Source organism: Molothrus ater, chromosome 3, assembly GCF_012460135.2.
Source record: "Molothrus ater isolate BHLD 08-10-18 breed brown headed cowbird chromosome 3, BPBGC_Mater_1.1, whole genome shotgun sequence".
NCBI lineage: Eukaryota > Metazoa > Chordata > Aves > Passeriformes > Icteridae > Molothrus > Molothrus ater.
In genome coordinates this window covers 15,684,483-15,738,354 of record NC_050480.2, presented here as the reverse complement: position 1 = coordinate 15,738,354, position 53,872 = coordinate 15,684,483, and the positions used below count along the sequence as shown (strand labels likewise).

General features: G+C 40.2%; 1 protein-coding gene across 2 annotated transcripts; it reads left to right on the top strand.

Moving 5' to 3' along the window:
* Positions 1 to 2,962: 2,962 nt before the first annotated feature.
* Positions 2,963 to 45,442, top strand: AFTPH (aftiphilin). 2 transcript variants are annotated; one of them, XM_036379731.2, is made up of 10 exons: positions 2,964 to 3,117; positions 11,963 to 13,742; positions 23,423 to 23,574; positions 24,081 to 24,207; positions 24,523 to 24,579; positions 26,163 to 26,285; positions 32,708 to 32,768; positions 34,412 to 34,495; positions 38,411 to 38,534; positions 44,229 to 45,442. In XM_036379731.2, exons 2-10 carry the CDS (start codon positions 11,994 to 11,996, stop codon positions 44,371 to 44,373), a joined length of 2,622 nt encoding a protein of 873 aa, XP_036235624.1. In that variant the 5' UTR covers positions 2,964 to 3,117; positions 11,963 to 11,993; the 3' UTR covers positions 44,374 to 45,442. The 2 variants fall into 2 exon arrangements, with proteins under 2 accessions (XP_036235625.1, XP_036235624.1); XM_036379732.2 differs by lacking the exon at positions 34,412 to 34,495 and having other exon boundaries at positions 2,963 to 3,117.
* The last annotated feature ends 8,430 nt before the right edge of the window (positions 45,443 to 53,872 follow it).

The window sequence follows — 53,872 nt, the reverse complement described above, 5'->3', positions numbered from 1 at the left end:
TCTAAAAAAGATACAGTGTTTACAATCCATGCAATTCTGTAAAGGAAACTTTCATATGTTAAAAATATAACCTTGAAATTACTGTTGTAACCCATGAATTCCAGTTCACAGAGCTAATACATGATATGGCTAATGCGATTATAAAGAGTCAGTCTGTCTTCACAAGCAAATGTAATCTCCTTCAGCCAGCAAAGCTTATGCAGAAATGACTGAAGAAATCCCACACATCTTGTCAATCATTCACACTATGCCTAAGTGAATATTAACTTCATTTTTTTGTGTGACATGCTTACCTCCCATCTGATCTTGCATTCAAGTTAAGTGAATTTTATGGACTCACAACTGCAGATTGATTAACGCTTCTGGTCCTGGAAACTTCTGAATGCCACCAAGAAAGAGAAGGAAATTTTCACCACACCAGACTGGCAGGGACTATTTGGAGGAATTTTTTGCCTTTCTTTATAGCTTAGGATATGAGTCACTTCTTCAAAGCATCTGAAATTTTACTTAACAAATTTTCTTCTAATCTAGAACCTGATTCCTGATACCATTTATCTTCCTGGATTTTCTTCTGAGATGCATGATTGTTCTGCAACTGTGGGCTTTTGCACAAGAAGGGCTTAACTATTTTGTTTTTCTTTAGGGTGCCAGTGTTGCAAAATGTGTAATATGTAAAATTTTCTAAAGAAAGGATGTTCTTTAATGTTTAGTCTTTATATACTTTCAAGCCAAATCAACAAGAAGGGAGATTTAAACAGAGAGCAGCTAACAAGCTCTGATATACAGGTGTTAGAAAAACAAATTACTTGTGGGTAGAATTGCCTTCTTAAGGTTTAGGGCTGGACTTGCTTCAATGATCTCAGACCCAGGGGGAGGTTAACCAGGCTTGGGAAGAAGGAGGTACCACTGATAGTGGACACAAAGAATGCAGAATTTATGGGCTCCAAGGACATTTAGCAGAACTCCCAAGATAAGGCAGAAACCAATAAAGACAACTCGGTGACCATGCTGAATCAGCTCTGCCTGGGTAAAAGGTAATTCCAGCAGGGACAGATCACAACCACCAGCTGAGAGCCCACCTCAGAGCAAGAGAAAGCCTGGGCATGCAGACTAATCAGCATGAGAAGTGAGAGAGTCATTAAACAATAGAGGGGAGAATACCAATTAGAAAGAGAACTCTGTAACTTGTAGCTAATGAACACTAATTCCTTTGTTTGCTAAAATGTATAAATAGTAAAAAGTTTTTATAGTCGGTGTGCTTGATTTGTGGAATACCACAGAGGATCCAAGCTTGTGCAACTCCAAGATAAATAACCAAAGTCTCTCTTGAGTGTGTAATTAATGGCTTGTTGCACTGGGTAAAAAATCTGATTCTTTTGGACAACACTGGGACTTATGTTGCTGTCTGCAGAGTTTACAGGCAGCACGTTTATTTCATGTATCATTGAAATAAATTGGTAAGGCAGATGTAAAAGAGAAGGTAATTATTCTTTTACCTTGTCCAATTGTATTATTCACAACAGGAACATTAACAGTCATAGCCAATGACCACCAATTAAACACAGCTGGAATGGAAAATGAATCTTCACGAAGTAGCACCATACAGTAAGGGATGCTTCGGGCCCCTGGAACTTCATGGCTACTGCCAGGTATTGGGGGGGGGCGGCGGGGAAGATCTCGTTTCTCTGTTGCTTTACAGCAAAGTATTTCACTGGTTTTTACACGATCTTCTCTATACCCTTACGATTTGGAAATCACATTGTTGTACACAGGGTGAAGGTCGCTGAACGCTAAATTATCCTATTTCCTGTTCCCTCAGGCTTCTCCTTCTGTCCTGCCGGGTCAGCACTAGCTTCGCTCTGCGCTTCTGACACTAAGCTGTAAAAAGAGAGCAGCCACCAGGAGGCGAAGTAATAGAGCCTCATTAATAGTCACACAGACTCATTAATAGTCATCCATTATTATCTTCAGCTATTTTAACAGGATTCAGAACGTCACAGAAACGTTGCATTAACGATATAATTCCCCCCTGCTTCACTGAAACCTTCTATTGCTGATTAAATTACCAGATTAATTATAATTACCCTTAAATGCATTTGAGGTATTTTTATTCCACTAACCTATCTGAAACATGAAATGTTCTATGTTTTAAGCCTTTCTCATCCAAACTACTGCGTGTTTAAACATGGTGTGTATGTATCTAGAGCCTCTGGGGGAGCACAGGCTCTGGGGTGACCTTATTGCTCCTACAGATGGGGTCGGCCTCTCCTCCAGGCCACCAGTGACAGGACAAGAGGCCATAGTTGTAAGCAAGAGAAGGTTTAGGTTGGACACTGGGAGGAATTTCTTCACAGAAAAGGTGATTAAGCCTCGGAATGGGCTGCCCGGGAGGCGGTGGAGTCACGGTCCCTGGAGGTGGCTCTCGGTGCCGTGTCCGGCTGACACCGCGGTGCCGGGTCACAGGCTGGGCCCGGTGACCTTAGAGGTCTTTCCCAACTGAATTCATTCCGTGATTCCGTAACAAAGCTCTAATATTACGCTTCGCTCGCTATTTTATTAACGCAATTCGGGCCGCGATGTGACCGCTGTACGGAGCTCAGTTAACCACAGCCCCAGGATAAACGGCAGGCTTTGCACGCTACTTAAATGCTACTCTTTTAAACGTTATTCTTTACAATGCTAACACACGCTCGCTGAGGCTTGGAACCAGCTGACGTTTAGGGTCCCTTCCAGCCCCAAGCGGCTCTAGGGCCCTGAGTGCCGCCGGCACAGCACAGCAGGACGCCCAAGAACGCTGCACCCGCTCCCTCAGCGCTTTCTCCGCAGCGCTGCTTGCGGCGGGGCGCGGGCCGGGCCGGACGTGACGCGGGCGGGGGCGGCGGCGCGGTGCGTGCCGGGAGCGCGGTGGGCGGTGGCGGGCGGGAGGCGGCGGCCGGAGGGGGCCGGGCCGCAGCGACGCGGTTCCTGTCGCCCACAGGGGCTCCCCTCCATGGCGGTTGCCGCGGGAGGCCGCAGATAACCGGCCGCGGCCCCTCTCCCCTTCCTCCCTCCTTCCCTCCCCCTCCCCGCCCGCCGCCATGCCCGCCCGGGCCCCGCCGCCCCCCGCGCAGCCCGCAGGTAAGAGACGGCGGGGGGCGGCTCGTTCCCGCAGGGCCCGGCCGCGGAAGGGCGCCGGGGACCCCTGGGCGCTGCCCCCGGAGCGCGGCGGTGGCGGCCGGGGCCTGTCGGGGCAGTGCCGTCCTTGCCGTGGGCCCGCGGGGGAGGGCGGCGGGGCCCGGGCGGGGCAGGGCAGGGCAGGGGGAGCCCCGCGGCTCCCCGGGCTCGTCCCGCCGCAGCCGGAGCGGGGGGCTCGGCTTTGTCCTGCGGCGGGGCCCGCGGTTTCCTGGGGTTCAGCGGCGCCGCAGCTGGGAGAGGGCGCAAGGATGTGGTGCAAGAAGTTCAGCTGTCCTGTGTGTTTGGCTTTTCCTGACAAGCTTTCTCTTTCGAGGGGCGTAGAGCGTGTCTGTTGCTAAATGCATCTGGACATGACAGACTGAACAAAGTTACGATAATTTAAGTGTGGTATTTTTCTTTTTGTAGAAGAGGTAATTTCATTCTGAAATGAGGCGAAATTGCTCAAATGCTGTTAGGTCCTGACACTTCAGTTTGTTATGAGAAGTATCTACTTGATGAACCAAAATAGAATTTTTTCTTTAGAGAAGACAGTGCCTTAAAAACAATGGTTAAACCTTGGGATTCTTTCAAAGTGTCAGTAAATTGGCCTCTTAATAGTGACAGCCCTTCCTTCCATTTTCAGCACAGAAATGGAAACCGGCAGTTTAATGCTCCTTAAGCAAACATCTGTTCATAAATGACTGGAGTGAGTAGAGAAACATTGCTGACAGGAGCTGTGCTGGGTTAGTTTTACAAGTTTTGTTTCCATGCATGGTTTAGAGCCCAACATGCTTCATTAGAACTCATTTTTCAGCTGTTGAGCCCATGGTAAAGTGAGTTTGATGGATGCTGCTTTTTAGCTGGATTGGTCCTTGGAGGTTGAACAAAATTAAAAGTATTTCCTCCTTGTTTTATTCTCTGGACATATGAACTAGACTTGGAAAGGCAATTAGCCTACTTTAAAAATAAAAATGGTCTGTTGTATTGTCAGCACAGGCAGAGAGGGTTGCTCATGCAATGCACAGGTAGCAGTTTCTCCTCCTGAAGTTGGAGCTGTACCTGGAGGAATGTGACATTAATTGTGGGAGCCTGGTGAAGAGTTGGAGTACCTGTGGCTACTGAGGGATTGTTTTGTTTATTTTAAACAGTCATGTCAGTAAGATTAAATAGCATGAATGTGAGAATGAGACTTAAAAATATGTAGAAAAACTAATGGAGCTCTGGTGTTTTCATTCTGCACTGATAGTTGCATAAAGTACACATTGTATGACCTTTTAAGGTCATGTGAAAGTATGACCTCTTGGTTTTATTTCCTTAATTTGTTTATAAGTAAGCAGTTGAAGGATCTCAGCCTCGTTTGTTTTTTTTTTAATGTACTTTGGTTTTGCTCAGATTGTGTTTTTGTTTAGCAAAGGATTTAATAGACTATGAAATCTGGAGTTCACACAGTGAATCATACTTGTGTTACATATTGCTGGTGATGAGGGCTCTATGTGATCTCTACATTTCTGCTTAAAAACTCCACCAGTAGCTTACTAAGCTAACACAAGCCTTTTAACACCTTAATTGCCCAAAGTAATATTCTGAAACTTTCAGTACTTTGAAAAGACTTGTCTTTCACAGTGGAAATAATAGAGCACCTTAGATGGACCTCAGTCAACTCTGCCTTTTCCTCTTGAAATATTCATTGAGCTGTCCTTGCAGAGCTGTGCTGGTATCAGTTGGAAATCCAGTGGTAAAGAAACTGATGCTCGATGGAGTTGTTTTCACTACACTCAGCAGCATAATTTTCTTGCAGATACCATTATCTATCTCGACAGAATGTTCATTCCTCTCTGTGCTATTGTGCTGTTTGACAACTTAAACTGCTTCTTTGTGAACATTTCAGTGCAATGACATGCTCACCCTTTCATGGGGATTCAAAATACTTACAATTTTTCTGGATAGTCAGAGAAGTGCCTTAGATCCTACTCATTCCTAGGTGTTAGAAATTTTGTCTGTTAGATTTTCTCCTTTGTGCAAAAAACCACACTGAGTAAACTGCTGCTATTGCACACACACAGAGAAAAAAGCCTTGAAATGCCTTGTTTGAAAACTGACATTTTCATTTTCTGTAGACTTTCTTTCATGCTAATGTTTTTGGCAATTAAAATTTTCAATTGCAAGGAATATTTCTGTATTGGTGCCACTTGCAAGCTGATCTAAGAAATCTGCTGTAAAGCAAGTAATTTGAGTTTTTCAAATCAGAGTCCCGTGTTGGGAGAACCACAGGGAAGAGCAAATCCTCTCTTCACATCAGTATGTTTGGAAGTAGGGTGAAGGAAACGTGACACCTCAAGTTCATATGTCTGTTGATAAGCAATGGAAAATAGATTTTATTCTTTGGAGTATTAGGTGTCCCTCCTGTATTGTGTTTTTAATATGAGGTAATGTCTGTAGGTGGGATAAATGGTGAATAAGTAAGCCTGCTCACTGGAAAACAAGCAATGAGTACATTTGCAGTAATGGGAAGCAGACCCATGGCTGTTTTCCTTGTGCAGCTGTATTTCCTCTGCCAGGCTGTGGGAGAAGCTGTCACAGCAGAGTGCAGCCCTGGGCAGTTCTGATCCACTCTGTGCTGCAGCCTGTGTGAAGTTTGAAGGGTTTATATGTGATGGAGATCATACTGCTCTGTGAGGGAGTCTCTGAGAACACTTGACCCTAGGTAATCTAGTTCTAATACTTTCTAATCTAGCATCTTTTTATCCTAATTTAGAACACATTCCCAGCTAGTATGTTTGAGGGTAACAGCCAGAAATAGATTTCTCGCTGAGTTGAGCACCGTTTTTAAAGGAATTTAAGAAATCATAAGAATGAAAACATCTGAGTTATGTGTTACTTGTAACATCCATCTTTACACATTGTGTGGCTGTGTGCTGTATGTTGGACACAAATGCTGCATTCCACAGAGCCAGACTGTAACCTGATTGACTGTCCCAGCCACTTGTGTTTGCCCATATGAATTTAAGATGTGCTTGTTCTTACAACATTTTCCCCACTTTCTGCTTACAGATTTATGTACAGGCAGTATCTTCATCTGCAGCTGTTAAAGCATATCAGTAGACTTTGAGTTGAAACATTTTTTTGCTTTTAGTAACTTTGAGGACAACCTGGTCTTTTAGGTTTGGGGAGTAATGCTGTTCTTGGTTTAAGAAGGAGTTTAATGAAACAACAGAACATTTAGATTCATATTTTCCAACAGCTCCTCTGATTCTACAGCTAAGCCAAAATGAAACAGGGAGAAGTGAAGCAGCACAACTACTGAAAATACATGTTTGCTTCTTTATATAGTTTAACAGCATTTAAAATGAAAGTGCTTATATCCAAGATCTGTTTAAATTTCTCATGTGTGCCACCTAACTTGGTCTTCCTGCATTGTCAATGATGAGAGGAAGAGCAGCACTGTCAAAGAGGTTTGAATATGGAATAGGCTGGATTGTCTAGGGGTGCCTGGTGTTTAATGCCAGCCTGGGGAGCACAGGAGAACAGGAAGAATGAGCTGCCTGAGATTAGTGCCAGATTCTTGGTGAAGCTGTCCTGAGTTCTATTACTTTAATGTTCATTATACATACAACACTTCGTAATAGAAAGTGTCCAGCAAATTTAGTGTTTGAAACCACAGTAATGCACGGTGGAATTGATTAATTCCAAATGTTTGGTAGCGAGAAATAAGGCTTAGATATGTTTGCCTTACTGGAACTGGAGAATATTGTTTTCCTCAACTCATACATGTCCAAGAAAAGGTGCTTTGAAACTCCTGCTTTGGGTAATGGGCCTTCTGGCTGTAACAGCATTAAGTTCAAAATTGAAAACATTGATTTCTTGGAGGCTTTATGAAGTAAACATTTTCTTGCTGTATTTTGTTTGCTGGTAACTATTTCCAAAAATAAAAGTAAGCTTATTAAACCAATTTAAGAACATATTGACTTCAGCCTGGACAGACTCTCTCTAGAGTGGATTTGGGTTGCAGAAATGCTGTTCTAACAGACAGGCTCTCCTCATCTACAACTACCATTCTAGAAATAGGTTCTCAGGTGCAGAAAGACTGGGAATCTCATTTCCATTGTGCATAAGCCAAAGAAAAGGCAAAGAGATAATGGAAGAGGATAGCTTTTCCTACTGGAAGCCAACACTGTGCTGTAATAAGAAGTCTAAATCTGGTCCTTACTATGATATTTTTGGCATTTGCTAGAGGAATTCCCTTGCAGTAAGAGTTAAATGTTCTTGGAAGGATCAGATGCTAGCAGCTAATGACTTGAATCCATCTCCTTGCCATTGCAAGGCTTTTACTGTAAGGTGTTTCAGTGACATTGTAATTTCTGTCATGGAGATCTTGATTGTGCCATTTCTGATTATTGTGTTTCCTGTATGCTTTAAGGAGGTGGTTTGCTTAACTCAGCTTTTCTTCAGAATAGTCCACAGCTGAGAGGTTATTCATTGCTTTGCTTCCTCTCAAGTTAAAGGAAACATTCTGCTTTACTAGGGGTTTCTTTTGAATTTCCATGCCTCAAGTGTTTCTTTAGAGATACTCTTTGAGACCTCCTGATTTTTTAGGTGTTATGTAAGAGCCAAACATGCTGTTTCAAGTCTTGCCATAGAAGATACACAGAGAAGGAACTATTTATACCTGCTTTTGTGTAGTGTAATTGCATTGTTCTCTATGCTGCCTAGTCTTTGTTAAGCTGTTGCTATTACTCTACAAAACGGTAGTGAACAAGGGTGTGATCTGTGTGTGAGGAAAGCACATATTGTTCCCTATTTACTGCAAACAAATAAGCAGATAGCCTGGTTTTGTTGTAAATGTTTTGAAAAGCTAGTTAGTGATCAGAAAAGGAGGATTTGCATTTTCTCTTTCTAGTTCCTTGCCTATCAAAATTTTTCTAGCATTACTGATTTGTTTTCTCTTCTTTTAATGTTTCAAATTAACTTGAATTGCATTCTTAAATGCATGTGACTTGAGAAAAAAGGTTTGAACCTTGAATCTTAATTAATCAGCTTTTTTTTTCTTTAGAGTACAATGTCAATATGTTTTGTGAGTGTATTGGTGAATTGCATATATAGTATGACTTACCCAGTGGTCTCCTGTTTGTGGTACTGAAATTTTTTGAGAAATCCCTTGATGTTGAATTTTAGAATTTGAATATAAAGAAGCACGTGGAACCAAGAACTAGCATTTCCAGTTAATAAGAACCCAACAAGCCAACAGGTAAAAGAAAGAAATACAGAAAATGGCATCTGAGACAGAATACAATTCTTTATTTTTCCTAGAAAACCTTGCTACAACCACATGCCATGAGCAATTGATAGAAATCTGTCTTCAGTCTAATCTTAAACTGTTGAGATCTGCAGAAGTTACTGGCATTTGTCAGCATAAATCTGTGTTTGTGACTAAAGCAATCCACTAAACATGAACACTTTAACTGTGTCAGATTCCTCACCTCGGGGTGTAAGGTCTGATGCCAGAAACCTGGGTTGTTACTTATTACAAATCACAGAAGTTAGGCAAGTTATGCTCTGTTACACAAGTAAAGGCTGTTATAATTTCCTTCAAATCGCAATCCTTATTATATAATGTACTGAAAAATTGGTGGTTACTTTTCAGTAGTATATGTTTAAAGAATCTATAAGTGAACAGAGTTAACTTTATACTAGACTTTTAAATTTGGTCACCAATTGGCTCAAAAACAAGATGATGAATAATCCATATTATTGGTCATAGAACTTGTTCAAATTCTACTTTGGGTTAAATCACATTGTAAACATCACTCAAATACCAGGTTTACAAAATAATCTAGCAGAATGTCTTGATGAAGAATATGTCTGAGCTGGGTAAAAAGACTTCAAAAGATGAAGCCATAGTTCCAGCTGTATTTGAAATGCCAGACAAAGCAGGGATTAACTAAGTGAAATAAGGAACAAAGTAGTTGTTCTGTCAGACCTGTGGGTTTTCACCAAAGGTTTCAATGGACAATAACTAATTTGATTTCTAGTTGGCAGATAGAACACTTTTGGAAGTCACGAAAGAGGACCATAATGAAGTTCTTTCTGAAGAAAACTACATTAAGACTATAAAATACCCATGCTGTTTTATATTGTGAGGAGAATTGGGATTATGCCCAGTTTAAAAATTTATCACTGATTAGTCAGGAGGAGGGGGAATACTATTATGACTTTTTTCCTTTTCTTACAGTTTGAGTTCTGTCAACAACAATTAAATTGTTTGAGTTGTAACCTTACACTCATAAGCAGATTCATACGTTTTGGAGCTCTCAGTGTTTGGCTTTTAAAATGCAGCAGTAGCATAACTGGAAATACCTGACATTTAAAAAATAATTATACAGAAACCCATACAGTTGGTTATGCAGTGGGTTCTTGTGGATTAAACACATAGTAGACTATCAAACCTGTGATCAAATTTTTAAATGTACAGTTAATGTTCCTTGCAGATCCTGTTTTGGCAACTGTTATTGAAATGTAGCTGGAGCATTGTGCTGCTGGACTGCTGCTTTGTAAATGGTCCCTGTGATGTTTTAAAAGTTCTTTGAAATGTAAAATTGAAGGAAGTTTCTTCTGCTCTGTCAGAAGTTGCAGGAGAGAAAATTTTTAAATGGTCAGATGTCATCCTACATGTTCAATTGGGTTTTGGCTGTTTGCTTCAGCTCCCATGCAGTTATCTTTGTCCTGTGCTTATCCTGATTATTCTTGTTCTTTGTCTCCCCTTTTTAATGTCAACTGGAAAGAAAAGGAGTCTTGTGGGTAAATTCCCTGTGATTGTGATGCTTGCTCCTCTCACATTATTCAGTTTGTTTTCTGAAACTGCATATTTGGGTTATTTTAGATCATCCTTGCCTCCAAGGATGTTCTCAACTCTATTGGGATTTATTTTTGGCTGAGGTTAAAATAGTCATACAGTAAATGGTCAACCAAAAAATGGGTAGAGTTGTTATGATGGATAGTATATGAATTTTTCTTGGCATGTCTTGCCAAAATGAGATCCGCTAATGTAAAATGGTGTAGTTAGTAACACAGACCTGAATGTGATATTTCAAATTACTCTGGTGAAAACCAACCTCTAAATCTGAAAAGACTTAAAACACATGGTTTTTGATGAACCATATGGACAAATTTTTCTTTTAATGGGAAAGTTCAGAAGTTTAGAGTGAGTGAAGCTCTCCTCTCAAATACCTTGTTAAGCAGCTGGTGCTGAGTAAGCCTATGTGGGAGCTTGTTGACAACTTAGGCTTTATTCTAAACAAAATCCCTTTGCAGTTCTCTTCAGTTTGCATGTTATGTTACAAATTACTTCATGCTTTCATCTGATAAGCATGATGTATTTTTGTAACTGCAAACTACCCTTTCAAAAAGAAATTTTATGTTAGTCACCTTAAGGATCCCAGTTTTCTGGCAAATATCAAGTGCTTCGTATGTTGTGCTTGAGAAGAACTGCAGAGCTCCATTTGTTGCTTTTTTACCCTTTGTATGCTGCTCTTAAGGTGCTTTTACAAAGTTGTTTGCTAGAGGCACTAGATATAAGGGTCGTGTTTTATCTGTGTTGCATAACTAGTGTTGTAAAGTTTGCACTTATTCTGGTGGTTAGAAGTTCAAATATTTGCCAACATGTATAGGTTGTTTCCACTCTTTTTCTATAGGCGAGGCTGAGTGTTATTACGGTTCATTCATGTCAAGTGTCATTTGAAATGGAGAGAGATTGGTGTGAGCTCTTCTTTGAAGGGTTTTAAGGTATGGACTAATTCAGTGATGTGTACAACTGTGAATTTATACATACTAGTAGTTATTATTTCATTAATTGCACACAGCATTGAAAAAGTCAAGATCATTCTTTAGGAAAGAAAATTTTCCATCTATACCTGGCTTGTTCCTGCAATGGTTTGCAATGTTAAGACAGAGAAAGTCCTTCATCTGTTTCTATCTAGGCCATGGGAATACTTTCTTCTTTTTTCTTTTCCCCCTGTGGTTTAGTGATTTGTGGTTAAATATTTTATGAATAATCATGCTCAGCTCTCTTTTTGAGAATAAGTTTTGATGAAGTGTGTTTGGCTCTAGGCTTTACTGGTGGCATGATGATGGCATTTCTCAGCTGGTTCCTAAGACAGAAGCAGGCTGGTGGCAGCAGCAGTGGAGGCAGTGTGTTGGCTTGTGGGTAGGAAATCCAGAGAACAGGGCAACCAAACTGAAACCCATGGACTGGTAGAGAGCAGGGCAGCAGATCATAGCTAGTGGTTCTAACAGCAGCTCCTTCCTCCACTCCTTCACAATTTCAGAGCTTCTGGAAGCACTTTTTGAAGTCTTTGACAGTGATGGAGGTCCCTTACGTGTATGGCTCTTGTGGCATTGCCCATGGAGTGGCTTAATGCCTGTCACACACCTGAGCACACAAGGAGTGGCAGAACATGGACCAGGGTCACTGACACTTCTGTGAACTGCTGGTGATGGGAGGTAGAGAATTGATGGCTTAAAACTGAATTTAGTTGTGCCACTGTGTGTTGCACAACAGCGCAAGGTGATAATTTCAGCACTGTCTGCTGACAATTCGATCATGTAATAGTTTAGAAGAGACTTGAACTGTCCCAATAGATTCTTTGTGATCTGTAAAACACATGGGTTTGGGGAGTGTTTCTTTCTGATATCTAATACAGACATTGACCTATATACACACTTTAAAAATGAGGCATGAAACTGTAAAAATGAAATATGTAAGAAGATGAAAGCTAGCCAAGTTCTAACGTAGCTCTGTTTTTCCCTCATACAGAAATATATTAATGTTGAAGCAGAACTGAACAATGGAACCAGACATTATTCGAATGTACTCCTCATCCCCTCCACCACTTGACAATGGAGCTGATGATGATGATGAAGATGAGTTTGGAGGATTTTCTGGTGTGAGCACTGCTGATGTAGCTTTTGCTGATTTTGATACAGCGGACTACAGTCATCCAAAGGAAGAGTTTATACCCACAAATCATTTCATCCCACTCCATGATTATTCTGACAATGTAGCTAGCATTGCAACTTTCACATCTGTTAAAAATGGTAAAGATAAAGACTGCATTGCAGAGCTTCCTACTCATACTAAGGAGCTTTCTGATATGTCAGCTACTAGTACTATCAAAGAAAAATCTAAGTTTAGAACTTCAGGTACCGCTTTAGAAGATGTAAACAGAAGGGGGGAACAAAGAGACAACACTGGAAAATCAGAGGGTTTTTCTTCTCGTGTGGTTAGAACTGGTGTAACAGTTGAGAGGCAGGATAAGCAAATAGATGCTTGTAATGGTGAGAAACTTCCGTGTCTAGAGATTCTAACAAATGGATTTGCAGCATCAGACCCTGTAAATCCTCAGGGAACAGAAGATCTAGACAGTATTGGTGACTCAAAGGGACTGAAAACTGTTAGCACCCATAGTACTGAGCAAAATTTGAACTCAATGCCTAGCTCAGGTGCAGATGTTGCAGATTTTGCTACCTTCTCAAACAAAACCCCAATCCATTTAGAGGGAACAGAGCCTACAATATGCAGTGTTCTTAATGAAAGAGACTCAGTGAGCATTCAGGAGAACAACAGAATAAACAGAGTAACTCATAGTGAAGAAGAGCTTTGCATTTCAGAAATTAGTTGTGAACAGGATCCCTCAGCACTGGAATTTGCAATTTCTAGTACGTCTCAAACAACTGGAAGTTCAATATGCACTACAGAGAATGGAGAGCACAGTGGGAGGAGAAGACAACATCACATAGAGAATGGCAAAGATTTTAGTAGGTCTGAGGATTCTTCAAAAGCAGCAGACATCAAGGCTGATAAGATCCAAAGCCTCAGCTGTGATCCTGCAGGAGACAAACTGGGTGGTGATGAAGATCTCAAGAATGGTGGAAGTAGCACTGAAGTTTTAGTTTGCAGTGACAAACATGATGATGTGTTTGGTGACTTTGGTTCAGTCAGCAGTGTGTCTCCCACCTTCAGGAATGCTGAAGACTCAATAAACGCTCTTGATTCAGAAAGAACTTCTGAGCAGCCCGCACACATTAGCGAACCTAACGAGGAATTTGGTGAATTCAGGGACACGAGTACTGTTTGTCAGCAGCCAGCAAGTTTGGACCAAGCTGAACTAAATCAGGCTGCTGACACTTTAGAATGTGATACTACCAGTAAAACTTCTGGGGTAGACTTCCAGCATACTACTGAGGTAGAAAATGGTGACAATACTGAATTTGGAGACTTTGATTCAGTGCCAAAACCTCAAGATGAGAGTGTTGCTTTCCAGGACTCGGATGACTTTGCGGACTTCAGTTCAGCAGGCTGTAACCAGGCTACAGACTGGAATGCTTTTGAAGATGAACAAAAAGACAGCTGTTCTTGGGCTGCCTTTGGAGATGAGCAGGCTGGTGAATCTCATCACAGAAAAGAGACGTGGCAGTCACATAGGACAGATGTGTCTGCCAGGAGCGATGGTCCAGTGTTACACAAGACTGACAGTGTTGCTCTAGCATCTTTCCAAGGGACTACCAGTAAGCAAGAGCTATCACCTTCAGTTCAGGTAAGAGTTTGCTTTGTTTTCCTCAGTCTTGTTCTGCTCTTATGCATACAGTACTTCCTGGTTCCTGCTTCTGCGTACAACAAATATTTGATTAGTCCTTGTTTGCCTTTCAGGAGAGATTTAATGTGCTCTGTGAGACGGGCTGGTATGAAACATTATGCTGTGTTTGGATCGTGCAGATCTTTGCAGCACTGTTACTTCCCACAGACAAATGAGCAGGGTGTGCTGGAACTTAGAGGAATGTGTTTTGATGATTACATGTGATCATTTACATAAATTGATCAAAGGAATAAGCCAACATGAACATTTCAGAGCCTGTGATAGTTTTTCCTTTTGCTTCATTGTTTACTGCCTTTTGGGGATGCACTTGTTGCCTTTTTGTAAAATAGTGGTGTGACCGGAAGCTGGGATTACTGGTTCCCAAAATTTTCCATCACCATTCTCTATCAATGTTTTCAAAACCTGATTAAAAATGATTATTTGATTTGTAAATAGCTGCACTAATTCACTTAGCGCAGACAGCATGATAAAACACAAGCTGTGGAATTCTGTCTTGGGTATTCAAACTCCTGGGAAGTTAACTCTTTAAAAGTTCTTTAAAAATAAGTCTCTGTTAGGTATTAATTGTGGGAAGCTGCACATTATAGCAACATCACAGAGGACTGGTGATTTGTTAAAGCTGCTGCTATTTATAATTAGAAGCTTCCAGGAGAGGGAAGTAAATAAGTTTATTTCTTACTACCTCTCCTATGTTTTCTGCTTTCATTGCTAAATATTCATTCATTTGTAATTAGTTACTTCCTAAGCCTTTTTAACAGTCATTTTGAGATCTGTGGCTATTCATACAAAGACTTTTTTTGTTAAGCATTTAATAATACTTTTACAGAATTCAGAACAAGAATTTCAGTTTAGAATTTTCTTCAAAGCTTCTTTTTATTCATGTCATTCCTTCCATGTGAGTAGTTTAGAGTATGCCCTGCCTTTTTGAAGAGTGCAGCAGAACCAGTAGTAAAGGATGTTAGTGGTAATATGTGTCTGCAAGGTTTGGATCTTCTCTGGCAATAAAAGGAAATGAGGTAAGTCCTTTCTTTCAGGACCTTGCTCGGTGACAGCCCTGCCTCTTCCCATTTCCTACCAGTGACAGGTGAAATGGCTTTTCAGAAGGTTGTGCCAGCTGGAGCTCTGCCAGCATCAGCAAATGGAATGGAGCTTTTGGGACTTAGCACTGATTTCTTGTCACGTTAAAAGCTGTGAGCCTCAGGTCCTTGCTCTTCCTGCTTGCTGTTCCGTGCAATGACTAGCACTCCAAATCTCAAAGAGATTTCACAAGCAAAAAAAAAAAGGCTCCTGAGTAAACCTGCAGGCAGATTTTTGTGTCTGTGTAAGACCTTGCTTATCACCTGAATGTGTTGGTCGGTTTCTTAAGTTGAAAGCACAAATCTATTGTTACCTATTCACCCATAAACTTGGAGAATACTAAGATTATTGCAATTAATCTCAATTGTTTCTCTTGCCACTTGAAAGACTGTCCAGAATCTGAGAAAGAAATGGGGTGGGGAGATGATTCTAGAAAATCATCCCTTTTTTCTCGTAATTAATATTAAGGGATAGCCTGAAGATTTCGAATATTTATTTTCACTTAAAGTTTTCTGTAATTGTATTATAGGTTTTCAATAGAAAACACTTCTGTATGTAGATTTTTATAAAAACAGAACCATCAGAAGCTCTGTAATTAAGTTTTCCCTCCCCAAGCCTGCCTTAACAAAAGATAAAAGTCAAGTAAATTGGAAGTTCCTTACTTAAAGTCTACCATGAAGTCTAATTGTAAAGCAAATTTTAAGACTTCAAGTTTTTTCGTTCTTTTCTTTATGCTACAGTCAGTTGTGACTGTTTGGATCTAAAGTGATGTTCTCCTTCCTCTGCCAGTGAGGAAGTACAGCTGAGAGAATGTTTTACACAAATAAACTGGAGAGGAAGTTGAGCTGGACATGTTTTCTCTGTTGCAATAGTTTCCTTAGCCTTGCAATGTCAATTGCTACATTTTTTTTTCGGTTAACTCTTAAAAGCAGTAGTTATTTTGTAAGTGCTTGAAGTTTCAGAGGGATCTACTAAAACTTTTTTTATATTAAAAAATCCTTGTTTTAAAATTAAATAGTAATTCTGTTTATAATCCATTGAGCCACAGTTTGCTAAATTGCTGTTAGAGACAGAGGTTAACTAATGAGTCAGCATGAGCCAGCAGACAGCCCTGGTACTCTGAGTGCAGAATCTTAGTAAAATTAAACTCAGATTTTGATCAGCTTCCTTGCTGTCTTTTAAGAAGTTGTCACTGAGGTCAAAACACAAAATATGGCATTTTAAAGTAGTTGCCAATCTTCTGTTTGGCAGGTATTAAACTTGGTTCTGCAGCTATTTGATGCTAGAGCAGAAATACTGGCAGGCAAGATAAATCTGGTGAGAGGGAAGAGAACAAAGTTTTTTATTACCCAGCCTAAAGAATGATAGGGAGGAGGGGATTACTTGCATCAATGTATTGCTGGCAGATCTAAAAAGGATTTGCTGTAGCAACCCAAAGGGAGCAGGCTGTGTACAAATAGTGCATGTGTTTGACACTTGAGATAGATGGGAAAATTGAGATCTTAGCTTAGGCTAAAGGTGAGCTGGGATCGTTTACAAGATACTGAATACACTTGATCAGTGATGGTGAGGCTGGGAGAGTCACTGTAATGTGGTGATGAAAGAATCCTGAATGGTTTATAAACAGAATGATCCTAATGGAATTCTTTGCAAAGGCAGAAAATTGAAAAGGATATTTAGCCAGCAGCACTGCTGTTTAAATGTGGAAATAATGTATATAGCAATTTTCATCCATCAGAATGCAGCATGAAAGCAAAGTTATTTATCAGTAGCTCAAGTTTCCATTGAAAAAGTCTCTGTGTTATTTCCTTTGTTTCTTAGTTTGTAGATTCTGAGTGTGAGATGGCAGTAAAATATTGTGCTTTCTGAATGCAGTCTTGATTGCATGATGTATGTATGATGGGCAAACTGTTTAAAGACTGTGGATTTGGTATAATCTTTAATTAAAAATAGGCTTTGCTTCAATTCAACTACTTAATCCAGTTTTTATTAGAAAATATACAACATAAAGGATGAAACTAAGAGGCGGGAAGTTCACAAAAATTACCTTATATAGTCACATGTAGTGGCAAAAAGATCATGGTCTTTTCTTCCTTGCCTTTGGTCTCAGGCTCTCTGAATTCTGCGCACAATTTGCAGTGCAGGATTTGTAACATGCTGACCTGTTCTGTTCAGTAGTTCTGTGTGGAGGGGAGAGGAGGAAGGGCATGGTGTGCACACAAACTACCATCTGAACCCATATTAATGCTACATATACCTTAATCCATTTAGTTTGTCTGCAGCTGAAAAGATCTAATGCTTGGTTTCAGTATGGCTGCACTTTGCATTTGAGATGTGCCTTTGTGTTCAGTAACAGATTTAGGATGTAGTTGTGGGTGAAATGGTTGATCCAACGAGTCTTGAGCAAATCTGCACAAGCATTAGTCCTTTCTATGAAATCTCATTGCACACTACCAAGTTTTGTTTATGATGAATATAAGGCTTGTAGTGCAGCTTTTTCCATGAGATAATGCTGAACATTAGTCAGCTGAGGGGGTAACTCTGCTGCATTAAGAATATACATGTGTGTATATATATATATATATATATAGGATTCAGCAGTGAGGCACAAGAGCAGTAATAATCCATGGTAATCGTGTGGGTAGGGAATATGGCTGTGCCTGCCTGTGTGCAAGGAGCATGGGCATCTCCAGAGCAATAGGAGCTAAAGAAGGGCTTGGTTGGAAGGCCAGATCTTACCTGAGACTTAACAAATCCTGGCAAGGGATGAAGGAAAAGGTGAGCAGTCGTCCAAGTGGGTTTTGAGGTTCTCCACTTATTAGAGAGCCTGTGCACGCTCTGCCTCTTCAGATTAATCAGTGTGGGCGAGGCACAGTTACTGAGCCATGAATAGGCACCCAGACAAAGAAAACCCTGGATCGCTGTCATTTGGAGTGTACTCTGTCTTGGACAATGAGCATCCTTTTGGAGAAAAGTAATTATAACCATAAAGACTTCAGCCCCTCAGTTCAGTAAGGTAAATTAAAATAGTACTGGCTACTTACATAAATATACTCTTCTGGAATGGTTTGGGGGTTTTAAGGCCACAACACAGTTCTGAAGTATTTGCAGCTGTATAACAGTAAAAATCATACTATTAAAAGTAGCCAGTAATTGCTGGTTTTCAGAACACACTGGCTGAGGGGGGAATCTTGCAAAAGAAAATCGTTTGAGAGGGGGTTGTTTTAGCATTACTATTTATGGACAAAATTATTTTCCATTTTGTACACGTAAGTGTCATCTGCTGTATTTCCTCTCGGAGTCTGACTGAAAAGTTAGTATAACACCAGTAGATATCAACAACATGACAAACTAGAATGGTCAGTGAGTTTTATGTAGTCACAATAAATAACTGTTAAACTGGACTTCGCTTGCATGGCAGATGCAATATTTGATGCATTCTTCAGCTGAGGGAGAATAAATGGTGAAGCTTCCAGCACGAAGGATAGAGACAGCTTCATATTTCTAGCCTGAACTTCCCTGCAGTTTCTAACTCTCTCAGATCAAGCAGTAAAAAGAGCAAAGAAGTCTTAACCTTTTTTTTTTCCCCTTAAGCCACTACATTTTCAGATTTGCTTTGCAGCTGAACTCAAAACTTTTATAGTTACTCTTTTAAAATGGGTTTGGGATGTTTAGGACTAACATTGCCTTCTTTACTTCTTTAAATTATTGGTAAAAAAAAATCTGATTCCTCATTTTATGTTGATGAAGGTTTTTTTAGCTCTTGTGGCATCCTCTTTCTGATTTGCAAATCTCAGTTTAGGATGAGTGTTTCCATTATAAATTTCCCATGTAAATAAAAACACCCATTTCAATTCAGTTTTTTACATTTAAGAAATATATGGCACTACGTTATATTAACCTGCTTTTAAAGTGGGGATGGAGACAAGCCATCACATTTGAAACATGAGAAGTTAAACTAGTTTTCTTTGTAAGCTTTGCTTGTCTTCTTTACTCAGGAGTTTTTCTGCCTGCAGCTGTTCTCCCGTTGCTTTTGAGGAGGTGTTGCCTGTGCTTCAGACAAAGAAACAAATTGTTGCTATGTGAAAAGGAAATGGATTCATAGTTTAAACAGTCCATAAGCTGTTTCAAGGAAAAAACTGTCCCCATTCAATTGAGAACTTAGGGATTTGTTCGTTTGCTTGTGGGGTTTTAGTTGACCATTTAGCTTTAATGCTTGAGTCCAGAAAATTTTGAGGAAGTCAATTGGTGTGTTCCCCATGGTGAGTTACATCCATTGAAACTGGTTCTTCGCTCCCTTGTGTTGTCTATATGGTCATGAAGTTTAGCTCTTAAAAAATCCCCAAACCCACCCCCACAAAATACTCCAAGAACATCAATAAAGCTGTTCAAACAAAAACCCCAAATACACCCATCCCATGCACACACATGGTGAAGGTAGAAGAGTAAATGGCTACTTAGCTTTTTACAGGCAAACGTGTTGCTGGAAAATGTGGTTTGGTTGTTAAAAAACCCAGCAAAGGGAGCTTCTCATTTAACCTTTATTTTATTAAAATAGTCATAAAAAGCTGTGCTAGGCACTCTGCAGAACAGTGAGTTCATGATTTCAGTTAAATAAAATCTCAGTGGTTAATAATTTTCTTTTCTTGGCCCCTCAGCTTTGTTCTGTCATTTTTTGAGAGCTTTCATTCAGCTTTTGAGTTCCAATCAGAAGCCAGTCATGTCCACATGGACTTTATTCCTTTCCTACTTTATATGTTTAGCATTTTGGATCTTTCATAGGTTCTTTTCCATCCCCTTTAATATGTTTTTTCTTTTATTACTTTTCACATAAGCTTGAATATCTAAACATGCTCAACAATTTAACTATTACACTGGTTTTATTTATTCTTAGATCTTCCAGTTTTGTGTTTGGTAGAGGCAAAGAGCCCAGAGTTTGTGTTGCTTCCTCTGTGGCCTCTTTTCTTGGCAGCAGGATGAGGAGGGTTGAAGGCATGCCTCAGTTTTTGACTCTCCCCTTCTTGAAGTACCTCTGGAGGCTGCCAGAGCAGAGATGCTGTGCAATATAAGAGATTTCCTAAGGGAAGATAAGGGCTTGTGTTAAAAATTGGGGCTGTGCCCTCCAGTGGAAAGGGGAGAGGGTGGAAGGACAAAGAGCCACTCCACTCTTTGAAAGGGAGCTCACCTGGATGAGTTCTTGGTTCTGCTCCACAGGTTATATGGGACCAGAGCCGTGGAGAGAAGCAAGACTGGGTTTTTTCCACTCTTGCACACAGAGTTCCCCAAAACTTTACCCACAGAAGCATTTCAGCAGTTACATGGTGAAAACTGCCATTTGTGTCCACTGTTTCTGTAGTGGGGCTCAAGTGTGTTGTTTTTATGGCAAATTTTATTATCTCCTCTTGTCATAGCTCTGAAGAAAGGCAGTGACCTGTCACTGTTGGGTTCATGTGGGGGCACCTGGGGAGGATTTGGTGTGCTGAGTGGTCAGTGAAGAATTGCTGTGTTGAAGGAGTTCTTGGATTCTATGACCTTGTGGTGGAGAAGAAAAAAAACCAAATTGTGTAAACCAAGTACTTTGGGCTTTCAGCTCTGAGGGATGGATCTTGACCCCTGTTTAATTGCCACATAGATAAATTCTAATCCTGTGGTTATGCTTATTTTAAAAAAGCATCTCTGATACTTTGTTTGGTTCTGGTGGTGGTTACCATGTCTTAAGTGTCTGCCAAAATGCATTTAGAGAAACTATGAGTCTTTAAATTTATTAATAAATAAATGTATTTATCTATTTATCAATTGTTTGGAGAATCACAGCTAATGTTTAATGGCAGCTGTAGCCTTTTCACATCTTCTGTAAGTGCCTTCAAGAATTATTCTTCTTGAATGGCCATGCAGAGCAATCATGTATCAGATACTTTTAGTGACATGAGAAGTGAATAAAAATTATTGGTTTCTGCCTTTTTTTTTCCAGAAAGACATGACATTACTTCTGGTCATGCACAGTATTTTCTTGCAGTCTGATTTATGCAACAATAGATTAGAGTTTGTAGGAGGTGGACATTTACACCAGCATTAAAATCTTGGTGATGCCCTTAATACCTGGAAGCTGTGACCACAGGATTTCATCACCAAAATAAGTTCAGTTGATTTGTAATTTCATTACAAAAACAAGTTCAGCTGCTTCCATTGCCACTGTGTCGAGATGTGTGTTTGTGCACTCATCCCTTTGTCCATTTGCACATACAGAATTAATTTTTTTGGTTTGCTATGGAAACCATTCTTTATCATATAGAAATAAGGGCTGAGCATCGCTGGGAATTTAGAAAAGATGACAGGAAGTGTAAAGAATGCTATAGTTAAACTGTTCCTGAAATTTTGGCACAATTCTTAAACTCAAATTTGAAATGTGACACTGACTGAGATTCTGCTTGGTTCTTAGAGATGTTCTGTTAGTTCTTTCATTACCTAAGCAGGCATATTTTTAGTCACTAGCATGTTCTCAAATGTTGACCCTTTTCAAGAAATGTGATGCCTTGCTGTTTCTGTGATCCAATGCCATTCATCTGCCTCTTGCTTTTCCCTGGGGATTTGTACTCTTGCTGTATTACAGAAATGAAGTAAGCATCACCTGTTAATGTAAGATAAGGGGAAGTGATATTGTAGGCAAAGTTAAGGTTTAAAATTGAAGCAAAGTATGCTTTAGTGTGTTAAAGCATTAGGCTAGAATCTGGAATAGTGTTTAGTTTTACTTCCTAAAAATGTGAGGTAGTGTCTTAGTTCTGGTTAACAAACAGGAAACAACCTACAAGTATTGCAACTTAGTGTATGGCCAGAATGACTGAGCATTGAAAGATGATTAAAAGAAGAATTATTTACTGTAGAACATGACTCATTATGGTCAGAAATATGGTCAGAATTTACCAGAGAGGTAATGAAGAAGAAAAGAAAAGAAAAAAAAAAAGTGGGGGGGATGAGTCAGGTATGCTCTGAATTCAGATCTTTGCACATTTATACATTATGGTTTGCAAGTGGCTGTACCTGGTGGCTGTCCCTCTCAGGCATTTCTTTCACAGGCAGTAAAACCGAAGAGCTGATGCTCTAAGCCAATTCATTTTCCTATTTTTTACAGTTAGAGGCTGAACAGAAAGAATGGTCTGGACAGACTCCATCCCAGTTCCTGACTCATCATCCCAACTCCAATACAGAATCCAGATATTCTGATAACATGTTTACCTCTGTTATGTTTGCTGATGTACATGGTCAGTGAGTTGCTTAGCTGAGATGAGAGACAAGGCAAATTTTCAGCTAAAAGTTCAAATAAGAAATGTTGCAGATAATTGTTGGAATTGTGAAGCAGACATTTTGCTGCATGAAGGTTTGTCCCAGTTGTATTGATTGGCCTAACTAAAATAGGTAACTTCCTCCTACAGCCTTGCTTTTTTGAACTGTAAATCATCTCAGTTGTAACAAAACCCCTCTGTTTTGAGGCTTATGTGTGTAAATTCAACATTGTTGCTGGAATATGCTGCATCTCCACAGGAGGGCTCTGCTGGCACAGCTAAAACAGCACATGCTGTGGGATGCTCCTGGGATTTCCGCCTACTCTGTTTCTTTTCCATTTCCCCAGTAGAAAAGCAGGTGCTGGAGCTGCTGGATGCTGCCCTGTGTGTGTTGCAGCAGAGCACTGGGAAAGTGGTTGTTGAGGAGCACTAAACTAGAAAGATGGAAACACTCCACTGAATGCCAGGCTTGTGCCTCCTTTCCTTAGCAAGAAAAGAGATTCAGGTGTTTCTGGCAAAAATGAGTACATTAAAAAAGGCTTTATTTTCATTTTTACAAGCATATCTTGAAAAAATACCATTGAAATTGGTATTATAATAAATAATAAAAGCTTGATGTTTACCTGTTTTTAATGGGTTGAAAAAAAATTCCATATCATTAGTACATCTGATGTCCAAGACCAGTTAACAGAGGTAAAAGAAGTTGAAATCCTGTCTATATGGAAATACTAAAGAGAAAAGAGAAATGTAAGGGAAGAACTTGAAAAGAAGAAAGCATACTCTGCTTATCAGAAAAAACAGGGGGGATTTTTTTTTTGTTTTTGTGAGGGCAGGAGGTTGTTTGACTTTTGTTTTCTTTTTCATGTTAGATCCATCTGCCAAGGCCCAGTGCATGCTTTGGAATTAAAATGTCTGGAAACCATTAGTTCCAATATATGCTGTTTATATTGCTGAGATATTATCCTTATATAGCCTAAATCTTGTTGTGTGCATTTTCTGGTAATTTCTACCAGAGTGACTTTGGACACTTCTGTTACAACTCACTTTGCAGGGGGCAAGATCCTTACTGTTTACAGGATCCTGTATACAGGATCCTAGCCTGTATTTGGTGTTTAAAGAGTCTTGTGGTCCTCTGGCAGTTAATATTTTGTGGTGAGTGAAATCTTGTGTTAGCTATAAGTTGTTTTCCATCTTGCTGTAATATTGGACTTGTCTTTGTAGCAGTTAGCAAAACTTGACATAAATATTTTCTCTTTGGTATAGACAACATTGCTAAGTCGTCTGGAACGAATATTTGAAGTCTGTTTTCCTTCCATTCCTGTTGCTGAAATTGAAGAAGAAATAAGTTCCTTGAATCATTTGCTGGAAGCAGGTGAAAAGCAGATAACAACTGAGGAGACCTTAGGAAGTACTGGGTAAGAAACCACAGTGCAACAAATATAAGATGAACTTGAAACACATATGGCGGTAATTTAAAATGAGGTGTTTGCTTCAAGTATTTTGAGAAGCCATCGAGTGAAAATCAGCTATCTATCAGAATTCTTGTTTTCAGTGACTACATACACCAGGAGTACTTCACTTAGCAACTCAGCAGCCTATCATCTTCTTTTCAATTTTGTCTCTGAATTAACCAAATATGTCTTATTAGTTACACTTGCTATATAAATTACTGTATTTATTCATGTAATGATGAAGTCTAAGCAGGCTTTGTCCTGCCTGCCATGGACATCATTTTCCAGTAAGAAGTCTGAACTATAATTGCTCTGAGAACACTGCAGTTTTAGTTCCCCTGGGTATTGTGCTTGGGCATAAATTTAATTGGAATGTATAATAAGTCACTTGCATTAAAAAACAGAATAAATATTCGAGGCTACTAAGCTGTATTTCTGAATGATAACTTGATTTATGATGGGTTGTGCAGGGAACTGATGGACGTGTGGACAGAGCTGCAGGACATCCACGATGCATATGGACTGAGATACCAGTGGGGTGGCTCCCACAGCAACAAAAAGCTTCTGTGCTCCCTGGGAATTGACACAAGAAATATTGTGAGTCTGCCAGTAAAACTGGCTTTTTAAATAAGGAATCTGCTTTATATGTAGAATCAGGTGGAGGTGTTCTGTGTGAATGCCTTCTCCTAATTGCATAGTTGCACAGAACATGGTTGTTCATGACAGACCACCTGACAACCTTTTACAAGCCCTATTAATGTAAAAAGTTGCATTAGTTTTTAACCATTGTGTTATAATTAACATAGCATTTATTCTGTGATACTAACCTTATTCAAGTTATGTAGCATTGAAAAACATTTCCGTTGCTGACATAGAAGAAACTCTTAAGTAAATTCTTTGTTGTTTTATCAGCTCTTTACAGGCAACAAGAAGCAGCCTGTTATAGTACCCATGTATGCAGCAGGACTGGTAAGCTTTTTTTAGTATTATTTTTTTTGTTATAATTCTGGCAACATCATATAATGAAATATATTAAATGACATTAAACACCAAGTGTGCTGAAAGATATTTTTGCATATACAGTTATGGCTTAGGCATCAGTAGAAATGCTAGAAAAGAATTACCAAATAAATAATTTTCATTATGTGTGTGAGCAAATACTTGATTTTAAGTGAAAGAAGTATTCAGTAAAAACAAGGAGAAGATAAGGGTTGTGGTTTTTGCTGGTCTGAGCAGAATAAATGTTCTTTTTTTCTCAAAAAAACAGTGCATGTATATGTATACACACAGGCAAACACACCTCTGTTTTCATATGATCATCCACAAATGGAACAGTAAAAAAATACTTTTCTTTGGTTTATATTAGGCTGATCTAATTACGTAGGTTAATTTTATAGAGTGACTTCTACAGTTTTCTGGTGCATCAAGGTCAGCTTGTGTACTTCTTTGGATGTTAACATGGTATTCTGATACAGGTAGTTAAAACAACTCTGAGATACTGCTTTTTTCTTCCTGTTTGTGAGCGGGACTATGTTTGCAACACAGCAGTTATTTTTTGCAGCAGATTGTTGTTGCTGATAATTGTCTCCTAAATTTTTTATATACTTTTGCATACAATAAGCTGGATAGCAGCAGGAGTAGGAGTAAAGTGGCTTGTTGCTTTCTGTTTCCATATTGCTTTCTGTGTTTCTCAGCTGTCCAAAAGAAATTATTGAACTGGTGGGTAGATTCAAAGCTCCCCTGATAAGGTGTAGAAACATTTGTGGGACAGTTGATCTTGGCAAGTGACTTCCTGAAAATTGTTTAAAATGCTGTAGTTGCAAATCCTGTGCTTTTATTTGGGAGCTCCTCATTGTTCTCGGGTGGTTGGCATGTCTCAATGCAAACTTTGGGCTTTCTGTAGATCTTCTCACCCTACATTTTTTTCAAGATCAGATTTCAGACATTTTTCATAATACTATCTGTATTTTAAATGTTTGCTTAAAATTAAAATATGTGTTTATTTTCTTAATGGTTCTTAATGCATTTATTGCCATCTCAGTAATTATCGTTCTTGGTATCATTCTGAAAATTGATAATTTAGTTTGTTTCTTTTGGATGACTTAATTGTTGAAATGGAATGAATGCAGTTGTACTTTTGTGATGGGTCATTTGATATTTCTGGAATAGTCTACACACAATTGGGAGGAGAAGACATGACCTTATCAAGTAACTGTTTTCTTCAGCTTAAATTACCTTACTGAAAGTTAAAAGCAAGCTCCAGCTTAACATTTGGGTTTTTGTTACTAGCTCTAAAATATTTCTTAGGCCTAAGGACCCATGATGATTTTCCCCTGCTCCATTTACTCCCACCTCTCTCAACACAGTGAAAGTGTCCAGAGATACATGGTTACCCCCAAGCCCTTAGCTGAGGGTAGTACTACCTAGTAGTGTGTTCTAGTTTTTGGCATCTGCAGTTCTTGAAGTGTCTGTAAATGTGTGTGTCTGTGTGTGTGCAAGTCATTTTTAAAAATCGGATTATTTATTTATTTGTTTCTTGTTTGTTTATTCAGGGCATGTTAGAACCTACCAAGGAACCATTGAAACCAATATCTGCAGCAGAAAAAATAGCTTCAATAGGACAGACACCTCCTGTATCACCAGAGATGAGCACATGTGCATCTGATCAGTTCCAGGTAAAAAAATAGGGAGAGAAGGGAGAGGAGACGCAAAGAAAGAATGAGGGAAATAATGGGATGCATTGTCTCTTTCTTTATGTTTAAAATATCTGAATGGTGTATTCAAAGACACCTATATGTAAAAGGCAGGTGTTGGTTGTGTCAGATTGAAGTCCTGCTCTTGGATCTGCTTTTCATGTGTGACTGGGAGTCCCTGTGATGAGGCTGTAGCAGTTGGTGGCCACCATTTCAGAGTCCTGATGATCCTTACTGTTACACAGCAGTTTGCTCTCAAAGGCAGTGGGCAGGTAGACAGATTTTATATGTAATGTTAGACTCATCCGACCTCTGGCTAGGGCTCTTCATCTTTGCTTATTCTGGAGCTCATTGTTGGAGGTTGTTCTACATGTTGGTTAGCACTCAATTTTCTGAATGATCCTATTTACATTTATACTGTTCATGTTTATTTCCTTTTGCCCTTTCTTACTTCTTCAGGGTGTCATGCAAAGCAGCCCAGCTGCCTCAAGAGAGATTGTTGGTGTGGTCATTACAAGCATACATGTCTGACTTTTTGATTGTATGAATTCTCTTGGCTCTTTGTGCCAGATTTATTGAATTATCTGTTACACACAGTTGCTTTGCTGGCTTCTCTGTCTTTAAAGTCTGATACAAAATGAATTCAGAGGAGTTTAGGAGTGAGCTTTTGAATTTCCTGAGTTCTTTGTTGCTGTTGTTTTGATGTAAGGGTATTAGAAGAGCACTTGAATGCTATGCGTGTTTCAATGTGTGTGGTTGTCAACAAGCTAATGGGATATGCAGAGATATTTCATTTTCAGTGTCATTACAGTGATGCTCAGTACATATTCAGAGACTCAGCTGTGTCCCTCCTTAGTGCAGATCTTGTTTAATCCACCCAACATCTTCAGTTACCTGCTATGCTTGTGACTTCTGATTGAAGGCATTCCAGAAAGGATTATTCTTGGGCTACATTTAACCTTAACACTAGGTACTTGTGACTATAGTGATGTTCTTGCAGTCCTTGTTCTGCCACATTGCAGAGCTCTAAGTGTGACATGCTTGTAGCAGAGGAGAATTCTTTTTCATTATTGAGCAGCAGTTTGTCAGTGGGCTCAGAGCTCACATTGCTTTATACAGCAATACACATTTGGTGCTTCCTGTGCTGCTCCTCATATGCAGTGGAGCTGAAGTGGATATAAGAAAAGGTAACAACAGTGATTACTGCAAGCAGTCTGATCTGAAGAAATCTACTGTGTGGTAAGAAAGTAGGAACATTTCAGTCTTTTTGCAGCATTCAAAGTACCCTTTTTTACAGAGGAGGAAACATAAATTAAGCCATACACTAAACAGTGTAGAGAGCTGTGAGAGTCTGAAGTAACAGCATCTTTGACAAGTGCCATTTTCTCAGTTGCTTGACAGATATAGTGCTGAAAAAAAAGAACCTCTACTTACCAAAGTCTCTCTTTTTCTGTAATTATGAATTCCTGATACAGAATATCCCATTACTTGTCACAGTGTGATAATCTTGACATACAGCTTTTTCTGATAAGGCTGTCTCTGTTCAATAGTTGTGGTCCATGAATACATCTGAGAAGCTTGTGTGCTGTCTGTCTGCACTGTTGGCATTAGGCTAGCTTTTTCAAAAAGACAAACACTAAAATAAGCTTTTGGGGAAGAAATGGGTTAGAGATTGTAACCATTCAGAATTCTAGGAGGCTACAGTTAGATGACATTCTGAAAGTTTCAGGGCATGAGCAATCAATTCTCCACCTCAGAGACCGCCTTTCTTTCTTGGTCTCATCTTCTGTCAATGACTGATGGCTTCTGTTTGCTTTGGGGAAAATCCAGTTTCACATCACATTGTACAAATGGCTCTTTCAGAATATTCCAGATTGTTGTGGTGATAAGATGATGTGCCTGAACATTTCATTAGGACCTATGCTAGAAACATTGTTAAACTATTCAGTAGAAATACAGGCAGTTTTAGTGGACTCTGAAACTTCTTATTCTAGAATTATTCTTAGTCTGAAACTTCTTATTCTAAGTGCAAGTTATTTAGGTGCAGCAATTCAAGTATCTCTTTAGTGTACCTGGTTAATGTGTAATTATTTGGTTAAACTTCTAAATTCCTCCATTTTCAGAATGAAGATTTATCCGTATTTTCACAAACTTCAGAATATTGACATTGTCTTTGGAAGGAGAGGCTCTGGTTGATAGATTCATGTTCTTTGCTCAGGGAAAAGTTCTCCTCTGAGGGCTGGCATTTATGGCACTTGTATACAGATCAGTGTCTGTGCATATGACTTCCTGCTAAGGGAATAAGACTTTGGAAGACTGATGAGGTGAAAGTAATACTGGAAAGAACACTTGTAGAAACACAGGAATGCCTCCTAAATGGTTTTGTTGTAGGCAAACAGACAAAACCATGCAGAGATTTAAAATGGAGAACTTTAGAACTAATAGAATGAGGTAAAAAACAACAAATGAGCTGCAGTGTTTCTTCCTAGTTATGACATAAACTCTGAATGTTTTGCCTTCATTCCCTCCAGTGGGTCTCACTGAGTTAGGCTGGGGAAATAGGGTGGACAAATTTCCATCTGAGCCATTTAAGCTATAAGGACAAGGGTTTTGAAATTGAGTTCTCAAGCAAGTCACTGGATTGTCGCATTAGTTTATTGTATAAAGATGATTTTTGTAGAGTCATTCTCTTTTATATTTGAAGGTAGAATCTAAATTCTTCTTTGATCTGTTGTTTATCTTGACAATTGAGGGGTTTATTTCTCTGTTCCTCTGTGCTCATAACTGTAAGGCAGTAAACAGAATATGAAATAATCCCCTGATTACTGTTGCCTTGATCTAAGCATGGTGTCTCAAAGACTTCACAAGGCTGAAGTAAAAGGCTTTGTCAAGGCACATCAGGTGTAAGGAGTGGCTGGTGAAATAGGCACCCTTTGATTGTGAGACCCAAGACAGGTGCCTTTCTCTTCTTTTTTGTGCAGCTCTAGTGGGCTTCTAAATTGCAGCCAAGTCTTCAGGCAGTGCATGCAAATTACATTCCAGTGTTTGTCTAAAGGGTTGCTGTCTGGACTTAATGATAACTGCTTTCTCTTGGTTTGATACTGTTTTCTGGTTAATGTTGTTTTAAAGTTTATTTATCTGCTTCTCTTTGGATATTTTGAAGAAAGTTGTCCAGATATTTCTGCTCTTCTGCTATTGCTTCAAAGCATTCTCTTCTCTCCATTTGGGACTGTGTTTCTTTTGTAGGGTTACCTGCCAAGTTTTATTTAGTAAGTTTTATATTGGAATAAAAATCTGCAGTGACCCAGACCTTTGTAGAAGAAAATTACCAGTGCTTCTTTTCTGCAGGTGCCCATTACAGCACATCTGCTTGCATGTAAGCCACTGAATTAGGGATCAGGTTATAACAGAAATATACATCTTACACTTGGTGGCTATTAGGGACTGAACCTTAATTAAACCCCATGGGGTGACAGTCTCTAAAAACACTTTTAATTACATAAGAGACCATCAGGACTTCTAACAATGACAGATGCAAACTACCATATTATTGGCCACCAGCCAAAGGCTCTATCAGGAACTGCTCTCCAGTTATATGTGTGAGAAAGATCCAAGAGTGTGAGAGTGTGTATGGCTTTGTTCACAGAGTAAGGAAGAAAGATGTGCAGGTAAGAGATGCTACAGAACTTGGTGTTCTCTCAGATGTGACAGCTGTGTAAAGGGGTTGTCTGAAAAGAGCAGTTTTCAGAACTGATAAAATTTTGCCAATGAATACACACAATGAAATGTATGAATTACTTGCATGTAAAGCTTTTTCTGGAATGTGTATGATGCTCTTTTTTGGGATCCATCTGAATATTGACATTATATTTGTATTACAAGTCCTTTTATTCTTTTTGCCCAACTTTAAGACAGAAAAATGCTTCTTTTTTATTTATTTTGTTTAATTTTCCTTGAGTAATTATTGGCACAGACACAAACATTTACATTTTACTCTTTTGGATTATGAGAGCTCTTACATAATACATTCTAAAATTACTGTGTGAAAACATCTCTCACTTGCATCAAAGTGAAATATGATGCAGTAAAACAGGCAGGCATTTTAATTTCCTCTTTCTTACTTCCTTAACATTCAGAGTAGTATTCTGACAACTGAGTATACTTTTTCATTTCTGTACTGTGTCCTGTAATCTAAGATGGAGGCCTTGAGGAGTGAAAGCAATGTGCTGCATTTCTCAATATTCTCATAGATTAGGCACTTTTCCTTAAAGCATGTTACTAAAATAATAATTGCAGTAACCTAACAACCTCACAGTTTCAGAAAGGCTGAACATTATATTCCCATTTGCTGGGTATGTTCCCACTGGCTGAGGTTTCAGTGCCTATGTTCAGGTGTTTCTTAGGGCTGAGGTAGCAAGAAACAGGAAACTTTCAGTTTAATTTTGCTTTTTCCTCTGCCTTTTCCTTTCACTTGGTTTGCTACTGTATAGACTGGTACTTGCCAGCATCTGTATAGGTGAGGGCTGCTTTACTTACCCTCTCTTTTGCAAAGTACTTGAAGTCAGCAGGGTGGCCTCATCTCACAGAGCAGACTAATATATTTGGTGTATTCTTATTGATTTGGAGTCAGACTCGGTTTTTCCCATTTTAGGAAGAATTCGTCACATCCTGTGTCCTTTCCTTGTCAAATCTGAGAGTCAGGCCATCATTAAAGGCAAACACTTGGCAAACCATTGCTGCCACTTTTTCCATGCAGCTCTGTCAGTCATTAGTCCTAACTCAGGCCTTTGACACAAAATCTACTGGGTGTTTTCCTCAGTAAGAGTTGGTAGGAAGCCACTTTATTTCAATTTGAGTTCATTTTGCTCAGGGCAGAAAGCTGCTAAATTGTTATACTCACTACCCTTCTCTTTTCCTACAAACTCCTTTTAATGTTAATATATTTTACATGTGACAAAGTTTAAACAAGCTACTGATAATGGTGATCATTACTTCATCAGGTGGAGCTTCCACACTGCTGCCATTATATCTACATGCAAATCATTTCAGTAATACCATTCCCAAGGCAAAGTTAAAAGTGAAGAATCAGTTTATTAACCTCCATGGAGAGAATACTGTTCAAGCTGTGCTCAGTACTGAAAGTATTTTTAAGACATTAGAAAGTAAATGTCTTGCTTAGAAAGATCTTTCCTATAAATAAATACAGAAGTCTCCAGCTCCCTTTGTTTTGCTTCCTGCAAACATCTAGCACTGAGGAAATTTGCAGTGAGCTTAATTGTGCTACAAAGCTACCTCAGGTTGCTACAGTCTTGATTAGTGAATTGCATTTTTCTTCAGTGTCAGATGGTTGGAATCTTTAAAAATGAAGGCTGATTTTCTACAAAAGCAAAGAGAAGGTATGGCTCAGCCACTGGAAGCTTAACAAGTACTGATGTGTTTTAAAGAATATTGCTGAGAAAATCCATTGTTTTTCTTCCATACTGTGATTGTTTCTTTAGAAGTTGAGGGCACATCCTTTCCCAGTGCCTCATGACAGTTGACTTCACTGGGGAGAGAGCAGAGTGTAATGCACAGAAGTAGAAAGGTTCAGCTTCTTTCAGAAATTTCTGCTACTGTCCCATCAGTTTGTGTCCTGGGAGTACAGGAAGACAGTGCTTGCAACTCACACTGCCCCTGTAGAGCATGGCCCCTGCTGCTTGCTTGTGTCCAAAAGGCTTAACAAGAGGGAATCAAAAGGCAAGGATGGACTCCCAGGAGGAGTCAGTGTTTCCATACTCCTCTTGTTCAAGCATTGCTGCCAATGGTTTGTATATAGATGGGGATGAATCAACTGTGAAAGTATAATAACTCACAAGACTTTAATTTTTAAAGGGGGTGGAGTGGAGAGGGTGTTGATACTTTGTCCCTCATGTGTGGAGATTGTGTTTCTTAAGAGCAAAACAAACCAAAAGAATGATTGGTTGTTTGATGATAAATAATATATATGATCAAGACAAAGAATGGATGCACAGACAGCTTTCACTGTTCTGAATTTGCCCTGTAATTGTGTATACATAACTATTTATGCTAAGTGCCTTATCTTCCATGAAAGTAATAGTTTAATTTTCAATGATGCCTTAAGGTTTGTTATTCAATTCATGTTTTAGTTAATTTGCAAATCCTGTTTGAGTTAGAAGTTACCTAATCTGTGTTGATCAGAATTTGATGGACTTCCTGTGGTAGAAGAAATCTACTTTGAATCTCTAGTGCATATTATGAAAAGACACACCTCCCAAAAGTTGGGGCTTGATCATTTAGTTGTCTTTTTTAGTGTTTAGACGCTAAAGAATCTGTTGTTTGAACTGCTTTGCATTGTTGTAACCTGAACTGACTGTAAAATCTGATTTCTGACTTTTCAACTCTAGGAATCTCTACCACCTGTCCAGTTTGACTGGAGTAGCAGTGGCCTTACTAACCCTTTAGATGGTACGTCTCTCCGTAGAGCCTCTAGCACCAGAGCTAGAGATAAGAAAGCTACAAAGTTCAGACAAACATCTATCTGCTGATTATTTTTTTAAGATATATACACACACACATATATAAAAATATATATAATACTTATTTCTTACTCCTAACTTTGGAAATTCAGGCTTTCTTTCTGATTTACAGTTCCCCTATGTGAAGTATTACATAGCTTGAAAAATACAAGTTAAGTATTATTTTAGATTCCTGCCATATGCTAGTGACACAGTGGCAATATTAACACTTCATTACATATAACTGCAGATTATAATGAAACTCTGAACAAATGAGCATTTAGGTTGATGAGTTTTACTTCCTAAAAGTATTTTTCACCAGTCAGCTATCTCTTTAGACGTCCTCTGAATGACAAACTTCTGTAAAGTGGCTACTTCAAAGCACAATATTTTAACCACAAACTGTTTGTAAAATATACACTTCCTGAGCTGAAAGTTTTCAGATTTAAAGATAATTTTATATTTCAAAAATGTGACTTCATTCATTATCACTTTTGCTTACACTAAAGAGCTGATTATAGCTATTATATTAAAGAGGTAGCTACAAACTTATTAATAGCTGTAAATGTATATAGTTATCACCTAAAAAAACCCTTCACCTGTGTCTATTTTAATAGCAAAGTGAGTTGTGCCACTGCCTCTAGTGTCAGAAATGTAAGTGCATGCAAAGGAAATAAAACAAGTTCTAGAAACTTGTTTTACTGACAGAATAGAAACCTATTAAGAAACTCCTTTACAAGGAGCCTTCTGACAGCAACTGATTGATTACACACAAGTTCAAAGGCAGGCTCAGATAAAGTGCATCTCTTACTGCACTGGTGTTGCCACACTGTGTTGTTGCAGAATGTGTGGTGTGTAAGAGTTTGGATAGCAATATCATGGTGCTGAAGGAAAGCCTGGATGGACCCTTTTGCTGTTGTCTGGTGTCTTACTACTTCAGTCAATCATCATGCTTTCTTTTAACAAACAACTTTAAAATGTATCCTGGTTTGATTTCTGTTTTAGTGCTAAAGGGGAACAGTATAATTTGCCAGTGAGGAACTGGACATAAGAGCGGCCTTTGTTACCCAGTGGTCACACTGCTTTAAGATAATGATAATTAATAGCTTAAAGCCGCTAAATAAAATTTTGAATTTTTTTTTCTTTTTGTTCTTTGCTATTTGAAGATCTGCTAAGTTTTCCTGATGAAAGAATGGCTTTCAATTTCAGTGAGGGGAGAAAAAGCCCATTATATTTTAACTGTCAATTGACTTATATATTGTTTCCCTTTAACTGGTCACATCTCTCTCTTTGGGTCGTGCTGGTTCTCTTTCATTTTTAGATTGAAATAAATATTCTATTTTAAAGTTACTAGTGTTGATTTCCTTGCTGCATTGTACATGAGGAAATGTGCATTGAATTAAGTTGTTAACATTTTAGAAGGTACAAACTAATACTGTAAGCATTGTTTTCATGTCGATTTTTAAATTGCGTACTGAGTACTAATTATAACTTGCATGTTCAAGTGTGTGTCTTACCCCTTTTTACACATAAACCCCTCCCTTGGCTTACCTTCTATATGGCTGCCTACCAACACGGTCACTGAATTTCAAGCTAGTGGAGGTTCCACTCTTCTGAACCTTGATTTCTTTGGGCCCGTGGATGACAGTAGCTCTAGCAGCACCACCACAATCCCAGGTCAGCAGAGTGTTCAAACCACAACTATTACGAATATAACGACTTACTAAAAGCATGAGCACATCACTTGACTTTCCTACAAACAAGGAGAAGTTTTACATTGCATTTCTCTAAAATGTCTCTCTACTGCGTTTTTCCTTTAATCTGTGTTCTGTTTTCTGATGTTTTGTATCGAGTACAAGTATTTAAAAGGTACTGTCAGCTCTGTATTTGTCACCTGCTGAAGGAATGAATGGCTTTTATGCTCTTGCAAATAAGATGTTAAAACACTTGTTTCAAATGAGAAATTCCAGAAGTTAACTCTTCTAAGCACTTAAGGAAATTTGAAAAATGGTGTTGATGTGGCAATTCCTAAAAGATGAGGCTTGCTCTCTTCTCTGAGTGCCTCTAAATTACAGGATTATGACGATGTTTGGAAGCCATGTGTGAATATAAATTTATCAACCTTGATACATGACAGCTCAGGAGGTCATGGGCTACTACCAATAATACAGTCAAAAAGGTGTTTTAACAGCCTTTGTAATAGAAAAGAAGGATAGTTGCATGTTTGTGGGGTATTAGTTCATGAATGTTAATTTTGAACCCAAAGCATTTTAACTGCAACTTACTCCCTTAAAAAGGAGATGAAAACACCACTCTCTCCATGAATAACGTGTGAAAGTAATTTAATTCATTTTTCACGTGGTTTTTACATGCTCTGAGTATTTTGCACTAGCTTGTGAAAACCTACACTTTGAATAAATTCCTGCAGGAATTTCAGGGAACACTTTGGGGATTTGTTCCAGTGCATAGGTTAAATTGATAATGCAAGTACTCCTTCAATACAATGCCTGAAGCCATGATAATCAATTTCTTCACAGGAAAGATATTTTTCCTCTTAGTGATTTTAATTTTTAGAACCCATTCATAAGATGTTTGGGGTCCTCCCATATTTCAAACAAATTATTATAATTATTATGGTATTTTTTCTTTTTAGAAACACACTTTTTTAGTTTTAAAATCTAATCACTGAAAGCAATTTTATGGCATGGCAATCTAAATGACTTTTTATTCCACCCTTGAGAAATACCATTATCAGATGAAAGAGGGCAGATTTGTCATGGAAGTGACAGCTAGCAAAGGCAAGGTGCTTGAGTCCTACAGATTCTTTTGTGTGTGCCAAGTCCATTGACACAAGTCACCAGTGCCCATTGCACCTATTATTGCTTGTGTAGTTGGGTACATGCATTATTGCTTGTGCAGAAGGAGTGCACACTGGAAGGTGTTACTGGAGGAATACTCTGTTAGTCTTTTATTGCATTTTATTTTTTATGTTGTTGTTTCATCAAGTTACAGGTATCACCTTCTATGGTATGCCCTATAGTGCCTTTTTTTTTTTGTTCCCTTCATTTCTTTTGGTTTGGCTTTGGGTTTTTTTTCTTACTGACTTGTTTCTGGGAAAGTCATTTGTTTCATGGCTTGCAGCTCGTGTGTTTGTGTGTGTGTTTAGGAGCTTTGTGTGGGGTTTGGTTGGCTAACTTTCCTTCAATATCTCATTAAGGTTTTGCAGTGGTTTCCTTAAATACTCTCTCATCATCTGAATAAAATGGAGAATATGCAACTCTTAAAAAATACATAAAATAATTGAAAGACAAATTGCTAGATTTTTTTTTTTTTTTTTTTTTTGCTTAAGGAAGATACTTTTTTCAGTAGAAGTTTATTCTTTCTTTGGAGATTTAGTTTTACTTGCTATAGATTGACATGGAATTCTTCTCAGTCTGATTTCATCAGTACTCAAAATAACTTTTTAATAAAAATTTTCATTCCAAGTTATGAATAGGGAGTTACTCATTTCTCGTATTTTCCCACAGATTTAGTGTATTGTTTTATTTTTCATGTTAATAGTTTAATATAAATGCAGCTGAGTAAGAGGTGCCTAAAGAGCAGTAAATTGAGCAGTGACATCCCAAGACAGGACTGTAAATGGGAATATCTAAATGATGTAACTTACAAGGTTGCATTTAATGTTTGTTGCAGAGTTGCATGTCAAAGGGCTCCTTCCTTCAATTAGCTTTCCAATTTGTACCTTAATGGGATCTCGCAGGCTTCTGCAAGTCAAAGTGTATTTCTTCAAGGCTTCCTCTCCCTGATTGAAAGTGGATATTTTATGGAATATTCAGGCTTTTTCCTATTTCTACGTTCTGTAAACATCTGACATTTCTAGAAGTCTTGGTATACCGGTCTCAGGACAGCACATATTTTGATATTTTGCATGGAACTGCATCAAATCAATTCCGAAAATCCAGACTTAAAAAAACATGTATGTTAAAAGGACAGCTGATTAATTTCTAATCAACTCATTCTATGTGGAACAAATCTTCCACGTCCTGCAACTTAACCAGATGATTTTCTTTATTTCACATTTTGGTCAGCCAAGTTTCCTCACAATAAAAGAAGAATTACTGTGTCCCAAAAGGATAAATGGTCAAGACACTGCTTGTAGAGAGCTCATGCAAAGCAGGTTTGGGGATGATTAACATCGTCTCTTAGCACACACAGTGCTGCAGTTACTGCTGGTAAAGGCAGGACAATAGGCACTGGCATTTATTTCTGGTAATCTTTTGGTGTTTCAGGAATACTTCTAAAAGCATCTTGATCCTGAGAAGTAAACTGGATACAATCATCAGCAAACATTAGTAAATGCTGGTTTTGTATCGGGGAGCTGCATGGGAGCACCAGGTCCCAGTATTTGCAGTGTTTGTTCTGCAGTAGGATGAAATGCTTTTGTGTTGTCCACATCAACAGGCACAAGTGTGACACCTGTTTAGCTCAGAGGTGTCTCTGAATAAACACAGTGCTTATGAACAAAAATTCTGTGCTGTCTTTGAAAACACCTTGTGATTGGCACATATGTACGCTTCATGAAACCTGTGAAGCATAAAATATCTGAAACTGTAGCTAGGGAAGTATCAGCAATTTCAAATGTAACAAAACTTGCTGTAACACTCTTTCCTCTTGATTTATTTTGGTAATTCTAATTCCTAGAAGTTTTTTTAAGAAACAGTATGTAATATTTAAAAATCCTAGAGCTGCTTCCTACTGAGATGTGATGCTTGATACTAAACAGATAAATTTAGCTCATACATATGTATTTTTTGCATATGGCTTTCCATTGTTTGCAGTGTATTCAGAATGACCTCTGCTGCTAAAATTTGAAATCCATTTTCAGCAAAAGTGATGTCAAAATTCAGCATCTGACCTCAGATAACTGAAGCTAGAAATTCAAGGCTGAAACATTCAGATTCTTAATGCCATTAGAAATACTTATGAATACTTGAAAGTTGAAAAGGGAGCATAGACTAAAAGTTTTGGTGGTTCTGTGCATATTAGTATGTAACTTTTTTTTAATGCCATTCCACTTCTGTTTCATAAAAGCTTCTTTTCCTCACTTAAAATTTTAACACAACCCCTAGTGAAAAGCCAGATACTAAATGAACTCTATTGCATGCCAGTGTTGTTTGTAATCTCTAGGTGAAGAGTTGGTCCCTGTTAACATGCAGTGTTCTTTTAATACAGGCAGTTGAGTTGAAATAATTGAAACAATCCATTTTTGACACAGCTGACATTTTTATAGAGGTTTCACTCTGAAAAGTCAATCAGACTGTGTTTTTTTTTACTCACAGACTGAGACCTTGTATGCCAGACTTGATCCAAGGCACGTGTTTTCTACTACAGCTAAAAAAGCTGCTGAAAAATGATGGGGAGAGAGGATGATGCTTCAGAAACACAAACATGTTCTGTCATGTTCTTTTTATGTATCTTCAAATTATAAATGATTCAGATGTTTACAGAAAGCAGTTTCTAGCAAGTTGGTCTGTGACTAATTATGACTTTACTTGCCTCCAACCATCACTGATTATTGTTTTATACTATAAGGTGTGGATCCTGAGTTGTATGAATTGACAACCTCAAAACTGGAAACTTCCAATGCAAGCAGCAGAGTGACTGATGCTTTTGCAAGGCTTATGTCCACAGTGGAGAAGGCAAGCACGTCCACAAGGTAAATGCTCTTCATTGCACATTATTCTTCTGTTTCTAAGGGTGGTGTGAAATGTGAGGTGTGAATTTGTGTGCAGTTTTAGGGCAGAAGTTCTTGAATGATCAAAAGGCTTTAGATTTTAAATCTGAAGTTCGTTGTACTGTAGTTCTTATTTCAAATTAACTCAGAAGTCTAAAATGAGATGGGTAAGAGTTTATGAGCTGAAGGAAAAAGATCACCAGGACTTATGCTGAAAAGGTAGAGCCAATGACTGAACTGTAGGAAGCAACTTTCTGAACATCAGAGCTGAGAGTGGCTCCTGAGAGTGGCAGGGTAAACTGAATCAGCTCAGTGACCTAGGGCTGAGGCAGGAGACTCTCCTTTGTCTCTGTGTAATTTATAAATACAGAATGTTGCACAAGTAAAATGATAACAGACTAATAATTATGACTATATTTGTCCCTTCACAAATATTCCTAACACCTGTCAAAACTTCAGTGAGCAAACATCAGTTTAATTTTGCTGTTGCACGTTAAGAATTGAATGTGTAGTTGGTTTAGGATGTCACTTCTGCCTCAATGGAGCACACATAAAGTAGTTTTGTGCTTTTTTTTATAGGCAGCATCTGTAGAAAGGCTTTAGACATCAAATGGCTTGCTTGAAGTCTGGGCTTTGATTTGGTCCAGAATCATCTCTCCATTTATAAGCTTGTATTCTTTGGGTTTATTTATTTATGTGTGTCTTAGCAGTAGGATCCTAGACTGTCTTAACATATAATTAATGTTTGTGCCCTTCAAAAGAAATGCTGAGGAATCTTTACCAAGTAAAACATTGGTTTTTTGGAAATGTGTGCCTCAACATGCAACAAGTGCATGATAACATATCTTCACTCCCAAGTGAGCCTTAGGGTTTATTCAGCACTCTTAAAGTAGATGTGTTTTCATGCAACAGCCCTTAGGAGGAGGCACAGTAATGGTGGGGTGGAGCTGGCTTGCTTAAAATGACTGATTTGTAATTTTCAAGAGTTCTTGTCAAACATGCTCTTTTACTAAGAAAACTATCTTCCCAGTTTTCCTGCAGTGATAATTTTGAAAGTGAGCATGAAATCAACAAGCCATGAAATTTCAAGGGAGAACCAGTAGAGGGAACTCCCCACTTCAATGCTGATTTTTGGGTCTTCTGGATTGCTTCTTTTTCTATCCATGGAGTGCACATGCTCTTCCTGGAGATACTGTAGTGGAAGTTTGGCTTTCAGGAATTAGAAAACATAGTTACAGTTGAAATACTTTTGTATTATATTCTAAGCTTAATTTAAAAGTAACCACAGCAGGACATGCAAACTCTAAATGTATCTTTGTTATATCTGCACTCTTAGATTTGTACCTTGCTTTAAGATGTCTTAGCTTTTTGTTTACAAAGGAACTTTGCTTAAATAAGTGTTGACCCTCATTTTTCTGTACTGTTTTTTTTGATATGAGGGGTTTGGTTTTTTCCTGAGTGCTTCCACAATGCACTTGAAAGCTCTTACCTGTGCTCTTAAAGCTCTTTATCCAGATGTCAGAGCTCTTCCCCTGTTCTGGAGAGCATTGCTTACCAGCAGGAACTGGTTCTAGATCTGTGATGGAGCATTGTACCAGGCTGGGACCTCAGACTTGGGGGCTAAGTTCAGACACACACAAGGATTTGCTGTTTTCATGGTTTAATACATTTTGTATGTTCTTATCAACTCTGAGTTAAACAAAAAAAAAATTCATGTGCTTTTTCTTCTTGATTTCATGTTCCCCAAAAGAAAAGCAGTCTGTTTTTTCAGGCCAGAAGCCTTCTGAAAAATAAGAAGGTATAGGCTCAGTAGTATGCCAACTAGTGTGGTACAATGTTAGCTTTTTGTAATAAATTTGTTTTTCTTTTCAGTTTTATAAATTCTTTTGTAATGAACTGGAGCCTTTAAAATAGGAGTGGCTGGGTACAGCCAGGTCAATGACAATGAGCTTCATGCACCAGCCTGGAAATGTTAACTATTAGACATCAGTGATAACTGACTGAGGAAGACAAGATCAGTAGATTTAGGATCACTTTGATGGCAACTTCAGTAGTGCTGAGGCTATCCCATATTTGTTGGCTGAACTCAGGATCTTTAGGGTAAAGTTTAGAGTGAAAATACCACTGTTCAGCTGTGGGATGCCGTGTGAAGAGTTGTCTTTGTCTAAAGTAGCCTTGTCTTTTGTTGCAAAGCCATCTCTTGAACCAGAAAGTCTGTTTCTCAGCAGGAAAGTATTGGGAGAGGAGGAAAACTTGGTCCTCAGCTTGAGCCTGAAACGTTGACAGCAGCAATAAGTGTTGAAGGTCAGGGATCCAGAGCAGCATTCCGCAGAGTCTCCAGCCTTGCCTAGTTCCATAGAATTGGCAGAGATCAAAAGTTTATCTGCTGTCTTTTTGAAGGAAAGCAGAGCACTGATACCTTTCCAAGAAATGGCCAAAACCTTCATTTAAACTGGAAATACTCCTTGGGGATGGTGTTGGATGGAGCAGGCTAACTCTTAATTACAGAGTGTTTTTAAAGTGCATTTCTCTAATCATTGTTGCTGATAAAGCCTGGCCTTGCTGGTGCTATCCTAAAAACTCTTTGCAAACATGAGAGGTGACTGAAGCCCTGAAAGACTTGAATGCTGCAGGAAGGGGTTGGAATGCAAAACAGAACAGTGACATGCAAGTGATGGATGGACAAAGCATTCCCTCTTTCTTGCCTGATTTTCTTCCAGCAACTTTCCTGCCTGTAAGTCTGGTTCATTTCTTGTGGCTTAGTGTTAACATGCCTTTGAAAAGGAAATTTAGTGCCTACAGACAGAGGGGCTGGTACAAATGCTTGGGTAGGGGTATATCCTTCCTGTCCTTCTTGGGAGGGAATCCAACCTAGTGTAAGAAAAGAGATGGATAGGGGCAAAGTGTGCTGTAGAGGATTATTTTGAAACCTCAATGAGGCAGAGACTTTGTTTTGATCCAGGGATGGGTCCTTTCATGGTTTTGTAATCAAAAGTTCTGATTCCAAAGCAGATAGAAATAGGACAGCTGCCACTGACAGTCCACTCACTCAGGTGTCTGTTCTTTAAGCCATGGCACCTAGAAATGAGGAGTGCTTGAGCAGGAAAAGCTCTGCAAGACTCCTCTCCACTGATCAGGGCTCAGCAAAAGAATCTCTTGGCAATGGGAAATCTTCAGCAAAAGTGGTGCCTGAAGTTAATGCGCAGTCACTTCTCTTGCCTCTATTAATGGACATGACAGTTAGTGGGCAGTTTGCCACCTTTAAAAGGTAAAACCTGTCTGCAGTGATGATGCTACTTTGTCTTTTAAAATTAGAGTTAATGAGTAACTCTTTAGGGTTGTCCTGGTGATATTTGCTACCAGAAGTGGTGGTTGTTACCCAGAAAGAGTACTTGTAGTGTCCAGTTTTGTTTTATTGCAGAGGAACCTGCCTCTCTCCACTGAGGAATGGAGAATTTTGGCCATCTCATCCCTTTCTGCACTGAGATGATTTCAGAAAAGGGTTTGAGTCTCATTACCTAGTGATTGTATCTATAGTTCTGTCTTGGTCACAGTTAAGCAGTGGTTGCTGTGTTAGTGCATTAGCTTCTCCTGCTTTAGAAATACTATTTACATTGCATTGGAGTAGATAAAGTATTGCAAAGGGGAATATTCCAGCCAGAAGGGGAGCAGTGGGTAACTGGGTGGGATTGACCCCTCACTGGTGTGCTGTTCTGCAAAGCAGGAGTGATGGCACTATCCTGTGACAAAGGTGCTGCATGTGACCGTGGAGTGAAAGGCAGCGCTGCCTCTGGGACCCAGCAGTGCCATTTCTTTGCATGCTGCAGTTGAGCAGAGGAGGAAGAGGAATATAAATAGCAAGGAGTGTGTGAGCTTCATCTAGCCTGATGAACAATTACAGGAACATCTCCAATGCAGCCCTCTTCCCTTGGCTTCCTCTGCCAAACACTCCTTTGTTAGCTCTAAGTCCTTGATCATCAGGAGTTGGTACCTTTAAGGGGCTTGTGGTAAGTGATTATTAATAGTGGCACCAGATACTGATAACACAGGGTGGGTGGGAACCACATTTCAACAGCTCAGAGATAGTCCTTTGAGTGCAAACAGAGCTGACTGTGAAGTTGTTAGAGGAGGCACATATTGGCTCTCTGCTTCTTCCTTCAGTAAAACCAGCACGCAGCTTTGTTTATCCTCCAGAATTTGGTAATCTGCCTAGTCAGTAGCTCGTGAAATTCCACTGTAGCAGAGAAAAAAAAATATTGCTGTTCTGTGAAGGTAAGTCAGATTTAGTGTTTAGGCTGCCTCATCTGGAGAACTTTCATCGAGTGGGGATTTCAGTGGCAAACAGAAGTGATAGTTCAGTGTCAGCACTATGATCAGTGGTGATGGTCACCACAATCATCAGATGTCAAGGATGCATTTGACTCCAGCTCTTTTTTTCTTCTAGCTAAGGAATTCTGAGCTTTGTGGAAGCAAACATGTGGCCCCTTGCTTTCCACTGGTCTCTGCTCAGCTGAGGAAACAATCCTCGTGGGGGCTGACAAAAAGTACATGCTGCTTCATGATTGGAGTGGACATTGCCCTCTCATGGGATTGGTTTAAAGATTATAAATAAGACCAGATACAGAAAGGAGATTTCTGAAGTGCCCTAGGGAAAGCAGTTTCTTTGGTTCAAGCATTTTGTCTCAGCTTTTTTTCCCACAAAGGTGAGGGAGCTTATGCAGTTGCAATTTCTTACATCATTACAGGATTTAGCAGGTGCCTTTTTGAAACTGGAATAATGTTTGATGGAAAACTGAGTATTTCTAGTGGTAGGCAGTGTTCTTCAAAGATAAGCCAGATATGTGTAAAGTATGGATGTTTGGGCAAAGGAGGGGGGTCTATAGCAGTCTGAGCCAGGCTTCATTTTACTTGGGAAGTGTGAATTTTTTGCATAATAGTGAGAACCAAGTGACATGGGATTCAGACTTCTTTATTCATTTGTGCTCAGTAATTCTTGTGAATAATGCAAAAGGCAAAGTAAACCCTAGTGATTCCCAAACTGCTGTATGCATCATGGCTGCTCATACTCCTGTACTTCAAAGCAAGTAGATACACTTATTTGTGAGGCACCTTCTGCTGCTGCTGAATCCTGAGGGGAAAAATGGTTTTGGAATCACAGTGTAGAGTGGCATGATGGGCAGTGTGAGAACAGTCATGTTGAAAACACAGCATAAGTGCTTTTTTTATTTTAAAATTACTGAGAAGTAACTTAGACGTTTCTTAATGTCCTTTTAAGATCTTTTCCATTGTATTTTTAAAGAATTGTACCAAATTTAGGTAGTTTAGAACTAATGCTCCAACTGTTTTATCTCTAGAATATGGGCATGGTTATCTCTTCAACTGAGTCCCTTGACTCTTGAAGCTGCTAAAAAAATATCTGTAAAAATTATTATTTGAATAGGACATTTTTTCCTTATTGCAACAATATACACAGGAACATTTTGCTGACTCTCTCTGTTAACACATGATTGGTAGGCAGGTAGGTATTATAACATTAGACTACCTTCAAGTAGCTTGCAGAAGTGCCTGTCAGTGGGAGACAAGCTGACAGAACATTGCTTCAATCAGTGATTGTTTCAGTGATCCCAGGGATATTAGGTACTGGATTAATGCACTTTGTTCTCTTCTTCCCAACAGGAAGCCTAAAAAGGAAGAACACCTTAGTGAAGAGGCTGCCAAGGTGATTTCTAGCCTTCCTGACTTAACTTTCATGCATGCCAAGGTGTTGATGTTCCCAGCCACATTAACACCTTCAACAAGCTGCCAAGAAAAGGTAGACTAAAGTGATGTGAATTGGACGTTTTCTATTGATTTTTTTTCTTCCCTCTGCGGGTCGTAAAAAGCAATCTTGCTTTAATTAAAAAAATATCAAGTTCAGATGATTTGTTGGTAAGCAGCACTAGAAAGGTATACATAGTAATGTATATTTATTTACATACTGGAGTCCTAAATTTATATTAGAGAAAAATGTAAATAATTGGGGGTAAATCTTTTTGAAGATCTATTCTTTTTGTTGTGCTGGGCTGTATACATTTATGTCTTTGTGAAATACACTGGTGGTGTCCTTCTTAAAAAACTTCTAAAAGTTTAAAAAAAAACCTATAAACACATAATGAAAACTTCAATCTTCACGATCTGTGAAGTTGCCCCTTAAGACTTTCAGATTGTATTGAGCAACTTTTTCTTTCCTGCATATATTAAAATATTTCTTGCTGGAAAAAAAATCAAAAGGTAATATTGTCCCTTTTGTGGGTTTTCAGTTATCGTTTCTTTAAAACCCAGTAATTTCTTTTGTGTTTTAACAAGCTTAAGATGTGTTCTTCCTTTTCTTTTCCCCCATCCCCTCCCCCTGTTTGATTGGTTGGCTGATCAGTTTTTATGTTCTTGAACTTCAGTAGTATGGCTCTGTCACTATATAGCCTTTTGAAAGGTATGCTGTCAGTAATTTCTTGTTCCAGTTATGGATTACTGTCTAAACACTTGATTTTTTTTTTTTTTGGTCATTAGAAGGTTGTCTGCTCTTAATCAGTTTGATTTGGAAATGAAGGACCAAAACAATATGAATGTCTTACAATGAAATTTACCTGTTAAAAATTTTTATGTTCTATTGTACCACTATTCCTGTTTGATTTTGCACAGTGTAAAATGACATAATCATAGATTGCTATGGTTTTAGGCTGTATATACAGTAAAAAACTATGGGTTGTAAATGTCTGGGGAAATTCCTATGGAAAAAAGAGAGCTATGTCGAAGAACCTCTAAAAAGGTCAATATGCATGCCCAAGGTCTTTTGAGATTTAAGTGTGTAAATTTCCTTTTAGCTTACACAAAATAAAATAATTTAAAAGATACATATGTATACAGCTTGCTGTCTTTTTTTACAGAATGTGTGCATTGCTCACTTTTCTGTTAGTGGTAAAATTGATATGCTGTAGGACCTTCTGATTTGTGCTGCTCAGTCCCACAAACCACACCTGGCAGGGTCCTGCAGATTATCCTTCAATTCTCCTATCTCTTTATCGTGTTGGGAGTCAGTCTTTTACTTCTGTCTCCAATTTCCCTTCTGGCTTGTAGGGCAATGTGGCTCATGATATTTAGGGTTAGAGACTTCTTCAAAGTAATTGACAAGATTCAGCCGTAAGAAGCACCAGCTATGGTGAGGTGAGAAAGGACAACTGGGTTTGCTGATTTCTTAGCTAGAGAAAACCAGAAACACAGCAGTCACAGATTTCTCCTCTCACGTTAGCTTGCACTGTAGCTCTGTAAACATCTCATCAGAGGGCTCTCAGTGGAGGTAAGGCTTGGAGCTCTCAGGGTCTCTACTGCTGCAGGTAAGGCATGTTCTGGGTGCTGCTGTTTCTTGATAGTGCATGGACATAAACTCTTCCATGTCTTTATTATGTGCACAGCTCTTTAAGTGCTCAGTAGTCACCACCAGTTCATCGCCTAACATCTTGTTAGGAGAAATCTCTAGTGTGTTTTTTTTTATCTGTCATTTGAATTCTTTATTGTCTGACAGCACTTGGGTCAGAAAAGCCTGAGTTTGATGTCATCAGCTGGGTAAGCTGAAAGGTTGTCCTTGCAAAAGGAAGCTTTTTACTCTCCTTGAGAGACCAGTGCTGGGGTTCCATCTTTGTGAGTGCAGGAGATTCTGCTCCTGTGGTTATGGTAAAGTTAATTTGTAAAGGCTAAATTGTCTCCTTTGCCCTCTAATTAGTACTGCAGTATACAATGATGTGGTATCAAACTGCACCCTGATGTAGCAGAAAAGGTTTAAGCAAAAGCCATCTGCTTTACCATGTAGCCCCAAACCCACTTCTGTTTGCTGTTTCTGCAGATTTTCATTGCAGCACTGACTTCATGCCCATTACATGTCAAAATGAGCTTTGCTAATCTCCCAGGTTTAGCACAGTATTCTTTAGTGCATGCTTTTTGTATCCTTCAGTTCTGGTCTTGGGCTGCCCTAGGTTAAAATTGGTGCCTTTGTTTCCGTGACTGTGGCATGTCCCTGGGAGCTGGAGCAGTGGGATAGCTGCAGCACAGAGCTATAGCTATTGTTCCAAGGAGAATATGTTTAGGAGCTGACTCATGATCCTTGTCTGGCAGCGAGTGGACTGAAGTATTAAGGAGAGGTGGGGGTGGAAGTGCCAGCTGCAAGTTGATCTTTAGTCTCCTCACAATTGCCTCCAGAGGCAGCTGCCCATTTGTCTTCCAGTCTCTGAGTGCAGTTCTGGTGGCGTGCCGTGGATGGGGGAGGGGAAAAAGGAGATTTCTATTGTGACTGATGTACCAATCTGAAACTTTGTGAAACCTGGTACTATCCAGAATGTGTTTATGGGGTTTTTATGTTCTTTCTGCATCCCACAGACCTTCACGCTGCTGAAAGATGTAAAGTTTACATCCAAATTCAGCCTTTTGCGGTAGATGCTGCCTGCCTTAAGATGTAGGACTGCTTTTTGTCTCCTAGCTCAAGCTTCCTTTTTTGTTATTGATTGTGGGATGGACGGCATCCTCTTGCTTATCTCCTCTGTGTTGTACAGGCAGCTTTGTTCATATGCAGAAGGTTTTGGCTAACAGATTCAGCTGCATCAGGGGCCGTCCTTCCATGCTGTTCCCATTGACACAACATGCAGGGTCTGGTTTAATGCTGCCAGCAGCCTCATGGGCAGGATGGCAGTCCATGCTTTGTGCACATTTGTGTTGCTGTGCATTGTCACCAGACATGTCAGGGTGCATCACTTTGAGCCCAGAACTGGTGTCACTGAGGAGCAGGTGCCTATGTGCCAATCCAGCCCAAGCAGCGGAGGACACCTGGTTCAGATGCAATTCCCTATGTTGGCACATGGCCAGGAAGCAAAGTCCAAAGATCCCACTGTGAAGTGAGCTGCAGGCTCCTGAATGGCTGCTAAGAAGGGCTGGGCTCTGCTCAGTATTATCTGAAAGCCTGTGCTGTGACACCTGGGGGTTCAGCTCTGCCTTACCCAGAGCACCACCACCTGCCGCAGGTGCTGGCAGTGCTGGACTGCCCACAGCACCCAGAATGTTGACACCTTCTCAGAATATCATTAGCTCAGCAAATTCATTTTGAGATGCCAAAAGTAAAGCTTGCAAATAAGCATGTGTACGTGTCCTCAAATGCAGTGAGTGTGTACTGAAGTTAACTCTTATCACATTGAGTTGTTGTACAGAATTTTACCTGGTAATGAAATCATCATGTGTAAAGTTGGGTTGTTGGACTGCTGCACTTGAGCTGAATATCTGGTGGCCTTTTAGGATGTGAGGGAGATGTAGCTCAGTGCATGTGAGATGAATCACACTTGGTCCAGCCATTTACATTTTGTGCCAGTTCTGCAACTCTGCATATTTATCTTGTAAATTTCAGAGCATTTTGAAAATACAGGATAGTTGCAAAATACACTTGAATATAATTTATAAAAGCATAGGTCATCTAATAATTACATAGTACCTGCTAGAAGTGTCTGCTACAAAATCAGAGAAGTTTTTTGTCTTCTGGCCTCTACCGAAGAGCATAGCCATTAAAGGCAGCAGCAGCCTGGTCTGCTCCTTCCAGAGAGCCTGGAATGTGAAAGGAGATGGGAAGAAACACATTTAAATTCAGAGGCCTACAAACAGTTGGCGAAGGAGCTGGAAGAAAACACAAAGCAAGAGCTCAGCAGAAGAAGAAATAGGAAGGTGAAGCAGTACTAGAGTATAGGCAGCTGGGATAGCTGTAGGAAGAGCAGATGGTGGAGAAAGTGGGATACAAGCATGAGGAGAGCAGGAGCATTTGGAGAGAAGGGAATGCCTGGGCTGGATTACAGGTGCACACACTGTGCCCACTGGCTGCTTTCCTCCAAAATCTGGAAGTGAGCCTTGGAGCTGCAAGGGTCTGAGTTCCTGTTCTGCAGAAGAAATGTGTCACAGCCATGGGGTGCGTGGGAGCTGCATTGCCACAGCCCCCCTGTTGCTGTCAGTTATTGCTGGTAGAGAGCTGGACTGCAGACTGAGGGTGTAAATGCAGCTGCTGGTGCCTGTCGTAGCATTGATACAAGTCCAGATGTGAGAAGACCTTTTTCAAAAATTATTTTTAGATAAGGAGGTACATTATAGTTCCTCATTGTAGGTATAAAATCAAATCCTCCAAAGCAAAACTCTGCTGTGGATTTGCAGCTGCAGCTTCAGTCCTGTCATGTGTCTGCAATGTGGCAGTTGTTCCTTACTTATCCTCCTGTCCTCACCTGATCCTTGCCTTGTGCCCTGCGTAGATTGAATCAGCAGGGTGCAGTGAAACTTCACTGAAGGGCCCCTGCTTCCTGTGGCTGAAGGGAAGGGGTGGCCTGGGTGGAAATTGCAGAGAAGGCACAGTGGAGTGTGATGCTCTCCTGGCTGGAAGCAGCTGGCCATGCCAGCTTTTTTTGCAGGAGGTCACTTGTGCACTTCTGTCATTTGGTACCCAGTATGGGTTGCCTGACTGGAATGTGCAGAAATGCTAATTTCTCTGGGATGTATTTAAGCAGTTAGGAGCTTTGCTTGTTTGATACTCAGTCATGGCTCTGTGGCACTGGGAGTCAGGTTCACATGTGATGCATCCAAAACTGATGGAGCTCTTGTTTTCACCTTGTCAACCTGTACTTTAAAATGTAATCTATGTTGTTAACCCTGTGTTACAGACAGGTTACAAAGAGCAACTCTGTCAGCAATACCTGAGAAGGACTCAGCTGGCACAGGTCTCACATCTCAAAGGCAGAGGGGGATTCTGACTGTCTCATGTCTGGATTCACTATATTCTCACCAAGGAAAAGTATTTTTCCTAGTTTAGGGTCTCTGAGTCTTCCTCTGCAGGTCCAGTGATTCTGTCAGGACCCTGCTGACCTGGCACATACCTCCAGAGGTTCCTTGTGCTGTGCCCCATATAGTAATTGGATTGTGGGCCTCAAGTAAGGCTTGGGACTACTTCTAGAATATGAAGGGGCAAAAAAATATTTCTCCTTGAAATAAAAGACACTGAGGTCCCGTGGGAAACAAAATAATTCAAAGGAGAGTCAAACTAGGGTATTGTACATATTTTTAATGTTTGTCTAAACATCCTTAATGATTCTTCTGGCTTTCTTTCCATATGCTTAATGATCCTTTTGGCATAGTTTTGTATGTTTAGAATATGTACCCTGTGTGTGCAATATGCTGATCTGAGGCATCAGGTTGGGCTGTGTTCCCTGAGGGATTCTGCTGGGCTGTCACCTGTGCCCTCACTGGTTGTGTGCCCAGGTGGCATTTGCTCCACTTACTGTCATGGAGCTGCTGTGAGTGATCTTTGCTCACTTTGCTCATCAGGGTTTCTTAGTGCTGGTGCATGGGCAGGTCGTGGTGTTTGCATGGTTCACACCAGCTCCAGCAAGCAAACCCCCAAAATAGGAGAAGGTTCCCTGCTGGGATTGCGGCCATGGTGTGAGCCTCACCTTCCATATTTAAAGCAATGAAGTTACCTGGAGAGGGAGGGGAAGCCAAGGGGCAGGCTCAGCTCAGCAGCCACGTGTATGCTTTCAGTTTTGCTTTTCCAGTGAAACGTGTCTCAGTTGGTTTTAGACTCTTTAAGTGATTAAACACTCGGTGTTTGTTTCCCTCAGCACAGAATTGCAGTGAAGGCAGTTTGCTGAGGCCAGGTGTGGTTTTCAAGACTGTCTTCATCTTACCAACAGCAGAAAGTGTTGCCTTATCTGAGCTGGTCTTCAGGAGGCACTGCACAAGGGGAGAAAAGCAAGTTCTTTGGATCAGACCTCACAGTGTTGGCTGGCTTCCAGCTGCTGAGCAGGACACCTTGTAGGAAAAGCAGCTGTCAGGGGTACCTGAGGGAGCTGGGGTCCCGTGCCATGGTCTGTGGGCACCCCAAACCTTGCTGCAGTACCAACCCCAAAGACCTCAGTGGTGTTCAGCTCCATCCTCATGATCCACACTGGGCTGGCCTGGCTCTGCACAGGACTGAACCCTCTGGACTTGTCCCTTGGGGGGAAGAGCCCATCCCACCCCAAGCACGTTTGCTGGCATGGATACAGGCGCCTTGTGCCACACTGGGGGGTTTGTCTGTTACAGACTCCAGCTCCAGTGATAAATGGGCAGACAAATTGGCCTCTCCCATGCTAGATCCACATTGCTAATTGTCAGCTGCAGCCTGTTGGTGTAAGTAGCCCAAAGAACCCCTAGTAAGGGTCTCCTCTATTGCTTGAGGGAGCAACTAGTCTTGGCCACAGCAACACAGGGGAAAGGAGGGCAGTCCTGCTGCTCGTGCCACACAACTTTATCCCAACATGTCTTTCCAAAGCCAGTGGACAGCTCTGTGATCAGAGGAGCAGATTGAGGTACAGTGGGATGTGCAGAAGGCATGTGTGTGGTCATGGCAGAACTGTCTCTGTCTAATGTTCTAGTTCTGTGTTCTATGTTCTCTGTCTAATGCTCAATGTTCTAGTGTCCTCTGGGCTATCACTCATGTCTGCAGGGCTGTGATACTGTCTGAATTGTAATTTTTGCTGTGGTTGGAGCTGGTTTTTCATGTCTTCTTCAGCTGAGGAAAAGAAGTGTGTGAGGAGACTGACTGGAAAGAACAAGTCAACACTGGCAGCTGTGTGCAGACACTCCATGAGTAGCTGGACCACTGGTTTGGGGTTTTTTTTACTCCTTTATGCTCACCAGTCCAAGAAGTTTACAGAAGACAAAGCAACAAGATTTGCTGAATCTCTTCCTAAAGCACTTCAGTTGCTTACAACAGTCTTGGAGAAGGATGTGGGGGCACCTTCCACAGGAATTCAGAGCAGAAAGTACCTAACAGGCACTTTCAAAAATGCAAAGGCTGGCTCAGGACCCATAAGGCATTTTTGGATCACATTTTGCCTTTTAAACTACAGGGAGCATTAGCACAAGTAGAAAACATGGATATTTTGGAAACAAATCAAAAGCAGTCATGAAGTGTCTCCCAAACACCTTCAAATCCTCCCTTTCCTCTCTGTCTCCAGCCCCAGGTATCAAACATTTTGTCCCAGTCTCAGCAACTTGGACCTGAAACCTGTTTGCACATGAATTCTACTACCAAAAGGGGCTTTTTTTCAGGGCTGTGTGATTTTACTGGTGCAGGGACTGTATTTTCATTAGGAGCACTAAAGCCTTTTGTCACTGAGTTGATGGTGAAGCGAGTTAAGAATCCAAGTGCAGCTGGTGGGGTGTTCTGCAGCTGTTCAGACTCTTGCAGGTTACTCCGCTCTCCCTTGGACTGAGCTGCCTCCCTCTGACAATGGCAAAAGGAGCAGTTGTGTGGCTGCTTTGTGCTCCTACAGGAACATTTTCTCCCCTTTTCCAGTTTGAAGGGGTGTCCTATCTCTTTCTCTCTATCCATGGCACCTAGATGAAGTCTCTTCTGGCAACTTTCCCCCTCCTTTGGCTGGGGAGGAGGAAGCAGGGTGGAAAGGGAGGAACAAACAGCTGTCCTTTAGGTTTCCAGTCAGTGCAGCTCCTTAGCAGGCTGGCAGTGTGAGCTGAGTCCTTAGGAAAGCTGTTCTTTCATTCAGGAGGCAGCCTGAGCCAATTCTCCTGAGTCCATGGCTGAGGAGGTGGGGAGTTTGGTCCTTCCCAGCTTGTGGGACCATTGCAGCTGGCACAGGCTCCTGTTCATTCCCTGTGTTTGTGCAGTGCACTGGAGGACCAGGCTGGCACTGTGGAGGTGAAGCTGTCTCAGGACACTGCTGGAATGTTGCAGTGTGTGCATTTCAATTTCCATCTCTTCCTGAAAGCCACTTTCCCGTGAGGCTGGGAGCAGGTAGAGAGAGATCCCTGGTGAGGGCAGCACTGCCCAGGCCAGCCTGGCACCACAGCATGAGGGGAGAGAGTCCAGGACATGCTGACAACAAATTCCTGACTCTACTGATCCCTGGGGTTTGCTTTGAGTTGGGAGGATCACAGCTGAAATCTCATTAGCAAATAATAGGCCTGGTGTGCAGAAATCTGCCTCCATGACATCTTGCTCTTACTCTGCCACTTCTGGCCAGCAGGGTTGAAAATTCCCCCTCGTGTTTGCAAGTGTAAGCACCATGTGGCTGCCCTGGTTTGCACGTGGTGGTGAGAAGAGCCATGGTGTGCAGTGGCAAGGGGAATTTCAGTGTGTTTGCAGGAGGAATTTTACAGTTCTGCTGCTGTTGCTGGAGAAATTCCCTTTTTGATGGACACAGAGATTGGTGTCTGCAATTGGGATTCCAAGGGTAGATGTGCCTGTAATAAGGCATCAGGCCTCATTTAGCTGCAGAAAGGTTGATCAGTGAAAAAAATGCTTTTCTCTGGTGCTCTCTGGTTTTCCCCATGAATTTGGGTGTCTCAATACCCATATCTGCCACCTGGCACATTGCTGAGTGGTCCCTAAATGGGAAATGGTCCTCAAATCTGAGAGCTTGCAGGGCAGAACATCGCCACTAGCAACAGATAAAAAATGAAAAAAAAAAATTTAATGCTATGATGTGCTATAGTGCCCCAAATTAAATGTTTCCACCTTCAAAAGCAGAGTCCTACTCTACAAATTTTAAAGAAACCTTGCAAAATGCAGCTGAGCTGCAGGCAGGGACAGATTTGCAGGAAGGGAAGCTGCATTGCTTCACCTTAGATGTGGGCATGGGACTTTCTGGCCTTGTCCTCTACCCTGGCAAAAGGTCACCAGCTCTCCACAAATTTTTGAAAAAGGAAAAAAGGATAAAAGAAAGGGGTGGGTGGGGGAAGCCTGTTTTTTCCCCCCTGTGAGGGCTGAGTTGTTTCTGCAGTGATGCCTATGACAGGCAGAATGCACCAAAGGTGCACTCAGGGTTTCTGTCAGCCAGCTAGCCTGCAGCAAGGGAAGCAGGAGCATTTGTACAAAGCTGAAGTATCAAGAGGTGGGGAAGGGCTTTGATTTATGCATTAGTAGGGTCTAGTCAATCCTTGGTCTACCTCGTTTTCCTGCTTTCTCTTTGCATTGCTTATTTTTGCCTCCCTGGGTGCTTCTCCCAAGACTTCTCAGCTCGTTCACGTTTAATCTCCGTGATTTGTCCACAGCCCCGCTGGCTCTAATCTCTGCAGGGCAGTTCGGTTCTCTTTGGCTGTTTGCTGCCATCAGCACATCTGATCGTGGCTGAGTTTACATCAAAGCAGCACCTGACAAAGCAGCCGGCCTGATAATCGACTCTGGTTTCTTCTCGGCAACCCAAACAGGTGGAGGCGGGCAGGGAACGCTGGCAGGACCACAAGGGAGATCCTGCTCCACTTTCAACAGGGCT

Coding starts and splice junctions, on each gene's coding strand:
- AFTPH (XM_036379731.2), top strand. CDS start 11,994: ATGGAACCAGACATTATTCGAATGTACTCCTCATCCCCTCCACCACTT. Junction 23,575..24,080: donor GAGACCTTAGGAAGTACTGG/GTAAGAAACCAC, acceptor TGGGTTGTGCAG/GGAACTGATGGACGTGTGGA. Junction 34,496..38,410: donor CAGCACCACCACAATCCCAG/GTCAGCAGAGTG, acceptor TTATACTATAAG/GTGTGGATCCTGAGTTGTAT.